This window comes from Gastrolobium bilobum, unplaced genomic scaffold, assembly GCF_033153095.1.
Source record: "Gastrolobium bilobum isolate Gb01-03AN ecotype WA unplaced genomic scaffold, APGP_CSIRO_Gbil_v1 utg26114, whole genome shotgun sequence".
Taxonomy (NCBI): domain Eukaryota; kingdom Viridiplantae; phylum Streptophyta; class Magnoliopsida; order Fabales; family Fabaceae; genus Gastrolobium; species Gastrolobium bilobum.
In genome coordinates this window covers 1-72,089 of record NW_026896896.1, presented here as the reverse complement: position 1 = coordinate 72,089, position 72,089 = coordinate 1, and the positions used below count along the sequence as shown (strand labels likewise).

The window sequence follows — 72,089 nt, the reverse complement described above, 5'->3', positions numbered from 1 at the left end:
TGTTTTTTTTCTTTCTGAAAAACGCCCATGTCTGTGTTAAAGAAATATCTGGATGATTTTAGAAAAAAAAAAAAAAAGAAAAAAAAAACTATATGATAAGATAGATTGCGTAAGGCGCGATAGCCCCAAAACTCAGAAAGAGATCCATTCTCTTTATAAAAAAAAAAAGGTAAAATTCATACACAATTTTTTTATGAGTTTATTTTTTCTATAGTCAATGTAAATAATTTATTTATATTGAGCTCAAAATAATATTGTTTTGAGGCGAAAATCAAAATATTTTTATAATTATAATTTATTTTAGAGGTATAATATTCTTTTTCATTATAATTTTTTAATTTTTCAACACAAAATGATATCGTTTTGAGAGTTGTTATAGATATGAATATCATATCCCAACTACTCACCTAAGAATCTATTAAGAGATAGATTCATGAGTATCCTAACAACATTAAACAGTCAAAGTACACAAGATAAAGACCACATCCCAACAGAAAGGGAGCTGAACCCTAATGCAACCTAGGAAGCTCAAAAGGCCCAAGCCTGAGAAGGTGATCCTTATAAATAAAAGCCTAAGGACCCCAGGTACACACTTTCAACCTATTTACAAATACTGCCCACATTGTGCACACACTCACCCCTTGGCTATAAGCCTATTGCTTGTGTGCAGTGATTGGGACCTCGGCTATAAGTAGGGGTGTTCATCAACCGATCCAAACCGATTCAAACCGCGGTGACCGAACCGAAAAATCGATAACCGAATAAACCGAAAACCGAAAAACCGAAAACCGATTAAAAACCGCAAATTTTAATTGGATTGAATCGGTTTTTGGATGGGTTGATGAAAATCGATCCAATCCAAACTGATCCAATATATTAATTTCTCTCTACCTACTTGGTTATTTCCCTAATCATAGCCTAAAAATTTCTAAACCCAAGACCCATTATCCCATCAACTAAACCCAAGAAAAAATCTAGTCATATCTTATCAACAAAATTTTATCTTTGTAGAGCTTCATATCTCATTGCCAAAATTAAAAAGATTATATTATAGTTTATTAATGCTTTGTATTTCAATTTTTTTTTTTACAAAGCCAATATATACAAAAGATGTTATTTGCACAATAATCATGAAATAAATTTTAGGATTTTCAAAAAACCGAAAACCGATCCAATCCAAACCGAAAAAAATTGGATTGGATCGGATCGGATTTGAAAAAAAATAAAACCGAATGGATGATTATATGATCAAACCGAAGGGATTGGATCGGATGAATTTTGCTTCCAAAACCGATCCAATCCAGACCGCGAACACCCCTAGCTATAAGCCTAGTGTATGTCTGATTATACACTATCTCTGAGCGCATACCTTACGATATAGCAATATGGTTTATCCAGGACCGAACATTGGCGCCGTCTGTGGAGAACGATAAATTTCGATTCCCATTCCACGATGACAAACACCCGTTCGACGTCTAGCACTGCCCAAATGCCGCCACATCAATCCCAGCCTCAGCCTTATGGCATGCCTCCACACCAACCTGCATTGGAGCAGCTCTAATCAGTCGCGACCCATGTGCTGTTAGAGGTCCAGGTCGGTGAGGTCGGCACTCAAGGACTGCCCTCCAGAACCCAGCCCAACACGACAGCGGGTCTAGTGCGTCCACCTCCACATAATGAGCAACCCAGGGACATAACCACTGTGGCCATGAATGCGATCCTCCAAAGGATGCATGAGATGGAGAACAGATTCCTGGCTCAACAAGGACTGAATGCCCAAAGGATAGAGGCACTGGAGGCTGAGCTGCGAAATCAAAACCTTGCGGGACGAGCTGGAGGAGCAGGCTAAGCTGGGGGAGCAGGCCGAGGTGGAAGCACAGGCCAAGCTAATGGGCCGCAACATCAAAACGCGGCCACGACAGAAGGAAATATGCAGAATCCCCGCCACGACAACCACCAGGAGGGCGGAGGACCAGTCAACAACCAAGGAGATAATTATCTCCTTGATGAGGAGGCTAACGATAGCCCATTCACTGAAAGGCTCATGAACTTGGCAATACCGCCAAGATACCCCCGTACGACGGAAGTTAACACCCGGAGGCCCACTTAGAGGCTTTCAAGACCGAGATGTTGTTCAACGGGATAACTGGACCTATTAAGGCCAGAATCTTCGCGACGACATTGACAGGTCAGGAAATGGCTTGGATAACCAGGCTCCCTAGGAACTCGATTGACTCGTTCGAGGACCTAGCCCGAACTTTCCGGCTGAATTTCGCAACAAGTAAGGCGCATCCAATGCCGGCCTACGCTTTGGGCAGAATCCGGCAAAAGGAGAACAAATCATTAAGGAAATACCTTGATAGATTTAAAGATGCTTCCCTCAAGGTTCAGAATTTAACTGAGCCAGTACACCTGCATCTGATCATCTCGGGATTAGATGGCGATTCTCCACCCGCAAAGTTGATTTACAAGAACCCGGTCAATGACCTGGAGGAGTTCCGACGAAGGTCGGACAAATACATTGACGTGGAGGACATGCAGAAGGCTTATGGGGAATCCAGAGGTCGAAGCCCGAATCGCAAGAGCCCGAGCAAGAAAAAAAAAGACCGGGATCAGATGGGATCGAAGAAAGGAAAGGACACTCGTGACAAGAGGTCGGACGACTGATCTCCAAGGAACAGATATGATGATTACACGACCTTGAACATGTCCAGGTCTAGGATATGGAAAGAGGTGGCTCAGACTGAAATGCGCAATATCGAAAGACCTCGCCCCCTCAAAGCCAAGAGTGGGCTGGACAGAAACAAATACCGCGCTTTCCATGACCAGAACGGTCACATCACGGATGACTGCTGGGACCTCCGAGATGCCATTGAGAAGCACATCAGAGAGGGAAATTGAAGCAATACATTATCCGAACTCAGAGTAAGAAGAATAATAAGCGAAGGCAGAGAAGCCGGAGCCGAAGTCGCAACCGGAAGAGAGAGGACAGGAAAGATCGGGAACAAGATCGCCCTCCGAAGGGCAAAAAGGCTGAAGATAAAGATGAGGAATTTCAAGAAGCCGAATTTGAATGCAATGTGATAAGCGGAGCTCTGGGTGGAGGAGGCGACACGGTCAATGCAAGGAGGAAGTACCTGAAGAAGGTCATGTCGGTGAGGGACAGGCCGACCTTTAAAGGGAAAGCCCGCATCTCGGCTCTCCCAAGACTCTTCTTTACCCAAGAGGATCTAAAAATGGTCATACCCTGACACACCGATGGTCTGGTGATCACCGGAGTGCTAGTCAACTGTCGGGTCAAAAGAATCTTCATCGATCACGGGAGCTGCGTGGACATACTTTTATGGAACACTTTCCAAAAGATGAACTTGGACGAAAAAGACTTGAAACCATGTGCCACCGAGCTAATTGGATTCAACGGAGCGCCATCCCCTCCAAAGGGTTACATAGATCTAGAACTGACGTTAGGAACAAAGGATGCTTTCCGAGTTGGAAGGGTCTGTTTCGTTGTAGTGGACACTCCTTCTTCGTACAACGTGATCATTGGCCGACCTACAATTCATGACTGGGACATATTAATCTCCACCAAGCATCAAGCACTGAAGATGCCGGGGGGAAAGAACGAGGTCATCACCATAAGGGGAGATCAGAAAGAATCCAGGGAGTGCTACTATGAAACTCTGAAAGTCAATCGCAGAGTTCCATCATCTCTCCCACGACTCACAAGTGGAGGTAAAACCCCCGCCAGAGACCAGTTGGTATTCCCATGCGGAAACGAGGTAAAGTTGGTGGAATTGGATATGAGGGAGGAGCTCCATGCACCTCATCCAGAACCCCAAGGAGAGCTAGAAAACGTCAATATTGGGAAGGATGATAAAGGACACACCAAGGTAGGAAAAGACTTGGAGGCCGAGTTCAAAAAATAGTTGGTCACTTTCCTGAATGAAAACTCCAACGTGTTTGCATGGAAGGCTTCGGAGATCCCTGGAATAGACCCAACCTTCTGCTGTCACAAGCTCTCTATGTACCCCGGATGGAAGCCAGTATCCCAAAAGAAGAGGAAGATAGGATCTGACCAACGTCAAGCTTTGAACGAACATGTGGACGAGCTATTGGAGGCCGGTTTCATCAGAGAAATACAGTACACCATTTGGTTGTCCAACATTGTGATGGTAAAAAAGCCGAGTGGGAAGTAGAGAATTTGCGTGGACTACACCGACCTCAATAAGGTCTACCCTAAGGACTCGTATCCGATGCCAAACATTGACCAGTTAGTTGATAGTTCATCAGGGTTTCAGCTACTATCATTCATGGACGCGTACTCTGGGTATAATCAAATCCCACTACTCCCAGCTGACCACGAGAAGACTGCATTCATCTCCGATAAAGGAAACTTTTGCTACAACGTCATGCCTTTAGGCCTCAAAAATGCCGGGGCGACCTACCAAAGGACGATGAACAGTGTCTTCCAAAACCAAATCGGAAGGAACCTGGAGGTGTACATAGACGACATGATCGTCAAATTAGTGCACATAACTGCACATATAGCCGACCTCAGAGAAACATTTGAGCAACTGAGAGCTCGAAAGATCAGATTGAGCCCAGCCAAATGCGCTTTCGGAGTACCAACGGGAAAAATTTTAGGCTTCATGCTCACCAATCGGGGAATTGAGGTCAACCCCGACAAATGCAAGGCCATCCTCGAGATGAAGCAACCGGAAAACAAGAAAGAGATTCAACAACTCACAGGTCACCTTGCGGCCATAATCAGGTTCTTGCCTAAGTCGGCAGAAAAAGCCTTGCCTTTCTTTAAGCTCCTGAAAAAGGAGGCGGAGTTCGGATGGGGAGAAGACTGCAAAATCGCCTTCGAAGAAATCAAGAGGTGCTTAGCCACCCCACCCGTGCTGTCGAAGCCAGAGCCCAGAGAAAACTGATCTTATACCTTTCTGTGGGTGAAGAAGCCATTAGCGCCGCTCTGGTAAGGGAGGCAGACAAATCACAATAGCCGATCTACTTCGTAGGTCGGACACTACAAGGACCTGAGCTCCGATACCAGAAGCTCGAAAAGGTGGCGTTTGCTCTGCTTACCACAGCAAGGAGGCTCCGACCTTACTTCCAAGGGCACCTAATAGTCGTGAGAACCAACCAGCCCATCAGACAAGTGTTGCATAAGCCGGATCTAGCTGGGAGGATGATCAATTGGGTCGTTGAGCTCTCCGAGTTCGACATATCATATGAACCCCGGCAGGCAATAAAGTCTCAGGCACTAGCTAACTTCGTCTTGGAGTTGACCCCAGCCAATGAAAAGGAAAAAGGAGATGAAGACCCCTAGACTATATACGTTGATAGATCCTCAAACTCTAAGGGGAGCGGAGCGGGGGTGATCATTGAAAGCCCGGAGGGAGTGTCCATCGAGCACTCCCTTCACCTGGCATTCCCGACCTCAAATAACCAAGCTGAATATGAGGCCTTCATTGCAGGAATAACACAGGCAAAAGAGCACGGAGCAAAAAGGATAAAAATCCTCAGTGACTCGCAGCTGGTAACTTCACAAGTTGAAAGAAAATATCAAGTTAAGGGGCCCCTCCTGATGAAGTATCTCCAGCAAGTCAAGGAGCTGTTAGCCGAGTTTGACGAGGCGATAGTCCAGTACATACCTCGAAATGAAAATAGTAGGGAAGACATCTTGTCAAAGCTCGCCAGCTCGAAGGGATCAGGAAATCATCGTACTATAATACATCAAAGCATCCTGGAGCCGACCTGCGTTATGGTGATAACTGAGACTGAGGACTGGAGAAGGTCAATAGTGGCCTACTTGGAAAAATGAGCCCTTCCTAACGAGGCCCAAGAGGCGAGAAAGCTCATAAGAAACTCGGCATGCTTCACCATAGTAGAAGGGCAGCTCTACAAGAAGGGCTTCTATACCCCCATGCTGAAATGCCTGAGTAAAAATGAAGCTGAATACGCGCTCGCCGAGATCCATGAAGGCATAAATGGACATCACATGGGAGGAAAAACTCTAGCCAGGAAGGCACTTAGGGCAGGATACTACTGGCCTACTATGGAGGCAGACTCAAAGGAGCACGTCAAGAGGTGCGAACAGTGTCAGAAACACACACCCATCCTTCATGAACCTCATGAAGAGCTGCAAACTATCACGACGCCATAGCCATTCTTCAAATGGGGGATGGACCTGTTGGGACCGTTCACCGCAGCTGAAGGACAGCTCAAGTGGTTGATAGTGGCAGTTGACTACTTCACCAAATGGATTGAGGCTGAACCCCTCACCACCATAACCTCGGTCAGGATTCAGAGATTCTTTGAAAGAAACCTGATTAGCCGATTCGGAATTCTTGCCGAGATCATTACAGACAATGGGACACAATTCCTTGATAAGAAGTTCCAAGAATTAATGGCCGACTTCAAAGTCACACACCGATTCGCATCAGTGGAGCATCCTCAGACAAATGGACAAGCCGAGTCAACTAACAAGGTGATCATCAACAGGCTCAAGAAAAGGTTGTTCGATGCCAAGGGAAATTGGGTACAACAACTACACCTCGTCTTGTGGGGTTACAGAACAAGTGCCCAATCTGCCACAAAGGAAACTCCTTTCAAACTGATATATGGGTGTGAGGCTATGATTCCAGTAGAGATCGACGAACCGTCTTGGAGGAGGGTACAGAGATTACAAGGAACTCAAAGTCAAAACATCGAAGCACTCACTGTAGAACTCGACCTACTAGATGAAAGCAGGGAGAACGCCAGATATAAGAATAAGATGGCAAAACTTCTGGTGACTGCAAGATTCAATAAGAAGGTCAGACCTCGGTCATTTCAGAATGTGACTTGGTGCTCAGGAGAGAGGACATCGGCAATAAAAATGCCAGAGATGGAAAGCTCGCCGGAAACTGGGAAGACCCTTACAAAGTTAAGGAAAACTTGGGAAAATGAGCCTACACCTTGGAAACTATCTCCAAGAAGCCAGTGAAGAGAACTTGGAACGTGGACAAGCTGAAGGTCTACTATAGCTAGGCCTGAAGTCTGACTTTCGAGATAATAAGTAGATAGATTCATCTCTATGCAAATAAGACGAGCTCTTAAGCTCAGTCAGTAGATAGATTAATTTCTACACAAATAAGACGAGCTCTCAAGCTCAGTAAATATGCAGATTTATTTCGAAGCAAATAAAACGAGCTTTTAAGTTCGGCCTTGTAAATAGATTTCATTTGAAATGCAAATAAAATGAGCAGTGACCTCAATCTTATTATGAATGCATATCGATTTCTATTCAAGCAATTAAAGCCTTAGAGCTTAACGATCAAACAAAAGAATGAAAATTTTGTTGACGAACAAAAAACTATCCTAGATCGATCAGAGAAACCTCGGCAAATCGTAAGTCGAAGCTTAAATAGCACGAGATCAAAATTGAACCTCGAATATGCAAATAAAAGGAAAGTAAAGCAATGATCTCGGAAAATCAAATTTAAAGCATAAGTTTTAAAGCCGACCCAAAACGGCGAATATGTTCAGACGAAATCAAAAAGGGGCTCGAAGGCCCCATAACAAAAATACATAATGAAAGTCGGCATTCCGACCCCTTCATTCTTCAGCACGTGGAGAGACGGTCTCACGAACCTCGGCTTCGGTCACCTCCTCATCAGCGGAGTCAGAACCCGGAGTCCCAGGAACAATGACGCCATCCTTCACGTTATATGCGACATCCATGCCATCAGTGATGAGGCCAGGGTTCAGAACCTGAGCTTGAGCAATTGCATTGTCAAAAGCTTGGATTGCAGCATTCACTACCACAGCTTTAGCCTCATCAAAGTCGGCTTGCAGTTTCTGGATCTGAGTATCCTTATCAGCCATAGACTTTGAGAAGGACTTCTTCTCGGCACTCAAGCCGTCAAGCTTAATAGTGGCCGATTCCAAAGCCTTCTTCGCCTCTTCCAGCTCGACAGACAACTCCTGGACCCTCGTCTCTAACTCGGACTTAGACTTACTAAGCTCGTCATGCTTCTTCAAAATTTCCTTCACCTTGATAGTAAGGGAGGAGTTAGAAGCAGCAGATAGATCAAGTCGTTGATGGAGGTCCTGAAAGGATTGGAGTAGAGAGGACGCCTTCAATGAGTCCTTCTCCAAGCGAGCTATCAGGGACCTGAGGTCGGAAGTCAGAGTGGAGCTGCCCATAAGTTGCGGAGGAGGCCTCAGAGCGATCCGAAGTCAGTCTGTAACTCCAACTTTCCACAATTCCCCGGGCTCCAGAACTATCATGTCCCCACGAGCAGCTACCGAAGGCGGGGGGCGTGGAGAAGAGGGAGGAGTTGGAAGATCAACCATGACCACCTCAGCACCCGCCGAGCTGCCACCGAGTATAGAGTCAAGCCACCTTTTCTTTGGGACCTCCGACTCGAGGGAGGCAACCTCTTTTGCTTTTCCCTTTGAGGACTTTTTGAGCTTGGGTAGAAACTTCTTGTACTCGGCACTGGTCTTACTGACTGCAAAATATACGAAGATCAGAATACAGGTTATAAATTATGGGAAAGTTAAGCCATAAAAATAAACCACATACCGAGCTCACAAAGGGCATCTTCCCCAACTTATCTACAATCCGACTTAGATCGATAATGTCGAACTCATCGGCATATTTGATCAGAACTCTGACTGCCAAAATTTCCGAGCTAGAAAGAGCCGCTAAGGGGGTAGCATAGTCCTTGGGATGCCTTTGATAATGTTTTTGCGTCCAGTACAATTCAAAGCGAGATGATATATCCCTATCATTCAGCCACTTGTCGGCGAACCAGGGAAGAGAGTCAAGACGAGATGCCACCTTAAAATAGGCATCCTTAAAGCCTTTGAAGGATTGGGAGTAAGAAATAAAAATACCCCTACCTGGAGTACCTCGAAGGGTTACCCACCCCTTCTTTTCCTTAGCCTCGGCACCAGTCCGGGCGGTATATACATCAAATAAAAAGAAGAAGAGAGAAACTGTACAAGGCAGGCAAAGGTAGGCACACACTTGCTCAAAACCCTGAATAAAAGCCCACGAATTCGGGTGGAGCTGCGAGGGTGCAACCCTAAGTCGGCGGATCACGGCCGTTTGAAAGTCGGTAAAAGGAAACCGACTCCCCAACTTTGTAATGAGATCCCGGTAGAAATAAAAGAAATGAGGCTCGTCCAATATAAGACCTGAGCATACAGGATGATCACAGGCTGGAAGAATATCAACCCCACTGGGGTCTCCAACTGGAAGTTGGTCTACGTCGGCCGACGACATTGTAGACCGCATTTGGAGAACCTCCAGAAGAACCTAATTTTGGACGTCAGACTCTTCCATAATCGCGGCCCTGGAGCACGAAGTAGGAGAATCAGCACAAAAATCAGCCAAACCCAACCTCGGACAATTGAGATCGGGCGGCAACGAGCCTGGACTCCAAGAAAAAGGAATGGAATTGTCAGAGCTACTAACAAGATCAACAAACGGTTTCCAACTCGAAGCTAAATCATCACAGGGAAGAGAAGAGGTACTTGACTTTGGAAAACCGAGCTCAGAAGAAGAAGAGCTGGAAGAACTGTCACTCAACCTAAAAGGAGGAATCCGATCCAGAATGGACCTCGGACCCTGGGCGACCTAGGATGACGGTAAAATATAGGATAAAGGAGCCGGGTCAGGAGAAAAGTCCAACCTAATAATTGATGGATTTGAGACCAGAGAAGGACCACTCGCGCCGAAATTAAGCTGAGTTTGATGACCCCCTCCTCTCCGACCTCTCCTACCGCGTCCACCTCGGGAACTCTGGCGACCTCCTCGAGGACCGCGAAGAAGCTACTGAAACTTCTCCTCCTCGGTATACTCTTTCCCATGAAACCAGTATTGCACAGCTCGAGGCAGTTGTTTCACTACCTGTTTGTCCTCCTCGCCACCTCGGCCAGAGACTGGACCCGAAGATGAACCAGGAGCACTCATGACTAGTCCCAAAATCAAAACAAGCAGAAAACCTCCCTCGACACTCTCGAACAGAAACTCAAAGGGAGCAAGCTTTCCCCTCACTTCAGCTAAGAACAACCACTAAGCTCAAACTCAAACCAAAAGGAAATGCAAACAAAAACCAAACCAGAGTTGAAGTAGAGAGAAAGTACCTGAGCAGAGTGAAAGGAGGAAGGAAGCTAAACGTAGGATTCCGTAAGAGCCTTCACTGAGAATGGTACGCTAGAAAGGTCAGAGACTCCAAGACAGCTTGAAAGAGAAATGACCAGAAACAAAGAAAAACTAGAAACAGAGAAGAAGAACACAAGAGGCGAGCAAAAATCCTGAAACGGCTGGGGAACGTGAATTTAAAGGAAGAAAATCCACCCTGGGCGCGAAGACAAAGAGCCTCCAAACGTTTGGGTAACAGAGGGAAAAACGGACAAGTCACCTCACACACATTAAATGCACTCAATCATGACCTGCATAAAGTCAGGACGACGTGCCTTGCACGATGCACAAACTGCCAACAAACGCAGAACACGTGGATCGTTGTAACCGTCGAAACACGCGAGAAAGGAAAGGTCATTCTGACGACATCAAGGTCAAAACTCGACCCTAGCTCCGGGAGCATGATTGAGGACGCCAACTCGGCCAAATGCGATAAAACTGAAACTCAGACCAAGCAATGCCTAAAGGCCTAGATCGGACTCATGATGGGGCTGACATACCAAACACCAACCTCGACATGCGATTTCAAGGAAAATCAAGAAACGTTACGCGAACGACCTCGGCAAAACGGGCTCCGAATAACGCCACCGACACCGAACTCTTGAGAACTCAATTCTTAAATCGACAAACCCGAACGGATCGGATCCGAGATTATGCTTCAACACCTCGGCACTCCGAGCTCCAGAATACCGAGTTGGGGGGCAACTGTTATGGATATGAATATCATATCCCAACTACTCACCTAAGAATTTATTAAGAGATAGATTCATGAGTATCTTAACAACATTAAACAGTCAAAGTACACAAGATAAAGGCCACATCCCAACAGAAAGGGAGCTGAACCCTAATGCAACCTGAGAAGCTCAAAAGGCCCAAGTCTGGGAAGGTAATCCTTATAAATAAGAGCCTAAGGATCCCAGGTACACACTTTCAACCTATTTACGAATACTGCCCACACTGTGCACACCCACTCCTTGGCTATAAGCCTATTGCTTGTGCGCAGTGATTGAGACCTCGACTATAAGCCTAGTGTACGTCTGATTATACACTATCTCTGAGCGCATACCTTACGGTATAACAATACGGTCTATCTAGGACCGAACAAGAATGAATGTAGATAACTTATTTACATTCACTATAGAAAAATTAAATTTTTTTTATTCATCCTAATTTCCTTAAGAATTCCTGATTTTTTAAAATCAAATTAATTATTATTAATCAATCAAACTCAATTTTATTTTATTTTTTGTTTTCTATGACGCTAAACTGTGAATAGAAGGAGTTATCTTTTGCGGTTATTTTCTCTCTGTTTTTATTTTTGATTATTGTCCTATAAATTTTAAATGAGAAATGCACCGGACGACATAGAACCTTGGGATTCTTAGCGTTATCATATTTATGTCACTTGATAAAGATTCATCATATTGTCCCATAATATAACTATTTTGGCTACCCCCCTCTCTCTCTCTCACTTTGGGTAGAATAATTTTAGATTGTTATATTATCAACTTTTTTAGCCATTGGTTATTGTCCTATAAATTTTAAAATTTGTGCATGATACTTGACTTTCTATATGATAATATTGGTATAACTATTTTTTGGTTTTGGTAGAAATAATTGGGAACCATTTGTCAACTTTTTGGTTTTTAATTATTAAATTTTACATCATCGATTTGATAATTAATAATCTTTGATTTTTTTTCCTGTTATTTGTTGTTGTTTTTTTCTTTTAACTGACCATCAATTAATCTTTAATTAAACGTTATTTAATAAGATGATCAAGTTTTTATTTATTTATGGAAAAAATGTTTATCATCTTAAATAACATAACTTTGTGTCATTTTTTATGAAATTTCGTTGCTTTGATTTTTTTATTTTATTTTTGTATTTTTTTACATTTTCTTTTTTTATAAAATTAAGAACAAATGTTATCAAAAAAAAAAAAAATTAAGAACAAAAAGGAAGTAGAGGAGAGAGAATGTAAAAACACACCAAAACAACGTAATTTCATTAAAAATGACGCAAAGTTAAAATGACAAATACTTTTTTCTTTATTTAAATAACTAAATAAATAAAAATGATAGAAATAAGAAAAAAATACAAATGTAAACAGCATAGGTTCGTTTGTAATTTTGTTAATTGCTTTCAGTCAATTTCATCATTAACAATAGCATGTGGAACCTCGATGTTTCAAAAAAGAAGGATCCGCCATCAACGGGAAAATTTTCAGCTTTAAAGATGAACAGGGTAATCCTAAGCGTTAACTTAAGTGATAATATGAGCTTCACAACATATGAACGGTTGAAAGAGCAGTGCTTTAATTCTGAAAAATATTATTGGGGATAAAATTGGATAATTGTCATGCGTTTGAGTATGAATTAATTTCATACATGTACAGGCTGCTTTTCCCACTTAAATTTTGAGATACCCAAAAAACCTAACTCGCCAAAAAAAAATGATTATGATCATAAAATTAAAAAAAAAATTATTCTGGAGAAAACTTAATTTTCATTCCTTTTGACTACAATGGGGATAGTTTAATTTGTTATGCTTTTAAGTTTATCAATTGAATTTCTTATGATTATCACGTATATCATTTAACCTCCAAGATGTGAAGATGAGCTTTATTAAAATGTCAAAAATGCCTTCAAGACTTCATAACAGGTTTCAAAATTAGTGGCTAACAACATTTCATATCTCAAGACACTCGTTTATATTAAAATGGACTAAAATATAATTCATCAAAAAAATATTTCTGCAGTTAATACAAATAAGTTATCTGCATTTACTTCTAAAACGACATTGTTTTGAGATTGAAATATTAAAAAATTATAATTATAAAGACTATAATAACACTAAAATAAATTAAAATTACAAAAACACCATAATTTCTGTCTGAAATAATGTCGTATTGAGCTTACTGCAGATAATTTATCTGCAGTAACGGCAGAAAAACGAATCCATAATTCATACATATTTAATCTCTTATAAGAAAAAAAAGTAACTTTCTTTTAAAATTTTAAAAAAATAATGAAAATTGAGTCACTTCAATAAGAGAGAGGTACAATTATTTTATTTTTGTTTTTATTTTTTTGGTAGTGAGAGAGAGGTATAATTTTGCTTAAAATAATTTGATACTAACAAATGGATTAATTAGCTGAATTATCTACGACATATGGAGTTGTCTGAGCTATTTGTTTCAGACAATAATAGGAATGTTTAAAATATTTTTTTAAAGATTTATACAATTCAATTACAAATCTTTGTCATATAATAATTATATAACATTATTTAGGATTTGTATTCTTGCGAGGATTTATGGAAGAGACGCCACAAAAAATATCAGATCACTGTGTATAATAACAATGACCTATATCCGAAAGCGTGAGATATGTGCGTTAGAGGTGTTAACGGGTCAAGCCGAGCTTTAATCTTAAAAGGTTAAGTCTGTGTTTAAATGTGTCAGACTGACCAAGCCTGTTACTTGTTATAAATATAATTATCAAAATAAGATAACAAAAATTTATCTAAACAGAATATACAATCAACAACACTAGTAATTCCATAAATATTCATAAATTCAATGTATATCCAAACAGCATAATATAGAACAAAATCATTCAAAAAGTCTGTTTAATAAACAAAATGGGGTGAAATGGAATGAGGAGAAAGAGAGGGCTATTACGAGTAATATAAAAAATATAAAAAAAAAAAAAATATACTAGGCCAGTCTGAGAAGCTCTAAGGCCGAGCTTTTGAATTGAAGCCTGAGGCCTTTTTATTAAACGAGCTTTTATACAAGTTCAAGCCTGATGCCAACAATCAATTTTAGACATATAAGCTCAGACCTTCATGAGCCGGGCTAAAGACCCCTGATTTGTTTAGCACTTCTAATATGCACATACCACAATGACAATTAAGAAAGTATGAAGTTCAGAATGTGTATTTGATTGACTTAACTCCTTATTTATAAATAAGTTATCTGGTAGAAGTATAGTTCTACCCTCTTGAAAATATTAGAGGCCTAATATTTGATCTTACTATAATAAGATTGATATCTTTTCAAGTAAAATTATTTTATATATCTCTCTTAGTTGATCACTCATTGTGAGCTATTAAGATATGAGTACATAAGAAATTCTTATTACCGATGTTTAAAGTTCGAATAATCCAATTCGAATTTATACCTTTTCACTCCAAAAATTGGGATTTTAAGGAATTTTTTTATTTCTCTGTTTTATTAATGAATTCTTATTTTATATAAAACAAATCATCAATGAACTAGAGAGATAGGAATGAAGATGTCACCAAACAGTAAATTCAGCAAGCAGCATGACCAAAAAACATCTTATATTCCGGATAAATTATCATTGAAAGAGAAAAGCATAAATATGTATAAAGGTCCACATAGATCGAGCACAAGCACCAAGAAAGGTCAAAATATATGTTTTATTTGCTAACTTTCTTGAATTGCCACAGAATCCTATAACTGAATTGGGCTAGCTACAGAAACTTGGTATTAGAATGTAATTATTACTTGCATTTTGTTTTTCGGCCATTACATTAAATTTTGTGCAAAGGTGTATCGGGATTCTCATACAAGAGGATACAAATAGATATTTGGATACTAGGTCATTAATGTCTCTAGCTTACGATTAATTGTTTTAGTACCAAGCTTTGTTAGTCTATATAATGTTTTGGAGATTTCAAAATCTAAATATTAGGATTACAATTAATAATATATACAATAATAACCCATGGAATTTGTGTTTATCATATTATAAAAGATAATTTTATCTTCTATACATATATAAAAGTATGTAAAATTTATGTTTTTTTTCCACATGGCCTCACATATTTTTATCTATATATATATATATATATAATAATAATTTTATCTCATATAAAAGAAGGGCATTATTAATTTCATGTAATAAGAGAACTCTCTCATGTTATAGATACAATAATATGTGGGACCCATCCATTTATAAAAAAAGATAAATTGAAAAAAAAAATAACACGAAAATCGATGTATGTGTAGGAGAGAAAAATACTCTCCTACAACATAAGAGTATATTTTGCCATAAAAGAAATATTAGTCCTTTTGTAATATATCTATATATGCAAGTTAACTGGATTGATTCACTCAATACATACTGCATGTAAAAATATCAAAGTAATGAAGGTATAAGGATTTAAGATTTAGCTTTATTCAATATGTGAAAAATAAAGCTAGATGTTATCAAAAAAATAAAAAAAAATAAAGCTAGACATGCATTTTTGAGGTATTCTTAATTGTAAATGAAGGTATAGGTGTAAGGATTTAAGATTGAGTCTTAAGGGGGTGTATAAGATTAGGATTTTAAAAGATTTTTTCGAGTTAAAAAATCTTATAGATTTTAAAAGACTATTTAGAATTGGAAAGACTCTAAAGACTTTTTTAAAAGACTTTTTTTATAATCAAGATTTCGTAAGATTGGATTTTAAAGGATTTTAATAGAATTTATAAGATTTGAAAGGACAATATGAATTTATAAGATTTTAAAAAATCATATGAATTTTTAACAAATATTCAAAATTACAAGAGTCAATACAAAAGGAAAAGGTTATACTTATAAGTTACAAACTATTTTTGTTTATAACATTTTACAACTATATTCTAACTGTTGATTTTTGTCAATCAATGATTATTATTCATTGCAAATCTCGTGGTGGTGATGGTAACAGTGATAGTGGTGGTGGCGGCAGTGGTAGTTGTGGTGGTGACGATGGTATGGTGGTAGTGATGGGTGGAGGTGGTGGTGATGGTGGCAGTGGCATCGTGGTGGTGGGGGTGGTGACGACGACACTAGTGGTACGACAACGACAGCGACGATGGTGGCGGTGGTCGTGTCGGAATGATGGTGGTGGTGATGATGGTAGAGATGGAGAGTGATTGAAAAAGATAAGTGTTTCTCATTTTGTGCCCGGGAACAAAAATGCAGAAATTTTTTGATTCTTTTTTCTGTTCCCCAGCACAAAAATCAAACTGGTTCATCTCGGGAACAAAAAAATAAACCGATTTTATCAAACGAGTTTTCTATCCATTTCTGCTCCCGGGAACAGAAATTAAAAAAGAATTGATTCCGGAAAGGTTGTCATGCACACCCAAAGCGACTGCAGAAATGAATTTATTATATATATATATATATAGGAAAAAATATTTATGCAGCCACTTTAGATAAGCTTATCTACAGCTACCCATTTATAACTATGTTCTTCCGGGAGAACATAGTTATAACATTAAAGTTGCTTTTTTTTTCTCTCTCCACGTCAGCAGACAAATTCTAAAAAGTAAATGAGGAGAGAGAAAAAAAAGTAACTTTTAATGTTATAACTATGTTCCCTCGGGAGAACATAGTTATAAAGGGTAGCTGTAGATAAGCTTATTTAAAGTGGCTGCAGAAATGTTTACCCCATATATATATATAGGGTTTTATAAAAGTTATGTTGTAGAAAAAGTGATTGTGTTATGTTATAGAGATTCGTTTTGCGTGCCGTAGTTTTTTTTTTTTGCTTAAAAAAATGCGGGCCCCACAAAATATTGTGTGTGTAGGAAACATTTTATGGTCATGTTGCATGATGAATGCAAACCCCATATATATATATATATGTATAGATTTTGTTTTTATCATGTTACATAACGAGAAACCATTTTCCTACACACTCATAACATATGTGGGGTCTATTAAATAGTGGAGTGAGAAAAAAATCAAAGGCGGGCCCAACTTGAATTATGTGTGTAAAAAAATTGATTTATTGTCATGTAACATGGCAAATCATTTTCCCTATATATATATATATGGGTCAGGATCATTTTACACCAGTGTAAGTTACACTCTTAATCTCATCCGTTGATCCCATTTATATCTAAGGGCTCTAATTTTTTAATAATATGAGTCATTGGATACAAGTGGATCAATGATTAAGATTGAGTGTAAGATTTCTAACTCTTACACTGGTGTAAGAATATCCTGCCCCTATATATATATATATATATATATATATATAGGAGTTATTAATCTTATGTCATATTTTATATGGGTGAAATAAAGTTGTAGATCCACAATTTCAAAAAAGTAAAAAATGAAAAGAAAAAATGGGCACAAGATTTTATAAGTGTGCAACATAAGACAACTATTTTTTTTTCTGTCTCTCTCTCTATATATATAGAGGGAGAGAGAGGAAATATTATAGGTATAAGTGTATAACCTATTTTCATTTACAACCTCTTACAACTATATCTTTACCGTTGATTTCCGTCAATCAACAGTTATCATTTATTATGAATTAATAATTAATTAATGAGTTTGATTTGCGAAAATAATAACCGTTGATTGACGGAAATCAACAGTTAAGATATGATTGTAAGAGGTTGTAAACGAAAATATGTTATAAGTATAACCTTCCTTTATATATATATATATATATATATATATATATATATATATATATATATATGGGTTTACATTTTTGCAACTATTGCACATGCAGCAATCAAATACTTGCCATATATATATACTTGAAAGCATTAAACGCGAGGAATCATAACCATACAAAGGATGAAAGCATTAAATGTGGGGAATCATAATCATACATCTGTCGTTGTTGTACGTAAATTAGCTGCAGAAATGATTTTACCTATATATATATATATATATATATATATATATATATATATATTGGGTTTGTCAGATGTGCAGTGAGTTAGTGACTGCACCTAAGCATTGGTGCAGTCATATAAAACTACATTGTTTTATAGCGTAAAAAATTAAATATGAGGAATCATAATCATACAAAGGTGAAAATATATATAAAGCATTAAATATGAGGAATCACAATCATACAAAGATGAGAATAAATATATTATTCCTATTTTCTACAATTAATTTTTAACGCGAGTTTCCTTTATCCTACCCAAAACGACGTTATTTTTAGCTGACGGTACGAAACATTAAATACATAATAGACTATACAAATAATAAATTCATATATATACATGAGGCATGATCCTTTGACATCGGTATCAAACCTTGAATTTTGACATTAAATCCTATCCATTGATTTTTTCCAATCAACGATTATCATTTATTGGGAATCAAACTTATTAATTAATTATTAATTTTCAATATATGATAACTATTGATTGACGGAAATTAACGGTTAGGATTTCGGGTCAAATTTCAAAGTTTGAGATCAGTGTCAAAGATTCTATCTCTCTCTCTATATATATATATATATATATATATATAATATATATATATATATTATATATATATATATGTATATATTAGCGGTTATAGTTTCTACTGAAAACTTTTACTACTCTTATTACTAAACTAATCACCATTAATTTTTGTTAATCTGACATTTATAATTTTTTAGAATTAATAATTAATTAATAAGTATGATCCAAAAAATTATAACCATGAGATTACGTAAATCAACCGTGATTAGTTTAATAGCAAGAGTAGTCAATTTTTTTAATAGTAAGTAAAATCGATCTTGGAAATATATAGTGTAAAATTTCTTGTCGCACGTGCACCTAATAGTGAGTACTCTTGTTGTAGTGAAAGTATTCTTGTGGGGCCTATGTTTTCTTTTCTCTCTCTTTTCTTTTCACATAACCTCAGCCCTCATATTTTTATATACGTGCATAATTTTATCTCTTATAAAAGTAGAAATGACAAACCCATATACACACTTTGAGAGTCGAAGGAATTAATGAAAGTTATTTTGATAATTTTATTTATTTATTATCACTATTCCTACTACATGATTCTTATAAAAGGCATAGTTTATATATTGGTTTCCAGTTTCCATGGCCATGCAACATGGGGGACCAAGCTGTAAAACAGACAACATAGGGGACCAAGCTGCGCATGTTTCATCATCTACTTTTTTTCAAACACAGTGGAAAGAGAACAACTACAAAGTGACTTTGGTGGGGTCCCTTACTAGCTGGATGATAAAGTCAAGCATGCTTTTTTTTTCTTAAAAAAATTTTGTTTTTTTGCTTTTTCACAAGTCTCTTTCTGTACCAAACAGTGTTATAATTATTCTAGTGCCATTTTACCAGCCAATATATAAATGTCCCATTTCATTTGCATTTCAATGTGGCAAACGGGTATATCCAAGTTTTGTTCTTTCCCTGTCTGTTCAAACATCAGCATCATAAGTCTCACTTGTTAGTTGTTGGATCCTCCTGAATCTGCTGTGCAAACAAGGTATGATCTGCCATCTGGTCAACTCAGTTACATGCTTATTAAATTTGTTTAGCAGATTCTGTGTTTTGCTTCCTAACTTCAGATCATCTTCTTTCTTTAACTTTTCTTGAATTACTATTGTTATTTCTATTTTCCCCAAGGGTCAAGGAATGGCCTTTTTGCTTTCAGAGGCTTAAATATTTGGATTTTGTGGTTGCTAGAACTGGGTTCTATTCCATTAAATTGTGGGTGTTGACTACTATAGAATAATTTACAGTCAGCTTGAGTGTTACGTTGATTTTGGGTAGAAATTTCTGAAAAGTTTGAGGAAATTTTTTCTGAGTCAGTAGTTTAGATTTCTTAAAGTTGTATGGCATTATGGTTGAGTAATTTACAGTCAAAGAAAAAGAACAAAGTAATTTACAGTCAAGTGGCTGGCATAATGGCATACCAATACCAAGTTCTGCAAATTATGAACACAATTGATTTGATTAAGTGTTCTTTCAATGCCATCTTAGCTGTTTGAATTTAAATTATGCAGTAGTAGCATACCTTTGCTTACCTTGATTTTTTTAATATAACACTGCTTCTGGATTATAGATGGGCAGAACATCAAGTTATCAATGTAAACCCCTCCAAGATTCTTTCTTCCTTCTCTAATTGCTTTATCCTTATATCTTAAACCCTAACTAGAAAAATTTAACAATACACGTTGCAAAGTGCAATCCTACTAGTTACATTTGTCTCAGGTTCTAAGGACTAATATAACTTAAATCCTGGATTGCAGAATAATCTGGTGTTGTTGAGTAATTTTGGTGGAGTATTAGAGCCACAGAGACAATGCCTATTTTCGCTAAAGACTTGGATTCTGCATTCCAAACTGCAGGAGCAAACCCGTATCCTTACAACCTTTTATCTTTCAAATTGTTTTATGATTTGTGTTAAGTCTATTGATTAGGTAATAGTTGTATTCGAGTTCAGCTTTTTACTTGCTAAAAAAAGAAAAAACCACTCCCATAATTCCATTAAATCCCCCGTGACCTTTCAGTCACAAAGGAGCAGTTTTACCATTGCTCCAGGCTTGCCCTCTTAAGCTTTTTGCTTGCTAAAGAAAACAAAATTACAATTAATTTCTGATGACAAAGGCACCAAGAACTAAACAACTGATCAACTTGCATTAGTCCATGCCAATTGAGAAAGGGTTTCCTCAGCCATTGGATGAGTGTCTTATTGACTTTAGAGACAACATAAAATAAAATAAAAATGGAAAAGTAGTTTCATGTATTCTGTTAGTGTCATATTTTTAATATAGTTGGGAAGCACATAAAACCTTGGCCTGGAGACTTATTTCTTGAGTTTTTTAAAAAGATGTCTCATAGTTCTTCCTGATTTCTTCCTCGGCAATAAATTTCATTTTAAAATGTATCACATTTATTGTTCAAGTTTACTGCTTTATTCTTAGCTTTCTATTCTTAGAGGCTTAGAAGTTTGGTGTATTGAGAACCAGCAGTTGGTTCCAGTCTCAAAGTCAAGCCATGGAAAATTCTATTCTGGAAGTGCATACATAGTTTTGAATGTAAGATATCGCTCACTTTTGTCTCCCTGTTGATCCTTTTAAAGTTTAAACACATGAAGAAGTTGATGACTATATCTCAATTAAAATCCTAAATTCAAAGATTACCATCATCATCTCTTTCACAGTTTCACTATCCCTTTTTGGAGTTTATCCCATTACTTTTGGAGCCACCTTCACCATAATGGGGTTTTAGCAGTTCCCTGTCATTATGAGCTTTATTTCATCTAAATTCTCTTAATATACAATTAATCTGAACCTTTTTACATGATTGTGGAAACAGGCAACTTTTCCCAAAAGTGGCCCTCCTCAGTATGACATCCACTATTGGCTGGGAAATGACACAAAGAAGGTTTGTATCTTTTCTTGTTTTACTGCCTTGCTTGCAGTGATAATTGTTTTATTACTGTTAATTCTCCGCGGGAGAAGTTTTTTTAGGCTTTATATTCCCTTAGTCCTTATCCCTTTTAACCCCAATTGGTTCCCTATTATTTTTACTTCTAATGTGGTTCTCCATTTTCCTAACCATTTCATGTCATGTTTTTCACCATTACTGCAATCAATAGTTCTCTAATTTGAGAAGAGAGTGGAACTGTATAGAAATGCAACTTATAAAATTGAAGGACATGCGAAACTATAATGACTAATTCATAGTTATGAGATTTCCACAATAAAACTTGTTTGATGTGTAATTTCTTTTTATCCAACAGCAAAACAAAGACTATGGCTGTGTATTGGCTTATCTAAGAATTGCTTGATCGTTTAAATGTCGTTAGAGATAGACCAAGGAAGAGGACTGGCATATTGGAACAATTATCTATCCACAGCATTTGATTTAAAAGATACATTAAACAATGAACATAGTACTTGAAAAAAGTGTGAATATTGAAAAACAGCATAATCTGCATTGTTTCACTGTTGATTTTGTATTTAGGTGGACTCAGGCTTGGCATCAGACAAGGCACTTGAGTTGGATGCAGCCTTAGGATCATGCAGTGTTCAATATAGGGAAATTCAAGGCCAAGAATCACATAAGTTTCTATCGTACTTCAAGCCTTGCTTTATACCCATTGAAGGAGTGTTTACTTCAAAGCAGGGGAACTTGAATGGTGAATACCAAGTTAGCCTGTACACATGCAAGGGAGACTATGTTGTTCATGTTAAAGAAGTGAGTCGTCTCTCAAGTTTAATAATTAACTGTTTCTGTTATCTGATAGTTTGATAATTTGTGTGAATCTCCTCCTCTTCGCCTACTCTTCTTACTGAAAAGTATATTTATTGACTTGAGCTTATTCTTTGTCCTCATAATGCTGTATGATTTTCTAATTATTTCAAAGGTTTTTTTTTTTTTTTTTTGCCATGATTTTTACAAAGGGATGAAAATTGCAAACTTTAGATGATGATATTAACGGTGATTCCCGTTGAGCTAATACATGTCAGTCTCCAGACAGCATAGCCCACACCACATTATAATTTTCTAGTCTTTGCTTTCGGTTGTTTGATTTTTCACATCTTTTTCTTATAATCCTTTATCAACATGTCTTTATGTTTGATTAGAAGTTCATTAGTGTAGCCTGTCTGATGTGCTTATACATTCATTAGGTCCCTTTTCTAAGGTCATCATTGAATCATGAAGATGTATTCATACTTGACACTGCATCAAAAATCTTCCTCTTCAGTGGGTGCAACTCCACCATTCAAGAAAGAGCCAAAGCTTTGGAGGTTGTTCAGTATATCAAGGAAAATAAACATGGTGCAAAGTGCGAAGTGGCAACCATAGGTTGGAATATATGCTATTTCCTTTTCATCTTTTTTTTAGCCTTGGAGTAGTGGTAAAATTACTCTTTTTTGGCCGGAAAGACACGGGTTCGAGTATGGGAAACGATCTTTTGTGTCTTTGCAAATATGCATAGATAAGGCTGCGTACAATGAACTCACATCCTACCCTCGCAAAGTGGGGGGGGAGCCTTGTGTACTGGGGCTTGTCCTTTTATATCTATTTTCTGAGCGAAATATTTTGCAAATTTTAACTGTACAATTGTTGTAGAGGATGGAAAATTTGTTGGTGATTCTGATGTGGGTGAATTCTGGAGTTTATTTGGTGGTTATGCTCCCATTCCTCGAGAATTGCCTTCCGTTCAGGAACCCGTGGCTCCATCTGTAAAGCTATTTTGGTGAGGTTCATACATCTGTGTGCACAATGCTTATGTAAATGCATGAAGACATGTGTTGATAATCCATACTTGACCTTATTTCTCTCTTAAACACCCAGCAAGTTAGCATTGGATCAATAATTATACTGATTCACATTAATAGTTTAACTGTCAACTTAATACCATCATAGTTAATTGACTAATCCTAGTCATTTTGTTAATCAGTTTAAATGGAAAGCAGTTTGCTTTAGGCAATGTGTGAGGGAGAAATAGCAAAAGAACTTTGTTTGCTTCAAGAAATACTTTTTTGCTCTTAGCTAAGGAGTGTTTGTTTCCTATTTTCAACAGGATAAATTTACAGGGAAAACTTTGTGAAACTGGAAGCAATGCATTCAGCAAAGAAATGCTTGAGACAGATAAGTGTTATATGTTGGACTGTGATGGTGAGATTTTTGTCTGGATGGGAAGGCAGACTTTATTGACAGAAAGAAGAACAGCTACCAAAGCTATAGAAGTAAGAGTCTCTTTCTTTAAGTTTCCTTTTGTTATCATTCACAATTGTTTTACTCCCATAGTCCCAAAGAATTAGGCATATGCTGGTACTTGTCTCAAACTTTCATATTAACTAAAATACCGCTTACAATCAACCTCCTTGCCAGATGTAGTTGGTCTTTGCCACTTGCTGGCTATTCGCCTTTGTTCATGAAACTTTTATGTTAAAATCAGCAACCATGTTATTATTAGTGGTCAAATTATATTCCTAAAGAAATATATATTCTTGGGAAGGTTTCTTCCTTAAAATTTTTTATTCTACATGCTTTAGAGCTAAAATTCTCTCTAGTATATAATAATGAAGCCCGCATAAATCTTAGCAAACATAACTGTATGAAAGGTCAGTTACATTAAGGCTTATACTCAACTGTGTTGTGGATAAGCATGCATTGCCTATGCTCATTACTATCTCCATTTTACTAGGATTTTGTCAGAAATGAAGGCAGATCAAACAGGACTCATTTGACTTTTTTATCCGAGGGATTGGAAAGTGCCATTTTTCGTTCATACTTTACTAATTGGCCTAAAACAATGGAGCCTAGGCTTTATGAAGAAGGCCGAGAAAAAGTGGCAGGTTTAATATCTTATACAATTTAATTGTGTTTAAGAAGTGTGCAGTCAGTGTGTCATCTGTAGTTCATTTCTTTATATTGTTTTTTCTGCCTCAGCCATATTCAAGCATCAGGGTTATGATGTGAAAGAGCTTCCTGGAGAAGAAGACATTGAGCCATCTATAGATTGCAGTGGCACAATAAAAGTAGCTTCTTGCTAAAAACCTAGCTGTTTCTCGTTGTTTTATGATCAGATTTGCCTATAGCTGTGTTAACTGTTAACTGAATACTGCGATTTCAGGTTTGGCGGGTGGATGGTGATGAGTTATCACTTCTTTCAGTTACGGAACAGACAAGACTTTACAGTGGAGATTGCTATATAGTACAGTATATGTTTCCAGGAAATGGAAGGGATGAGACTTTGTTTTATGCTTGGCTTGGCTGCAGATGTGTAATGGTAAGCACTAGGCAAGGTTTTCTGTCTTCCACTAGGTAGTTTTTTACCGCAATTCATAGAAAATTAAGCTGTCATTATTTGATAATATACTGGAGAGATTTAAGGTATTTTTTTTTCTTTTTAATTATAGTATGATAGTCTAATGGTTTACTTTAGGTTGTAACTTAGTTTTGTTGAAATAGCTAGTCATGACATCATAATTGGCATTTTGGCTTTAAAATTTATAGAAAAGATTCAGAAATGCAATTTTATTTCCAAAAGATGTCTAAAATTATAAATTTTGTCTTACATGTATGTTGTACTCAGTTCTTCAACTTTTGTAGCCACTGGTAAACTCATTATTTCATCTGGTGTGATTAGGCTTGGTTGTTGATGTTGTTGATAACTCAACATAAAATTCTCTTTTGTTCTGTGATTTTGGCTTGTAGGAGGATAAAACAGCTGCCATTTCCCACATGAATACTCTGGCTGATTCAGTCAGGAATAATCCAGTTATGGTTAGTGTCATTCTTGCTAATTCTTTCATAATATGTTTTTAACTGAATGTGTGCAGCAATCACATTGTTGTTCTGGGAAATATCTGTAAAATTTGTATCTTCTCAACAAGTTTTAGCCTCTTATTTCTACATTCTGCATCTTAAGCACATCAGTATAAAAGATATATAAATTCCCTGTTTTACTCTGCATAGTTTATTCAATTTACATCACATGTCTGTTCAGGCTCAAATTCAGGAGGGTAAGGAGCCAGCTCAGTTTTTCTCAATACTCAAGAGACTAATCATATTCAAGGTATACCAACTATAATCTCGTTTTAAGGTTTGTATGTAACATTAAAAAAAGTGACATGCTGCAAATTCTTTCATTTTTCTTCTTGTTGTAAGGGGGGAAACAGTTCAGGATATAAGAAGTTTATAGAAGAAAAAGGTTTGGTGGATGAAACTTACAATGAAAACCAGGTAGCTCTGTTTCGAGTTCAAGGTACAAGTCCAGATAATATGCAGGCCATCCAAGTCGATCAAGTATGTTTCAATGATTCTGACATTTTTATCCATGGTCAAGCCCTTTGTATTTTCATTATGTCTTATCTCTAATTTCCACAAAATTGGGTACCATGGCAAATCTATTGAATGCTTGTTTCTTTTTTTAACTGCATCAGTTATTTCTAATTACTGGAAAAATGGATATCCAGGCTTGAAGAAAGCTCTTGTCAGAGTAGGAGTTACTATTATGTTTCATAACTAACTGTTTCGATATCTTGTTCTGATTGAATATGGATTAGATACTGAAGTCCAACCTATGGCGTGCTCAATTACTGCAGGTCTATTGGCTGTTATATATGTAACAAATCCTTAATAGATTTCAACTACTGGCTGGAACTAAAATAACATGATAATTAGAATAATCTCTTTGAAATTAATTTTTTTTCCCATCTGTGATTCTATGTTACTTGAAACAGTTGGTTAATGTTAAAACATAGTTTTCTTATATTGCATTTTATTTTTTGTATTATTTGTAAGTTTTTATTGACTATGTATTAAAATTTTTGTAGGTTTCAACCTCCCTGAATTCATCCTATTGCTACATTCTACAAGCTGATGCATCTATCTATACTTGGATTGGGAGCCTATCTTCAGCTAGAGACCATAATATTCTTGATAGAATGGTGGAACTGTTTAATGTATGCCATTGCTATTGACCATAATATTCATGCTTTCTATTTGAGCTACTTCTTCTAATGGACTCAACCTGTTCTGTATATTATTTGTTGATGCAACTTGCAGTCAACATGGCTACCTGTATCTGTGAGGGAAGGGAATGAACCTGATATTTTCTGGGATGCTCTCGGTGGAAAGGCGGAGTATCCAAGAGGGAAAGAAATTCAAGGATTCATAGATGATCCACATTTATTTGCATTAAAAATAACCAGAGGTAAGAAAAACACTCTTTTGAGAAAAATAATCTAGATCTCACTTGTTTTAGAATTATCCTGGGTGAAATGACAGGGAAAACATGTCTAATTGATGGTTCTGTTTCTCACGCAAATTTATTGGAATTTCAACTCAGGAGACTTCAAGGTATATTGCTTCTACAAATTGAAACTGTTCATGTAAATACCTACTGCATTCTACTAATAAGCTTTTGAGAATGTGTAGCAACTAGCAATTCTAAAAATTATTTAAAATATCTGTAATGTGTTGAAATAAAGTCTGTGAACTTTGTATTATGGCCTTTTTTATTAAACAATTTCCATTGCATATTATAATATTATTTTAACGTTATTAATTAAGTGTGGCCTTGATATAATAATATTTCAGGTGAAAGAGATATACAATTATGCACAGGATGATTTAATTACTGAAGATGTTTTATTGCTTGACTGCCAAAGAGAGATTTATGTTTGGGTTGGCTTACATTCAGTTGTCAAATCAAAACAAGAAGCTCTCAGTCTTGGCTTGGTAAATTGTCTGCTTTCTTCATGTATTGATCTTGCTGATAGTGTTTATGCTAATTATTTTCACACCATGATGCCATCACAAAGCCATAATAACTTCTATAGTTCATTTCACTTATAATATATGGTCCTCACTTAACCATTCCTTTCCAATATGGAACTTCTTCACTCACACTTGAATTCCCAGCATGAATATATGTTATAACTACTTTGCAGTTTGTACTTCTATTTTTTCTGCATTATTGGATCTCAGCCCCTCCAGAACTCTTTTCTCTGCCACTGAATCCATTGTAGTTAAGTGCTTCATTAAAAACGCTTCTATGTTATGCAATGAAGTCATTGTTTATTAGTCCAACTATAATTCATAAAGAATCAAGTTTTGGAGTTCTTTCTCCATTATTCTTTTATTGTTTGTTAGCCACATCTTAGGAACTAATTCTTATTCATCCACAAAATGAGATCAAAGTCTACAATTATCAATGTAATATGAACTTACTCTTTGCTACAATATGTTTTTCTTACAATGGAAATTGTAATGAGCAGAAATTTGTGGAAATGGACATCCTTGTTGAAGGCCTTTCCCCGGATATCCCTATTTATGTTGTAACGGAAGGTCATGAGCCGCCATTTTTCACTCGTTTCTTTTCATGGGATCACTCAAAAGCAAATGTAAGTCTTCTCCCTTCAAAATTATAAGTATTGATCACCATACTATAATGATTAATTTTAAGAAGTGCTCAGTGTGATAGATGTGAAGCTTTATAGAGACTAGAGGCAATCCCCTGCCTCCACCCTCCTAAAAAAATATAGATTGATAGCAGAACTCCCTCCACGAAATTTTTGTTATATATATCTTTGTTGAATTACCTGAAAATGTAGTGTAACTTGTTTTTTTGTTTGCTATCTTCGCAAAGAATTATTATTATTATTTTGGTAAAGAGATATTTTTGTATTGTATTTTTCAATTATTTTTCTAATTGGTTTTCTTTATTCATTCCATTTATTCTCTTGTATACTGTTGAGGTATATAGTCCCACATTGGTTGTATGTGCAACTAATGTGGAGTTTATAAGGTCTTGGGCACTCCCACCCTTTGAGCTAGCTTTTGGGGTGGTGTATCCCAAGGTTCTTTACATGGTATCAGAGCCTCGCCGCCCCCCACTTCCTCTTGTGGCGTTTCTTAGCACAGGTAGGCTGAGCCTGTTGCATTGTCCACTCTTCAAGCCCAATGGGCTCTCGTGTGAGGTTGAGATATATAGTCCCACATTGGTTGTATGTGCAACTAATGTAGAGTTTATAAGGTCTTGGGCACTCCCACCCTTTGAGCTAGCTTTTGGGGTGGTGTATCCCAAGGTTCTTTACATATACATTATGATTTCTTCTGCATACTTGTTACAGTTTTTGCTTTTAAATTTAGATATTATTTATTGGGGTAAAAGATTTCTCCGGTCAATGGAGATAAGCTATCTTTGGTGAGCCCAAAATGATGTCGTTTTGTGGCAGAAATCAAGGTGTTTTTGTAATTCTAATTTATTGCAGTGTTATATTAGTCTTTATCATTATAATTTAATAATCTTACAACCTAAAACAATGTCGTTTTGGGCTCACTGGAGATAACTTTATCTCCGGTGACTGGAGAAATACTTTTCCTTATTTATTGTGGCCACAGATAAAATTTTATATTTTATTATGTATAACTTTATTCAAAAGGTCAAATATATAATTCAAGTGTTTACTTGGTTTGATATCAATCATGATTTTGACTTTATTATATCATTTGTGATGATGAAAAAAAAAAAAAAAACTGTATGAGTTTAATCGAGCCTACACTGTTGTTCAAGTTCAGCCGACGTAAAAATAGCAGGAAAAATTAATTGGCCTTCATTCATCATGTCTGAAGATGGGATGTTGCTACATTCTTGCTGTTTTTGTTTTCCCCTTACATTCTAGGCTGTTTCAGTTGCCTGCAATTTCCATCTCAATTGTGCTCTTACGCCAGAAATGTATCAACATGCTGTATCACATAGATGGAAAATCTTTGGCACCTTTCTGGTGTTTCACATCTCAATTATAGTTGTCATCCATCAACTATTTTAAATGAAATTGTATTGTTGCAGATTCTTGGTAACTCATTTGAGAGAAAGCTTGCAATTCTGAAAGGACAATGGAAAATTCTAGAAGTAAGTGACTACCTTGGTAGTATTGGGTTGGCTATGCATAGGTTTATTATGTTTCTGGGGGTTTGGGGTCTTGTTATGAGGATTTACTTCATAATGATTTCAGAAGGTTTTCAGTTTTGTTTCTTTGGTTCCTTTGTCTTCCATCATCTTCTTATTCTATTATTCAGGGACATAATAGAATCACATTGAAAGCAAACTCCAAGGACTCTACCCCCAATGGTTACAGAAGCATTTCTATTACCCCCAATGGTCGTGGAAGAAGTAGTTCACCTATAACTAGGAGTGTAGGCTCAGATCCTCCAGTTGTCAAGAAGCTATTTGAAGGATCTCCTACCCATAGCAGTGCTGGTAATAAGAATCCATTTCATCAAGTTCTGATGTGAAATTTATTTACTTTGACAGTTAGCTAATAGATCAATTAATAAGCTCCTCTTTGGTGTTATCTAGTCTAAAGTTGGTGTTGAAATATATAAAAACCATTAATATAGCCTCACCCAACAGCTTAAGCTTTTGGGTTGAATTGGTTCTCTACATGATATCAGAGCTTCGTATCCCGGGTTCGATCCTCACCGCCCCCCACTTTCTTTCAAGTGGAATTTCTTTCTTCGCACAGGTAGGTGAGCCTGTGCATTGTCCACCCTTCAAGTTCAGTGGGCTTTCGTGTGAGGGGGCGTGTTAAAATATATAAAAACCATTAATATAGCCTCACCCAACAGCTTAAGCTTTTGGGTTGAATTGGTTCTTTACAGTTGGTATGGTTTGATATTGTATTCCACCAGTTCTTGTATTTGACTCAGTTGGTATAGTAAGGGCTAGTCAATGATTCTGATACATATCCAAAGTTTGTGGATGAAATTTGAACCACTTGAAAAAATTGAACTTAATGTGGACTGTGTGGCGTACTAGGCTAGTTACATATCTCATATATTGGGGACTTTTTTCCTCGCAGTTATTCAGATTTTTATTTTTTATTTTTTATAACCTGACTGGGGTGGTTCTTTTCATGTTTTTGTTGTTATTTTTCCTTTCCATTTTTTTCCCAGAACAAACAATGCCAGTGTCTGGTTCTCTAGCAACAGAAGTGGGGTCAAATGAGACTGCAAGTTTCTCTCAGAAGGATAGAAATGCGGATGGTGAGAATTCTTTGATATACCCTTATGAGCGCCTGAGAGTGGTTTCTGCTAATCCAGTAACAGGCATTGATTTAACTAGAAGAGAGGTACTTCCTGAACTGAAGAAATCTAGCAGTTAGTTTTCTCACATTCATTCAACCTTTTCTTCTTACCTCTTCACCTTGCTTTTTCTTCATGTTGGAGGATCACTGTGAAAGAACAATAAATGAAATTACCAACCCTTATAGGATAAAAAATTATTACTCTAATATATAGTAATAACATGATGATCCAAATGTCAACTGCAAAACCACATTTAAATTTGGAATTGGTTCTTGAACATAAATAAGAGGGGGAGTTAGGGGCCGTGGTAAAGCTCTCCTTTGTGATTGAAAGGTCACATGTTAAAATTCAAGAAACAGCCTTTTTACAAATATGCAAGGGTAAGACTGCGTACAAGGATAGCCCTCACCCCTACCCTCGCTAGTCGGGTTTAATGGGGAGTGATGATTCTTGAACATAAATGAAGTGTTTGAGGTTCTCTAAGAAGCTTGAGTTGTTGGATTTTTCCTTGTCCAGAGATCTCCCTTTTCCTTATTATTCACATAACTAGGATCAGCAGTGATCCATAAGATATTGTTCTTTGTTGATTCTAAATCTCGCTATGTTTATTTTGTAATTTGATTGGATAATGAACTTTATTACTTCCATTCGTTATCACTTTAATATTTCAATATTTTTGGGTACTGCTTTTCTTCTTGAGATATCATACAGAAGTATTGTTATTATATATGAGATATAGATAGGCAATCACTCTCTTTATGCTAGAAAGTTTGTGTTTTACTATTTATACATTGACTGGAATATGTCCTTTCTGATAAAACATAGGTATATTTATCTAATGAAGAGTTCCGCGAGAAGTTTGGAATGCCAAAACCTGCCTTCTACAAGCTACCTAGATGGAAACAAAACAAGCTGAAGATGTCACTGGATCTATTTTAGATCAAGTGTGTTCAAGAGCAAGGCCAACAAATACCTCTACTTTGTGTCACTATATTGCAACACTATAGCATGATTAAAATTTTACCTCGTCTATGCATTAAGAGTTTGAGCTTGAGTGGTTCTCTTTTTTGTGAAATACATGTCTTGATTGGTATTTTTGTCTAGCTTACTACATATTTATTCTTTCATTTTATCTCATAATATACTATGAGGATGCTTTTGGGGCATGCATGTGGAACTGTGTTCTATTTTTCCCTTAAAAAACAAAAGGCCTATAATACAATCTTCATTCAGCTGCTCAAATTAACTTGCAGTGGAGTTGAAAATCTTCCATAGGGTTGATACTCCTATGGTTTCTTACACTATTTACTTGTGAACACCCTTTTATTATTTTCTAATTTTTATGGGATTAATTGAAAAAAAATTGGTACTTGCCAAAATTTAATGCTTGTACTTAAGTCATTAAGGCAAATGAAATATGTATAAAATCTGAGGGACAGAATTTGTAATAGATATTTCATGGGATTTTAAGTTGAATAGAATATGAGATATTGCCAATTTGCCATCTATCATTAGCAGAGAGTTTTGCAACATTGAGCATGTATATAGAATATGGTACCGGTGAAAGAATATTCATGTGGAAAAGGAAAAGTCAAATTTCACATGTTGAAAGAGTAATATTAAAAGGGTGAACTCACGGGGTGACTTCACATAAAAACATTAAAAAGTGTGGTCGAATGCATTATGTACTCCAAGATATTTTGTTTGCATTAATGAGTTGTCTATGTAACATCTCGGGCGCTGACGAGGGCAGGGAGTGATCGCCGGTGCGAAAGGGCATGGACAAGGAGCGGCTCCTGGCAGGCTTCTAGGGACGGTGGTACATGAATGAATCGAATCAACACCCGAAAGAGAGGGATTCCAGAGATTGTGCTGGTATGGGACGGTACAGTTGAGAATGGCTTATAAGAATTAATTGGTACTACCTATACTAACAAGATGCATCTACATTTCGGTAGCCCGGAACGGAAGAACTCCATAGTTAAGCGTGCTTGACTTGGAGCAATTCTGGGATGGGTGACCTCCTGGGGAGTTTTCCCAAGAAGTGTGCGAGTGAGGAAAAAGCACACTGAAAAGTCTCGTGTTAGTATGTGGGGCTAGTCATTGATTCTTGAAGCGGCTGGGCGTTACAAGTGGTATCAGAGCAGGCCTCTCATCTAGTACGGTGTGGTTCGAGGACGAACCAGGCGGAAGCTGGTGGGCATGTAACATCCCGGGCGCTGACGAGGGCGGGGAGTGATCGCCGGTGCGAAAGGGCATGGACAAGGAGCGGCTCCTGGCAGGCTTCTAGGGACGGGGGTACATGAATGAATCGAATCAACACCCGAAAGAGAGGAATTCCAGAGACTGTGCTAGTATGGGACGGTACAGTTGGGAATGGCTTATAAGAATTAATTGGTACTACCTATACTAACAAGATGCATCTACATTTCGGTAGCCCGGAACGGAAGAACTCCATAGTTAAGCGTGCTTGACTTGGAGCAATTCTGGGATGGGTGACCTCAGGAAGTGTGCGAGTGAGGAAAAAACACACTGAAAAGTCTCGTGTTAGTATGTGGGGCTAGTCATTGATTCTTGAAGCGGCCAGACGTTACAGTCTACCTGCTTAAAAGAAAGGGAATTGAAGATAATGCACAATTTTTTCATCTACACCTTTTTTTTCTTCCAAATATTGTGCAATATAATGAACATGTAATAGAAATAACACCGATCAACCAAAAATATATATACTATGTAAGATTTTTACGATAATATTAGATATTTAAAGATATATGTAAGTAACTATTTTAAACAAAAAATTTAAATGATTAGGTGATATTACATTAATAATTTTTATATTATATTTCTTTTATATATTTTTTGAGGAATGTTATACTTACAATATATTTTCGTTTAGAACCTCTTACAATCATATTTTAACCGTTAATTTTTGTCAATCAACGGTTATTATTTTAGCACATCAAATTATTAATTTGCAATAAATGATAACCGTTGATTGGCGGAAATCAACGATTAATATATGGATGTAAGAGGCTGTAAACGAAAATAAATTGTAAGTATAACTTTTCTTGTATTTTTTAACATAAAAGTTTGTTGAACTTAAAGAGTGAATAATGTATTAAATTTCGTTTACTTGTGCGAAGAATATTTAATTATTTTTTAATAGAATGAGGTAGACATTGAAATTTAATATCAAGTAAAGAACTATTTTAATTTAAAAATTTAAGGTAGTAAATGAGATTACATTAATAATTTTTATATTATATTTATTTTATCATATAATGATTAAATATAAAATTCGTGTTCTGAAATAAATTATTTAAGGAATCTATTTATCTTATGTTGCAGAAGATAATTATCTTATGTTTTTTTTTCATTATTTTTAAATTAGTGAACCCACTATTTTATCTTTATTACATAAAATAATTATCTTATGTAACATAAAATAATTGTTTCCATTATTTAATTATACGAGTATAGCACCCTTACATCTAAATTTAATGTAAAATTGGTGATAGACAAATAGCAGAAAAAATGTAACACACGGAAGATATTGTTTAGAATGACTAGTGGCTTTCGCTTTCAAGCTAAAGTGACTCACCCACCAAAAAGCAAAGAAGGAATATGCCAATCGGCCATGTAAAAGGTTCCCACACCATTCACTGGTTCCACTAAGAATTATGATATCATTTTTTTAATTATAAATTTTATGTTAAATGTTAAAATTTTAAGTAATAAAAATTATAAATTGAGTAACAAAAGCTATGTAATTTTATTATTAATATTGTAACTTTATTTAATTTATATATATTTTATAGAATAGAAAAATTTGTCCTCGAATATACCGAGCATGTTGGTTGTCCAATTTATATTTATGAAATACGTCAATTCAAGTCTAAAGCGACCTCTCTCCGAGGAAATAGATTGATGGGCTATATGTTGAAAACTCTTATTTATATATAAACAGTTTTCACAAAATTCTTATCATAACTATCTCGTTCAAAACTGACTTGTTCAAAACATGATTGTATAAACTAACTGTATATTCAATACTTATATGCTTTTAAGTTGTAGAAAAATACTTTACCAAAAAAAAAAATTTGTAGAAAAATAAAAAAATAAAAGAAAAGTTCATTTTGATGTTCGATTTGTAATAAATATTCGTATATTGTTTATATATAACTCGTGTAGGTATTCTAAAGTCTAAACCATGTGAATTTTATTATATATTTTATACACATTATTATACTTAAAATGAACTTTTTCTAATTTTTGTCAACATATTTTATTTGTTTCATTATTGATCGTGGATAAAGTTCATGTTAAAAAAACTATATATATATATATATATATATATATATATATATATATATATAAAAGTAGGATCCTTTGACGCCAATGTCAAATTTGAAGTTTGACACTTCATCTGATAGCCGTTATATCAAAAAATATCAATGGTGTCACATGCTTACAAATCAGAGTCGTTGGTCTTTTTTGATCTAACGGCTCTTAGATGAAGTATCAAACTTTAAATTTGACACCGGCGTAAAAGGATTCTACCTCACACACACACATGTATGTAAAATCATAAAAATTTGCGTGCAGTAATAACAAGTGTATGGTTATGATTCCCTATATTTAATGTTTTCACCTTTTATATGTATGATTTTCCACATTAAATGCTCTAATAAAATTTGTTACTGTTGTAAGCAAATTGGCTGCAGAAAAATCGAACCCATATGTATATATATATATATATATATATATATATATATATATATATATATATATATATATATATATTATATGAGAGTTAGGAGTCTTACACTCAATCTTGAGCATTGATCCACTTATATCCAATGGCTCACATTAATAAAAAATTATAGCCCTTAGATATAAGTGAGATCAACGATCAAGATTGAGAGTGTAACTTACACTGGTGTAAAATGATCTCAACCCTATATATATATGGGTAATACTTCTCTTATGTTGCATAAGAGAAGTATTATCTCATGCTCAAACAAAAGTTAGGAGAGAGAAAAAAGTTGGAGGTGAGAGAAAAAAAATCTTGTAGGACCTATTTGAAAAATGTGAGTGTAGGAGATAAAAAAAAAATTATGTAACATAAGAAAAGTAATTCCCTATATATATATATATATATATATATATATATATATATATATATATATATATATCTAGAGGTAGGATCCTGTGACACCAGTGTCAAATTTGAAATATGACACCTCATCTGAGAGCCATTAGATAAAAAAATATCAATGGTGTCACATGCTTACAAATCAGAGTCGTTAATCATTTTTGATCCAACGACTCTTAGATGAGGTGTCAAACTTAAAATATATATATATATATATATATATATATATATATATATATATATAGGGCATGTTCTTTTTACACCAGTGTAACACTAACAAGTCTTACACTACATCTCAACCGTTGCTGGACGAAAATCATTAGTTGATATTTGTAGTGTAATTAATGATTAATTAATATTAATTAATTCATATAACTTTCTAAATTATAACCGTTTGATGTACTGAAATCAACAGTTGAGATGTGATGTAAGACTTATTAATTTTACACCGGTGTAAAATGATCTTGGTCTTATATTTATATGTATATATATATATAGGTCGGGATCATTTTACACTAGTGTAAGTTACACTCTTAATCTTGTTCGTTGATGCTGCTTATATCTAAGGGCTCAAATTTTTTAGTAATGTGAATCATTGGATACAAGTGGATGAATGGTCAAGATCGAATGTAAGACTTCTAACTCTTACACTGGTGTAAGAATATCCTGCCCCTATACACACACATAGGGGTAGGTTCTTTTTACACCAGTGTGAGACTAACACCACATCTCAACCGTTTTTGGACGGAAATCATCGGTTGGTATTTGTAGTGTAATTAATGATTAATTAATTCATATGACTTCTTAAATTATAACCGTTGGAGGTACGAAAATCAATAGTTGAGATGTGGTATAAGTCTTACACCGGTGTCAAATGATATTTTAAAAAAAGATACGTGGCATTCAAATAAAAAGAGTGTCATAAAATAAATTCACTTTTAAGGAAAGGATATTCAAATTTAATACATAAGAGTGAATTATCTAATTTTCTAGTAGCATATCAATTAATAAGTTTACATTACAAATATATTAATAATTACATTACATGTTATGTCAAACTCATTTAATAATGTAATCATACCTATGATATGTAACTTTAAAATGTTACATAATAATTAAAAATTTAAACAAATTAAAATATTGAACTAATATATCTTTATTATCCCGAGTTTCCTGGTTTTGCCTCTTATTGTGTCCAGATACGAAAACCACAATAACAAAGTGCTATATAATTAAATTGTTAACTAATAAACATTTATTGGATATTACAACTTACACACCTTCACCCTTGATTCGTGTAGCTTATTAATTATAAATTTAGGAAATGTAAAACATTAGTCCCTTCTTAGCTCAACTCCATCGTCACAAAGATTTGACTCGTTCAATGGCCTCACTCTTTCCTTACGTACACAAAAAGAGACCAATTCAAGCATTTTCACTCATTTGCTTTATTATTTATATCTCTTTGACTTTTAAGTGAACCTTCATCTCCAACTAATGGATACAAATAACCCAACGTGGAGCTTTTTAGGCTCAATACATAATTGAAAAGATATTATAAAATTTTGAGTAAATATCATTTTCAATCTTCAATTAATTTCATGACGTCCGCTTTAGTCTCTAGTAAATAAAAAGGCTATTTGTTGTCTCTAAGAAATTCAAAATAAATCTATTTAGTTGAAATTGTGATTTCTCACAAATTCAAAAAAGACCCACATTAGTCCTTCAAAAAGAACTAAAATAGATCCATTTTGAATTTTTTAAGACCATGAATAGCTTTTTTATTTGAATTGAACTAAAGCGGATATCGTGAAATTTGTTGAGGATCGAAAAATGTATTTACTCTAAAATCTTATATCAACATTGCATAAAAATTAAAACCTAAGAATAAATATTTTTTTAGTGGATAACTAATACGTATCTTCATATTTTTTTTTTTTTTTGCCATTTTGTTCTCGAAATATAACTTTAAGACTAGTCTTTTATTGAAACAATAGGTGCATTAGACTTCATCATTAAAAATAGGGTGAGATTATTATTATAATTATTATTTTTGTAACGAGAGACTAATTTTCTTTTGGAGAGAAGACATATTTCCTTGATTCCAAAGATTTATATTACCCAAAATCCGAGGCTACAAGAATAAATAGTTTTCTTATAATATGAACTTATGATGTTGATAAATAATTTTGGAACATGTATATACATAAATTTGGATGTTTCGTAGAAGAGAGAACAAGAAGACAGAAAAAGAATCTTAATTTGAAAGCATATACCGTATTCTCTTATAAATCTCTTTATAAAGCCTCCAAGTAACTTCACACCAAACACACTTACTATTCTCAAATTTTTAATTTCCTCACCGGCTATTATCTCCGGTCACCGGAGATGAATCTCCGGCGAGTCCCTTTCTCTGTTTTTCTCTTCCTCTACCTCATCCTCTCACCCCATGCTTTCGCCGACGACCACGCCGGCGACCTCCACCGCAAAAAGCACAAGATAAATGGCCCGATCAAAACCATCGTGGTCATAGTCATGGAGAATCGCTCCTTCGACCACGTACTCGGGTGGCTCAAGTCGACCCGACCCGACATCGACGGCCTAACCGGCACCGAATCGAACCGGATCTGGGTATCGAACCCATCGTCGGAGAAAATCCACGTCACAGACGACGCACTCTTCGTGGATTCGGATCCGGGTCACTCTTTCCAAGCCATAAGGGAACAAATATTCGGATCCAACGATAGCTCCGCGAACCCGGCTCCGATGAACGGGTTCGCGCAGCAAGCCGAGGAAATGGTCGAGGGAATGAGCCGAACCGTGATGAGTGGGTTCAAACCGGAACTTCTTCCGGTCTACACTGAGTTAGCGAACGAGTTCGGTATTTTCGACAAGTGGTTCGCTTCGGTTCCCGCGTCGACTCAGCCGAACCGGTTCTACGTTCACTCAGCGACTTCACACGGCGCCATGAGCAACGTTCGAAAGGACCTCATCCATGGCTTCCCTCAGAGAACAATCTTCGACACTCTCAACGACGAAGGCCTCACGTTCGGGATCTACTACCAGAACATACCCGCAACGTTGTTCTTCAAGAGCTTGAGGAAGTTGAAGAACGCTGTGAAGTTCCACAGCTACGGTTTGAAGTTCAAGAGGCACGCTAAGAAGGGTAAGCTTCCGAATTATGTTGTGGTTGAGCAGCGTTACTTTGATATTATGATTTCTCCGGCGAACGACGACCACCCTTCGCATGACGTGGCGGTGGGGCAGAAGTTTGTGAAGGAGGTTTATGAGACTTTGAGGATGAGTCCACAGTGGAAGGAAATGGCGATTTTGATTACTTATGATGAGCATGGTGGTTTCTATGACCATGTTCCTACACCTGTTGTTGGGGTACCTAACCCTGATGGGATCATTGGAAATCCCCCTTATTACTTTCGGTTTGATAGGTTGGGTGTTCGCGTCCCAACGTTTCTCATCTCGCCTTGGATTGACAAGGGTACAGGTATGTCTTGGAAAAGTTTTGATTTTTATGGTTTTTTGGGTTTTGGGTTGTTGTTTCATTACTGTGTTGTTGTTTATTACTGCTAGTTTAGCTGTTTGATGCTTTGAGGTTGGTTGACTTAATTGCTAAGACTGCATGTGTGTTTTGTTTTGATTTAAATTATAAGGAAAAAAAAAACACTTTTTTTTTTTTTACCCTAAATGTTCATATTGGTGAGATTTTGATTATAAAATGATCTAATCTTAGATAATAAGCTGTGTTGCTGTTTCCCTCTCAGTTTCTGTTTTGGTGGTATAATGTGAAGGAATTAAGAGTCTGGTAAATTTAGAGCTTTGTAGACCCCTCAACTTGTGATTTTCTGGATTGAGTTTGTTGGGTTTAACTTATAGCTTTTGACTTGTTGCTGAGTTTTTTTTTTTTTTTTTTTTTAGTGTCTAGTTGTACCTTCAGACTTGGTTGAAGTATACTTCTGCACGAAGGTGTACAGATGTTTAGGTTTATTTGGATGATGATGGTATTTTGAATATATTACTATTTGATAACTTTTATGGGACTTGTACATGCCTTTGTTGAATTTATTTTTGGGTCTTAACGTAGAATTAATAGGTATTTTGGTGGGTATAGTAGTTCTGACATATACGTGTTTCTGCTGTTTACATGAATCTAGTCACGTTTGCACTTGATGGGGTTTCACGTACTATTTTCCTTATTTATTGGGTAAATTTTTGCATTACTTCAAAAAATGTACTTATTTTATAATTCTATGTACTTGTGGAATATGGAGCATATTGAAAACTAATTCTGGTCATCTTTGTGTATACTGTAGTTCTCACTTATCGAATATTCTGTGCCTGTAGGTTTATGTGAGTCGCAATAAACTAGTTTGAGCCTTTAAATACTGTATGCAGATAGAAAGTAACTTATTACTTGAGGCTGATTATGGAATATATCTGATAATGATGAGAAATATTTCTACTCCATTGCAACATATACAAAGTGTGAAAATAGGCAAACATTTGAACTTTTTAAGTTCACTCCTTTGGGTTTTGTTGACTGTTTTATTCCCACTAAGACATGCTCTAGTTCAATATTTTCCAGTGCACAACCTGAATAAGTAACGTTCTTTAGTACAAAAGAGAGTGGAACTTACCTTTTTGTAAACCTCGGACATCAACATTAACATTACCTTTATCCCAAACCAGTTGGGGTTAGTTAATAGCTCATTTCATAAATATAGCTCTATTTTTTTTTTTTTTTTTACGGCTGGCTCGCTACATCTAACACCAACCCTCCTTCTTTACCCTGGCTTGGGACAGGCAATACATGCGTGCATACATAGGGGGAGTTTGTATACCTTGGATATAAGAGAGATTAATACATCCTGATTCCAACCCCAATGAAATTGTACTAGTTGATCTGAATGAGATGCTCCTCGTTTCTTTTTATGAATTTATTGTGCAGAAGGGGATCCAGAGTTGATCCATAGGCTGGATGAAATGTCCTCTTTCATAATTACAGAATTAATTATTTGGACGATGATCTTAGAGAATATGAGACCATAGATAACAACAATTAGTTTGTCTCTTGTAAAAAGTTGTTATTGCATTTCAAAGAGGGTGGTGCGTCAGTTCTAGTTTTCTTTAAGCTGTTGTTCTTGTTGTGGCTTCTGTTCATGGTTTTCATTCTCCTAGTGATTTTCATTATCAATCTGCTAGAACCAGCCAACAAGGTTGAATTTTTTTTTTTTCCGGAGCAGTAACTGTACTTGGATAGTCAAAGCTGTGCCTTATTACCCAAATTTAAGCTTTAATAATTTCAGTATATGTTTGACTGCCTGTTGTTAAGGGCACCTTTTATAGCATGAGCTGGTTCTTGGTTTAATTTTAATTTAATTTTTTTTGCAGTGATTCATGAAGCAGATGGGCCAACACCATATTCTCAATATGAACATTCGTCTGTTCCTGCCACAGTAAAGAAGCTTTTCAATTTAAAATCCAATTTCTTGACAAAGAGAGATGCATGGGCTGGTACCTTTGAAAAATACTTTTACATTCGAGATACCCCTCGAGACGATTGTCCAGGTTTGCATCTACTTCTTCTATTGTTACATCAGAGTATCTGACTACTGCAATCTTGGCACTCTGTCATGGTAGCACTACGGTGTGCTTTAGTAAATTCATCTGTAGTGTCTAGTCTTAGTCTGGATCTCTTAATAAAGCAACCTTTCCCCCTGACCAAACACAATTATGTTTTATAATTTGGTTCATCATCAAGAATTAACTTCAAATTGATGTGTAGAAATATGACAATATTTATCTGCATTGTGCATCCTGTTAGTCTGCTGAATATCTTAGTTCTCCTTGATCTTTTTCTTTTGCTCTTGCTGGAAGAGTGAGGTACTGGGGCTATATATATACATTGGGATGAGCAAACTCCATTTCTTTTTTTTCTTTTTCTTTTTGACCAGTAGACTCTGAATTTGCCATTAATGGCAATAAACCTAATAGAGACACTAGTCTAGTGCAAGGCAAGCCATGCCTGAATGCAGTCTTAGAAATTTCCTGTGTCTTGTCTACTAACTGCAATAAGAAATGAGTAAATTTCCACTTCTGTCTCTATCATAAAAGTAGATTTGGAAGTATGTTGAAATGCAAATTGTACAATTATACATGTAAAGATCATAGAATACTAAGCTTTTTGTCAGTTTTTTTTCTAATCTAGTGGTGTATTATCCAGCATTATGTTCTAACATTATTTCCAATATCTTTTATAGAAATGCTTCCTGAAGTCCAGAAACCACTAAGGCCATATGGACCTAGAGAAGATTCAAGTCTCTCAGAATTCCAGATGGAACTAATCCAGCTTGCATCTCAGCTCAATGGTGATTATTTACTCAACTCCTATCCAAACATTGGGGAAAGTATGACAGTGAGAGAAGCAAACAAGTATGCAGAAGATGCGGTGAAGAGGTTCCTGGAAGCTGGAAGGGCTGCCCTTAAAGCTGGAGCTAATGAATCTGCCATTGTCACAATGAGGCCTTCCCTCACTAGCAGAGTTGCTGAAGGAGATTACCGTAAAAATGTGGAATCTTATTGATTCTTTCATAATACGAGCTGTAAATATAATATGTATATTTAGTATTTTCCATATTGAATTTAAGAAAAAAATGCAACAAGAGTTCTTAGTATAAATATTTTCAGTTCAAGAACAATTAACCAGATAATTGATTAATTATGCTCAGAATGACTAATCAGTTATTGACGTAATCACTACTGTAGCTGTAGTGGTTGATTGTTCTTAACTTGAAAAGAATTTCACTAAGAATTATTTTTGTAAATTTTTCTTAAATTTGTACTATGTGCCTGACGAGGGATTTAAAAGGGAAAAAAGAAGAGGAAATTCCGTAAATATTTATTATATTGCCTAGGTATTTGATTTTCGAATTAGCGACCTGTATTATGTGTAGAGTAGTTATCTAGTGACTAGTATGAAATTGTTCTTAGTTTTGAAGATAAGTAATGCTTTATATATATTTTGTGTGAACTATTATAAATATTGTCAAATCAGTTATCATTTTTTGTGTTTGTATGGCAACGAGAATGGATTTTCTGGTGTTTCTTTTTAGGGTTTTATAATTCTCATTTAACATGAGAATTATAATTTTTTTATACACTCTTCGATTTTTGTGCTGACATAGGTCTTACATATAATTTTTTCTAACACATGGGTCCCACATGTTTTTTATCTCTGCAACATAAGATTTCAATTTTTATTCAACATAAGAATTATAAAACCTTTCTTTTTAATGTAATTATATGATGTAAAGATTTCAACCATTCTTTAATAAATCAATGATCGTTTCTACCATTCTAGTACGTTTATACCATTTTTCAACTAAGAACGTCAAATCGAAATATATATATATGAGATATGTTATTCTACTTATTCATATTCTGTTTACCTTTACCTATTTCTCTTAATATCATTAGATTATAATATTATCGGCAAGATAAAACAAATTTTTTTATTCCTTTCTCTCTCCTTCCACCTCCTTCGACCACCATCGTCTTCGTCGATTATCAAGGCATCGATTGTACAAATCAATCTCGCTCCAAAACTAAAGTAACGACTCGAATCAACGTGGAAATTTTTTTATTGATTTGGGTTTAAGTGGTTGAACCATCAAATTGACCTAAATCTCTGAGTAGCCTTAGTTGGAGCCACGATTTTAGGAATTTTTTTTCTTGCACAACCCAACTCGTGAGATTGGATTTCTCTACAACATTTTGTTGATAATAAATATTTTTGTTTTCTTATTCTCAGAATACCCAGGAGTCATCGAATTCTAAGAAACTAAATCTAGGTTTTCCATCTCAGCAAAAGATGTTGTTCTCTGGACTGAAATGATCACTTGTTATTGTAAAATGATTGATGAAATGAATGCAATTGGATGCTTTTTTGTAATGTTTCATGAAGCCCCGTTGATGACTATGTGAAAAGGGTGGGAGGCAGTGGGAGAGAGAAAGGGATAAAAAGGTTTGTTTTATCCTGCGAATATCTACCGTTGGATGAGATTGTAATCTAATGGTATTAAGAGAAGTAAAGGTAGGCAGAATATGAGTAAGTAAAATAACTTATCCTATATATTGCGAGCGTTCTCGGTCTCTGGTCTCAGTTGCTCGTGGTGTTGTATGTGTACAGTGATGTTTCGATTCATGATTCACAGGAAGAAGCAACCAATGAAAATAAGGCGTGTTCACGAGGAGCATTGGACAAATCCCTAAACCCTTTGTTGTTGTTTCCATTGCTATAGAGTTTTGAGGATCCTTGCGGTGCTTCCGCATCCTGTGCACTACATCTTTTGAAGACCCAAGAGGACATTGTATTGATCGCTTTTCGACATTGAAATTTTTTCAGATTCACCGTGATGCATTTGACTAAATAGATAATTGTTGTTGCGATGTTGGGTGCTAGGTATGCGCTGCCATGCGCGTGTTCACTATTGATGGGAATCGAATTTTACTATTTATCACAAACGACGCCAATGTTTGATCCAGGAGGATCGGTGATGTCCAATCTCATGATTCGGATCTATGTGCTCTTTCAGGTATCTATGGAAGAGATACCTTTGAAGGTAAGCAAATCACTGTGCAAAATAATAATGGTGTATAGCCAAGGCGTGAGGTATGTGCAAAATGACAGCTACGAAAGAGAAGGTTCAGAAGATGTGTACCTGGTTGACTTAACCCTTTATTTATAGATGAGTTACCTGGTGGAAGTATAGCCAATGTGTGGGATATGTGCACAGTGACAGCTAAGAAAGAGAGGGTCCAGAAGATGTATGTACCTGATTGGCTTAACCCTTTATTTATAGATGAGTTACCTGGTGGAAGTGAACTTCCCGGCCTCTTATGAATATAGAAGGTCTAGTTCTTAATCCATTACTGTCGTACTATGATTAATATTATTAATGAATCTCTCCTTAATTTTCTACTTAGTTTTTAACCTTTCTAGAATGTGAGCCTTTATGTCAAGTCTATAACAGTTTTTTTGGGATTTTTTTTAAAATTATTTATTATCTTCAATTTTTTATATATGTCTTTTTTTACTTAAATAAGTGTTTCTTTTTCTAAAACTTACATACAAATGGGTTTAAGAGTTAAGTTATTGAATTTAATGTTTAAGGTATTAAATTAATAAAATTTATTAGTTAAGTTTTTATGCATTTTGCGAGTTGTTTAAATTTAATATCCATAAGAATAATTTTTTTATTTAAGAAATAAACATGTAATATATATATGCGCTTATTATTTCTCAAGCTACCGGAGATAATTTTATCTCCGGCTACCAAATCATAACCATACAAAGATGGATCAATGGTAATAAAGGAAGAGAGAGAAAAAGGAAATCATAACCATTCAAAGGTGAATCAATTAATATAATGAAATAAATAAACAAAACGACGTAGTTTTGGGGTGGCCGGAGATAAATTTAACTCAAGTTGCCGGAGAAATGTTTTTCCCTATATATATATATATATATATATATATATATATATATATATATATATGTGTGAAAATAGTTATACTTACAACTTATTTTCGTTTACAACTTTTTATAACCATATCTTAACCGTTGATTTTCGTCAATCAACGATTGTCATTTAACCGTTGATTGACGGAAATCAACGGTTAAGATATGGTTGTAGGAGTTTGTAAACTATTTGGGTTGTAAATATAACCCCTCCCTATATATATATATATATATATATATATATATATATATATATATATATATATATATATATATATATATTTAATTTTAATTTAATAGTCAAAATAGTTTAGAAAATATTTAGTTAAATATTTTATTGTAAAATAAATTTATTCAAATATACGTATAATTTCATAAAATATGTAGATCAGGAAATTATATCTGAAATTTAATAATTATATGATATAATTTTTTTGTAATAACATTTAAATATATTTAAATTTTATATTACATATAGTTCATTATTTTATTTTAATATGCTAAGTGAATTTCTAAAAGACACAATTTTTTTGTAATTGTTACTCTATATTTTTTAAAGATGATTTCTGACTTAAACAACTTTGCCATCATACCTTTTGAGATTTTATTTTGCTCTTTTGTATGTTTATATTGCCCTGAAATTTCAACGCTAGTGTGCTTGTGTATTGTAAATTATGGTTGATTTTGCTTATGCATGTGGCAGTGAACATCCTGTGCAATATTATTTTGATGACGTGATTTTTCAAGGACGATTAATAAAAATACAGCATTTTCAACAATGAGCAACTATAGAATCTTCTCAAAAGGATTTTTATTTTTTTTTAAATCGACTTGACTTGATTTTTGTTTTTTTTTTTAATTCTTTACTTCATTTGACTTGATTTGATTCATGTTACACAAATTGAACAAAAAAAAAAAAAAACCTATTGAAAAAACATATATTTTTTTTAATACAAACATGATTTGACTTGATTTACAAATTAATTATCAATCTTTGGTGGCTATTAAGACCAAACCATGGCAATTATGGTAAACCATCAAAGGGATTCAAATCAGGTGTGACTGCGTGCAAAATTTGACCAACTTTTTCTGCCATAGTCATATAGAACAAAAGAATAAAGACTAATAGACATTACATATTCTATATTCAATTTCATTGGAACCTAAACATCATCATCTATGTAATTTCCTTAATGGATGTGAAAGAGATAATTGCCATTTGCTAGTCATACAGAGTCTGCGGCCCCCATTTGATGCCAAATGCTAATGAACATTGTATGATTCATCACTCTATGGCCTACTAAGTGTCCACACTCTAACCACCAAACCTTCCAATTTCCAAATTACAATATAAATATAGCTTTTAATACTAGTCTTATAGGGCTTATAATATAGTTTGTAACTTTGTGTAGCCTCATCATCATCCATCTTCTACTTGTGTCACTATGATGAAAATGGCTCTATCAAGGAGGCTACAGGGTTACTCAAAGATGGATAAGGATGACCCCCAAGAGAGAATGCATAGAAAAGCACAGTTCTTAATCTACAAAGTATTAGAGAAATCAGATTCTAGTAGAAAGCCATCATGTGTGAGGATAAGAATATTCAAGCTGAAGGTAAAGATAGGGAAAAGCTTGAGGAGGATCAAGAGAATTTTCTCATCTGGAGTTGGTTTTCATGGACAAGTTATGGATCAGGTGAAAACACTGAAGCAATTGCTGATTGGCCGAAGACTAACCATGAAATTCAAAAGCCTTTCTTCTCCTTTGTCCAAATGATTCATCAACAATGCTGAAATATTGTGCTTGTTGTATTTCTTGGCTTCTGTGCTATGCCATCATTTTTGTGTGGTTTCTTGTTGTCTCTTCATATATGTGTACATTCTCTTTGGAAGTTTTCCTTATCCTCTATATTAAAGGAAGAGAGAATGTATAAATAAAGTTGCATGGATATTCAGAGTTGTTATTGAAGCTCAATTGTTTGGAATTAAAGAATGGAGAAAATGATCTTAAAAGAATCACTCTTTTAATGAGTTTGACTGTGGTGAACCGGAATAATTGGGTAATTAATGAAAAAGTGAGAATGTATAAATAAAGTTGCATGGATATTAAGAGTTGTTATTGAAGCTCAATTGTTTGGAATTAAAGAACGGCGAAAATGATCTTAAAAGAATCACTCTTTTAATGAGTTTGACTATGGTGAACCGAAATAATTGGGTAATTAATGAAAAAGTGAGAATGTATAAATAAAGTTGCATGGATATTCAGAGTTGTTATTGAAGCTCAATTGTTTGGATTAAAGAATAGAGTTGTTACCAATGGCGGTTGACTCAAGTGGTAAGGTACTTGGGTTCGCTTAAGCAAGGACTCGAGTTCGAGACCTTGTGTATGCAGAAAATTCTCGCTGGCAGACTCACCTGCCAATGCTAGGTAACCTACCCGGGTCGGACTGGACATAGTCGGGGCGAAGCCCCGGAAACCAGTGGAGCAATCCAAAAAAAAATGGAGAAAATGATCTTAAAAGAATCACTCTTTTAATGAGTTTGACTGTGGTGAACCAGAATAATTGGATAATTAATGAAAAAGTGAGAATGTATAAATAAAGTTGCATGGATATTCAGAGTTGTTATTGAAGTTCAATTGTTTGGAATTAAAGAATGGAGAAAATGATCTTAAAAGAATCACTCTTTTAATGAGTTTGACTGTGGTGAACAGGAATAATTGGGTAATTAATGAAAAAGTGAATATATATATATATATATATATATATATATATATATATATATATATATGGAAGAGTTATATTTATAAATTTTTTATTTACAAACTCTTACAAACTACACTATGTACTCCCCGGAAGTACATTAGGTTACACAATGTACTTTTAAAAAATTTGCAAAAATTTATAAAAAAAATTTGTAAACGGATCCTTCCTCATATATATATATATATATATATATATATATATATATATATATATATATAACCGATCATACACTCTTGATTGAAGTATGACGGGTCATTTTTTGTGTAGTTTGTAAACAAAAAGTTTATAAATATAACATTCCCCATATAGGGAAAGGATCCGTTTACAAATTTTTTTTACAAATTACACTAAGTATGACCGGTCATACACTCTTGATTGAAGTATGACCCGGTCATACTTAGTGTAGTTTGTAAACAAAAAGTTTGTAAATATAACCTTCCCTATATATATATATATATATATATATATGTATATATATATACGGGGAGGGTTCTTTTGACTCCAGAGTAAGATTTTTAAGTCTTACTCCTCATCTTAGCCGTTGATGAACGGAAATCAATGGTTGTCATTTGTAATATAATTAATAATTAATTGATATAACTTCCTAAATTGTAACCGTTGAATGGACGGAAATCAAAGGCTGAGATCCAGAGTAAGATTTGTAAGTCTTACTCTGGACTCAAATGATCTCTCTCCTATATATATATATGGCTTTAACGTTTCTAAAGTGAATGGAGGTAAGTTATCTACATTCGCTTCCAAAATGACGTTGTTTTGGGTTAAAAAATTATAATGAAAAAGACTATTATAACCTGACATAAATTATAATTACAAAAATACCTTGATTTTTGCCTCAAAACGACGTCGTTTTAGGCTCAATGTAGATAAGTTATCTACATTGACTGTAGAAAAAGCGAACCTTATATATATATATATATATATATATATATATATATATATATATATATATATATATATATATATATATATATAGGGGAATGATATTATAACAACCAAGATGTGTTACTACCAAGTTACTACCAATCAATCTCACCATTATATCGATTATGTTGATCCAACGATTATATTTATTTCCATCTTTGTATGGTTATGATTTTCCAAATTTAACAATTTATATTCATTTTTCACTTTTGTATGGTTATGATTTCCCATATTTAATGCTTTTACTTTAAATATGGGGAATCATAACTATAAAAAGTTGGAAATAAATATAACCGTTGGATCAACATAATCGATCTAACAATGAGATTGACTGGTAGTAACACAACTTAGTTGTTACAATATCCTTCCCTATATATATATATATATATATATATATATATATATATATATATATATATATATATGAGGTAGGATCCTTTGACACCAGTGTCAAATTAAATTTGACACTGCATCTGAGAGCCATTAGATAAAAAAAATCAACGACTCTGATTTGTGAGCATGTGACAGTGTGATACCATTGATTCTTTTTTGATCTAATGACTTTCAGATGAGGTGTCAAATTTCAAATTTGACACTGGTGACAAAGGATCCTATCACTATATATATATGGAGCAGAATCTTTTGACACCGGTGTCAATATTTGAAATTGGACACCAAATCTTATCCATTGATTTTCGCCAATCCACGATTATCATTTTTGTCAATCAAACTCATTAATTAATATTAAATCCCAATAAATGATAAACGTTTATTGACGGAAATTAATGGTTAGGATTTGATGTCAAATTTGATATCGGTGACAAAGGATTCTGCCCATATATATATATATGGGAAAAATATTTCTCCGGCAACTTGAGATAAGTTTATCTTCGGCTACTCCAAAATTACGTCGTTTTGTTTATTTATTTTCTTATATTAATTGATTAACCTTTGAATGGTAATGATTCCATTTTTCTCTATGTTCCTTTATCACCATTGATCCATCTTTATACGGTTATGATTTAGTATGCAGAGATAAAATTATCTCAAGCAGCTTGAGAAACGATAAGCCTTCTCAGATGAGGTGGATAAATTTTCCAATTTGGTAGCTAATAATTCATTACTCGTACTTTTAATGGAAAAAGTTTTATGGGTAGAGGCAAAAGTGACCAGGCATGTAAATAAGTTAGGCTTTGAATTAAATAGGCTAGGTCAGTCTAAAAAATCTTGGGCCTGGCCTAGCCTATTAGTCTATATAGGCCCAATTTACAAGTCTGATTTGATCTATCTTTAAATAATAACAATATTGATCTAGGTCTGTTAGCTTGTTTAAGCCTATTAAATATTCTATAATTAAATAAATAACTATAATAATATTAATTTATTATTCAAAATTATTAAAAAAAAAATTATTATTTTATTTAAAATAAATAATGTAATATAGGCCGACCTATAGGCTTATAGGCCTGACATGTACAGAAAAGTAGGGTTGTGCATGGGTCAGGTTTTTGTCCGACTAGACCCAACTTGGTTTTTATAGGTCAGGTATTTTGACCCGACTCGCTTTAATTTGATCCAAGTCAGGTCTGACTTGGATTGGATTTTGTTGAACTAGTTCAGAACCAGTTTGGATCTGACCTGACTTGATTTCTGAAGTGGGTCTGACTTGGTTTCTGAACTGGGTCAAATCTGACCTGACCCGTTTTTGACTTGGTTTTCTCACAAAATTTTGTCGAAATTTTTACGTTGCAAAAGACGAAAATTTCGTCACAAAATTATTTTTTCGTCGAAATTTTTACAAAAAAAAAATTTCTATTGAAATTTAGTTTCCTTCAACAGTTTTGACGAAAATGATTTTTTCCATCAAATTGATTAATCAAAGTGATGATGTGGATACAACGTATACTTGATGATTCCACGACAACATGGTTTTGATGATAACAAAGAGGAATGATTCAAAGACGAAGCAATATCCAAAAAGCAAATGTGAAAGCATGCACCAAGTCTCAAGCATCAATCCAAGTCCAGAATCTCAAATGGTATACTCATTTAGGACTTAAGATAAATATGTAAAGATGTATAGATACAAAGCATTGCATGAGCTCAAGGTCATTCATCAATCATATATTTCAAAAGCATGCATCCTTAAAAGAAAAGTCAAGACAAATGGTTTCATATGTACAATATTGGTTTGGAAGAAGTACCTATATGATACAAACTTTTCTAGATAATTTCCATAACCAATAACATGCATTACACGTCATAAAAATCATTTGGAAAGAGTAGAAACTCAGAACTCGTACAAAAAAGGCTGCTGCTATGAAATATCCGGATATTCCACTTTGAATATCCGGATATCCAATATCCGGATATGGAATCCAGAATATCCGGATATCCAATATCCGGATATGTGCTCGATAAATATCCGGATATGTACGGATTACAACGGCTATAAACGGCTAGAAACGGCTAGTTTTCATAGGAGGTGTCATTATAAATACCCACGTCAGTTGGGATGAACAGTACACGACCCTGTAGCATTTATTGAAGCTTTATTACTCTTACTAGCCTGTTATTGCTCATTAATTACTTACTTTAATCATTGCATACACTTGAGCTCATCTTTCCTTTGAAGTTATACATCTCTTAGTTCTTCAATTTGTTCAATATGTACTTTGAGAGTACTTAGCCACTTCTAATCACCTCAATATTACTTCTTGATTTGAGAGGGGAGTGAACCCTATATTTGAGAGGTTACCAAATTTCTAAGAAAATTTGAAGTGAAAAAGTGTAAGGCATCAAGAGCCCGAAGTCTTGAAAAGTTGTAGTGGTTTGTCATGTACCCTCAAGCTTGATAGTTAGTGAAAAGAATTGATCGAGCGGCTTCAGTCTGGACGTAGGTCACGGTAGTGGTGACCGAACCAGGATACATCTAGTTTGCAATTTCTCTAACCTTAATCTCTTTATTTAAGTATTAAAATTGCATCTTAGATTGTCTTTATATATACGCTTGCTTACTTTGTTGATCATTACACTTGCTTTTACAATTAGACATTTCCTTATAAAATCACTTTATTGAAGAAATAGTCTTTAAAACATCAAATGAGGTACTTTGCGAAAAGATTTTGTAAAATTCAATTCACCCCCCTCTTGAGTATTGAAGCCACCTGTCCAACACAAATGTTTTAAAAGAAAAAAGAATTTTGTCAAAAAATTTGACGGAATGTTTTTCGTTCAAAATTTCGATGGGAATGTGTTCTGACGAAAATTATTTCGAGGGAAATGTTTCATTTGAAACTTTCGTCGAAATTTAGATTCTCTAAAGAATTTTGACAGGATATTTTTTTCGTCAAAATGTTTTATTTGTCAAAAAAATTTACGGAATTTTTTTATAGAAATGTGTTTCGTTGAAAATTTTGATGGAAATTTTGTATCAAAAAACTTGACGAAAATATTTAGTTGAAAATTTTCGATGGAAACGTGTTTCGCTAAAAATTTCAACGATTTTTTTTTTGTCAAAAAATTTAACGAAAATTTTTTCGTCGAAAACATTCGCCGAAATTTGAAATCTGTAAAGAATTTTGATGAAATTTTTTGCCGTCAAATTTTTTTGATGACGAAAGTGTTTCCGTCGAAAACTTTCGCCAAAATTTGAAATATGTAAAGAATTTTGATGAAATTTTTTGTCGTCGATATTTTTTGCCTTCAAAATTTTTTGATGACGAAAATGTTTCCGTCGAAAACTTTCACCAAAATTTGAAATCTGTAAAAAATTTTGATGAAATTTTTTGCCGTCAAAATTTTTTGATTACGAAAATATTTTCGTCGAAAACTTTCGCCGAAATTTGAAATCTGTAAAGAATTTTGATGTAATTTTTTGTCGTCGATACTTTTTGCCGTCAAAATTTTTTGATGACGAAAATGTTTCCGTCGAAAACTCTCGCCAAAATTTGAAATCTGTAAAGAATTTTGATGAAATTTTTTGCCGTCAAAATTTTTTGATGACGAAAATATTTCCGTCAAAAACTTTCGTCGAAATTTGAAATCTATAAAGAATTTTAATGAAATTTTTTGCCGTCGAATTTTTTTGATGGAAATGTGTTTCTTCGAAATTTTCAATGAAACTTTCGACGAAATTTAGATTCTCCAAAGAATTTAGACAAAATATTTTTTCTGTCAAAATTTCTTATCAAAATATTTTTGTCAAAAAATTTTACGAATTTTTTTTACAGAAATGTGTTCCATTGAAAATTTTGATGGATATATTCTTTATCAAAAAACTTGACGAAAATATTTAGTCGAAATTTTTTGATAGAAATGTGTTTCGCTAAAAATTTCGACGAAATTTTTTTTGGTCAAAAAGTTTAACTAAAATGTTTCCGTCGAAAACTTTTGCCGAAATTTGAAATCTGTAAAGAATTTTGATGAAATTTTTTTCCGTCAAAGAATTTCGATGAAAATGTGTTTCGTCGAAAGTTTTTATGAATATATTTTTATTGTGAAATATTTTGACGAAATTTAGATTCCGTAAAAAGATTTGACAAAAAAAATATTCTGTCAAATTTTTTTACCGATATGTTTTTAGTCACAGATTTTGATGAAAATCGCGAAATTTTTTATGAAAATTTTTCCATAAAAAATTTTGACGTAGTTGTTTTACGTTAAAACTTTTCTTTTAATGGAATTGTGATTTTTTTTTTCACATAATGGGTATGGGTCAAGTTTTGGGTCAGTGAGTCAATATTAAAACGAGTCAGGTCTAAAACTGACCCAAATAAAAGTGGGTCAGTATTTAAACCAGTTCAAAAAATATGAGTATTTATGGGTCGGGTCAAGGTCGGATCAAGGGCAGGGCAAGTGAACCAGTTTTTTTCCACACCCCTGCAAAAAAGTCAATGACTTGCGTTCTAAATAGGATTTTTTAGAAGCCTAAGCCTATTATATTTGACTATTTGTGATAGGTCAAGTCTAACTTAATATAGGTTAGACCGTAAATCCCTGTAGGTCGACCTAATCCATTTACACCTCTAGACAAAACTCACTTCGGTCATCTTTACACCTCAAAAAAAATTAGTTGAGAAATACTTAAGAGAACTCAAAAAATAAAATAAAAATGCAATTGTGAAGTAAGCGCATGCCTCATCATCTTGCGTGTGTAATTTGTGTCTTGTAGCATTTTTCTTTGTCCATTAATTTAGATACACCTAAAACCAACAATTCATGAGAACCAAAGACAAAATGACATACCCAAAGCGATAATTGATCCAAGTTGATCATAAGACTCTTGTAAATCATAGGACTTGATAATAGGATGTGTACAAATTTTTTTCACCACACTCAATACAAACAATTAGACAATGTTATAGAGAATTTGACTATGTAGACAAAAAAATATGAAATTCCAAAATAAAGGGTCTTCTCTTCTGGACCGTCACTTTTGGTACAAAAACGCAACCATTTTGTGTAAATATTTGGACGGTAGAAAAAAATTAGAGCGTTAAACTCCTGCAATCAATCCAATATATAAAAATTCATGGCAAATAAGAAATTCAAAAAATCAAAATAATTTATTTCACAAAATACATAAAAGCAAAGTTTTAATAGTAGATTCTCTCACTATTTTATCTATTAATGAAGAGATACAACCTCAAATGCTAGTAAACACTCAAGCACGCTATTATTGAATCAAAAGTCAAGCGACCTCTGCCAAATTTATTATTATCATGATATTGAACCACATAAACCATTGTGAAAATCGGATCGGATCTCCTGGATCGACCTAGAATTCGATAAATCGGTCATTTGACCGGTTTGATTATTACATTGGATAGGTCAAATACCAAACTTGGTGTAATCCCGTCGGTTTTAGTGAAAACTGGTGAATCGACCGATTAACTAGTGACCTGAACCTGATTTTTTTTAAAAAAAAGTTTTACAAAAAATATCATAATTGACATATTTGAGTGATATGTTATTTATTGACTTACATAAGTTATGTACCAACAATACTAATATATCTCAGTTATGCACTATGCAGAAAATTTTGATTTGATTTATAGTTAAAGATGTCGTTTACTGAACCTGAAACACCAAGATCACAAGTATTATATGTTTGTTTGATTATTTATTGGACAATAATGTATAATTTATTATTCTTTTATGTTAAAATATTTAGAATTTATATTATTTTTTCAGCTATTTGAGTATGTTTATAATTTTTTAATATAAATTATAGATTTATATATAATCATCGGGTCATAAGATTCAACCAGTGACCTACTGGTTAAACCAGTGGCCCAGTGATCTGGTATCTCGACCAGGTCATTGACCGGGCCAATTTTAATAATATTGACATAAACTATTCCTAACGTATAAACAACCAAAGAAAAAAAAAAAAAAATTCTCCCACGTTGCAAAATTCTAACAATTTATTACAAATTAATGAAAGAAAATGATGGACTGAGTGGGAGCTCAAACTATGGGAGATTATTAACAACAACAATAATTACCATCCAAAATAAAAATAAAAATTATTAACACAATAATTGAGCTTAAGCAGCAAATCCATAACATAAAGAATCTCATATCAAATTTCAACTCAAAATCTTAAAATATTAGATTTATAAGTCTCTCACTTATATTTATCAAGCTTAGCTCATTCCTCTTCGATATGAGATTTTTTTATCATTGACCCAACATATTGTTGGAGGTTATGAGTTTGAAAGAGAAGGGTTTAGAGGTGCTTGAAGTATTATACCAAGAGATATTAAGTTTGGAATGCTTAACATTGTTACCTCCGGCGTAAGAAACTCTAAAGATAATACAAGTTATTGGACTTCAACCCACATGGGTCTAAATAATTATGTTTTCACCTATTGGGCTTATATTTTATTAATATATCCAACACATACAAGGTAGCAATTGTCTCCTTTGGAAGTTGGTATACGTGCATTTTTATTTTTTTTCAATGCTATTTATTAGATCTTTACATTTGTTTTGGCATAATAATATGAATATATTAAGCAACTTTGGCTACTCCAGTTGTAAGTCTATCTGCTCACATAAATGGTTGAAGCAGAATGCACAATGCACAACCACTCAACATTAACCAACTTGTGCAACCACAACAGCTAGGGATCTAGCTACCATTCAAAGTTACCACCGTCACACAAATACCATCAAATCCCATTCCCATATCGTACATATATATGTTCCCATTTCCTTTTGTTCCACTTCACTCATAAAAACACTCACATACACACTCCCTCTCTTTCATCTCTCCACACACTCATGGAGGTTTCATGGGAACAAAGTGTCACTTCTTCTATCAACACAATCTACCTTCTCTTCTCTGCTTACCTAGTCTTTGTAATGCAGATTGGCTTTGCAATGTTATGTGCAGGCTCAGTGCGTGCCAAAAATGCCACAAACATAATGCTTACCAACGTGGTTGATGCAGTGGTTGGTAGCATATCCTTCTACCTTTTTGGTTTTGCATTTGCATATGGAAATTCCAACCCTTTCATTGGTACAAATATGTTTGCTCTAGCTAACATTCCTAATGCCACTTATGACTATAGTTTCTTCCTTTACCAATGGGCTTTTGCTATAGCTGTAGCAGGCATCACAAGTGGGTCCATAGCTGAGAGAACCCAATTCAGTGCATATCTTGTTTTTTCATTTTTCCTTAGTGGGTTTGTGTACCCTGTTGTGGTCCATTGGCTATGGTCATCCACTGGTTGGCTCAGCCCAAGTTCCAGTGACCTGTTCCTGGGCTCAGGGGCCATTGACTTTGCCGGTAGTGGAGTGGTTCATTTGGTTGGTGCAATTGCTGGGCTTTGTGGATCCATCATAGAAGGCCCACGAGCTGGCCGGTTCGATGCTTTCGGCAAGCCCGTACCTCTTCGAGGCCACAGTGCAACACTTGTGGTCCTTGGAACATTCTTACTATGGTTCGGTTGGTTTGGATTTAACCCGGGATCGTTCGATAAAATCGCGGTGGCCTATCCTAACACGTCGGACCTAGGTAATTGGACTTCGGTGGGCCGGACTGCCGTGGTAACTACTTTAGCCGGTTCGACAGCCGGGATTGTCACCTTACTCGGCCGCCGATTATTAATTGGTCATTGGGATGCAATGGATGCTTGCAATGGATTGCTTGGTGGGTTTGTTGCCATCACCTCTGGATGCTCAGTTGTTGAGCCATGGGCTGCCATTCTCTGTGGGTTCGTCTCGGCTTGGGTCTTAATTGGGCTCAACATCTTGGCACTAAAAATGAAATATGATGACCCATTAGAGGCAGCCCAATTGCATGGAGGGTGTGGGGTTTGGGGTTTGTTGTTTACAGGGTTGTTTGCCAAAGAGGAGTTTGTGATCCAAGTCTATGATTCAGGTGAGACAGGAATAACACGACCTTATGGGCTTCTACTTGGAGGTGGATGGGGATTAATTGGGGCCCAAGTTGTTGAGATTTTGGTAATCTTTGTATGGGTTAGTGCAACAATGGGCCCTGTGTTCTATGCATTGTACAAGCTTAATATACTTAGAATTCCTATAGAGGAAGAAGTTGCTGGCCTTGACATCTCAAGCCATGGAGGGTATGCTTATGCTCCTCAAGAGGATCATTATCCTCGATCTTATGCAGATTATTTGCGTACCCGAGATGGCCAATAATAGTTTGATTTTCCTCATGTTAATATTTTGTAATATGTAGAAGCAATTCAATTTTGTGTATACTTTTTGAGTAGAGCACTACATTTATTTGGTTCATTGTTTTTGGATGAGACTTGGTGAGTTCACGAGGGAACATAAGAAAAACGAAATGGGGGCATTAAAAATCAAAGTAGGACCCAAAAGAGGGTGTCCCGGTTGAACTATCTTTCAACAAAACATCAAAATATCATGAAAGAAGGAATCTTGTCATGTGGGTGGAGCCCACACATTGGATAAGGATCACTTAATGGATATATGTCATTAACTAAATTGGGGGTGCAAGTCCAAATACTCATTACCAATTCAATTGACACAAGTTGGCATAGCCAAAGGATTAAAAAAAAACTTTGCTTTTAGTAGCTCCATACTTTCAATTCTAATAACATTATTATAACGGAATAAGTGAATAACCAAAATCACCCCTGTGGTTATGGACAAAACCTATTTGGGTTAGAAATTAATCATTAACTCGAAGCCAGAGGAACAAAAGGTAACAAAATATATACAATTAAATTATGGTCTAAAATGCATGTACAACTGAGTGCAACGTACTCACAATTTCCCAAACCTGTAGGCAATCCTCACCTTATAAATGGATCATAGGACACATGTCTGGGGTCTGGAACAATAAGAGGCAACTTCTCTAAGTACATAAACAGCATCTTACAATTCTCTTTGAAAATTGTCCCAACATCAACAATATCATTCTTGTCTGTGTAAATCCAAAGGTCCCCAGAGTTTACTCTCTTCAGGCTATCCCGGCAAAAGGGGCAAGACTGAGACCTTACACACCTGAATCAAAAAGCACCATTGTCAAAAAGAATGAATAGAGAACATAATAGTAAATACTGCCTGATATCAAGGTCAAATATAACAGCGTGAACAAGCATAAAAAGTAAACAAATTGCACTTTAAAAACTAAAATAGAAAGAGGATGACTATTGATGAAAAAATCAATGGTTTAGCTTTTGATAAAGTAAAAGCAATCGGATAACAATGTTGAAATTATGAGATCCCACTCTCAACTTTTTCATCAACACTTAGTCAGTCATAAAAAAAAGTTGGATCAGGAATTCAGGATCCTCACTTCTAAAGGACTAATCCCACACCAAACGGTAGTAGCTCAGTTGGCGCTAGGGAATTGAGCAGGTAGGGGTGAGAGCATGTATTCAATCCTCCCCAGTATCATCTTTGGAAGAAATTTAAAGCCTTAATCCCTGAACCCGCCCCAAATCGGACAAGTCGCGAAGCGATAAACCGATTGGAATATCTCAAAAAAAGAAGAAAAAAAAGGACTAATCCCGCTAAATTCTGTCACATAAGATTTTATCATTGATATCAAAGATGCTATAAGAGGCAAAAGTTACGTGATAAACAAGACCAGCACTGTAAAGGAGAGGAAGTTTTAGAAAGTTGATTAAAAATTCAGAACACATAAATATGCACATCCCATGTGATGTGAATGTGAATATTTCATGGGATGTGAATATTTCTGTGTTCTAACAGACTGTTAAAAGAATATCCCCAACCTTACAACTCCAAAAATCAGATAAAAACTAGGTTTTATGTCAAAAGTATGATCAGAGCATAATATACAAATATAAGTGGAAAGATTCTAAGATAGATGGAAAGATGAAATGAAGAAATAGAAGCACAATCAAGGAATCTTACCAATCTCTGTAGCACTTCAAGCACATATAGTGGCAGCAATTAGGCAGCACAACTTTTGCTTTAACCTCCAAGCAAACCCCGCATTCCTCTTCTCTTTCAATGTCAATTTCAGATTGTCTACTCTCTTCGAACTCAATCTTCCTTCGGTATCTAACATCATATACTTCTTTCTGTTTCCTTTCCTCCAAATCTGTGATACCTTTCTGAAGTTGTAATAAAGCAGGAAATATAACAGCTGTTCATCAGCAGAAGAGAAAAACAGAAAATATGTCAAGTATGTTTTGATTATCAAGAACACAAAAATTGAACAAATGAAGCCAGTTGCACCCTAAAACAGCAACAGGCATAAAGCTATATCTATGTATGCATTCCTTTCCACATTTAACTTACTGTAAAATTGTCTAATGCTTGCTTTCCTTTCATATATTGACATAGTAGTCTTCCCATTTCCATAAGTCTGCATAAATGTAGAAGGAAATGTTATGAAATTAAATACACAAACAGATTATAAGTTTATAACAACTTAAGAACAAAAAATGGGAATCATGAAAGGGATAAATGAAGAAAAAAAATTAAGAGACAGAAACATTTGATGTTCTACTAATGCATTGAATATATATAACATGGTTAGAACATATACCACATAAATTAGAATCCTCAGCAAACCCAGAGCACCAGCCAGACGGTAATCTGTCCACTGAACAAGAAAGAGGAAAATTGGGGCTGCTGGACCGTATGATAGCCTCATCTGATAGCATCCTCCATCTTTATCCCTTGGATGGCCTAATGCCCTTAAAAAAAGAAGAGGAAGATCCCAATATAAACATGTCAATGAAGTGTTAGAAAAAGTATTGTATATTGAAAAACATAATCTAATTCTAACTTTCCAACAAGGACACTGAGTGTGTCATACAAATTCATAGTTGAAGTTTATCATCCGTTTCTTTAAACAAATTCCCACTCTTACCTCAACAAAAACGCAGTACCATTAAGTTTAAAAATAAAAAATAAATTTTTTTTGACCACACAACATGAAAAAAAAGGCTGTAATGCAAAAACGACAAAAGATTCAATTTTAAAAAAAATCAAGTCAACAGTTCCAGTGATGAGAAATCCTTGTCATGACTAAGCATAAATTTTCAAACTTCATGATCATAACATACCCTCAATTCTTTCAATAAAAAAGATCCAATTTTTAATCTGGGAATAAGAAGAACTATACATTATCTGCTTCTGAGGCTAAATTCTCATTCAAACAAACAACTACCCAAAAAAAACAAAAAAAAATAGATAAAAATTGAGAGATAAGAAGAGAGAGACATACAGGGTATTAGCATACTGAATATCAGCTTCCAGAGCTTTTAGAGATTCTTGAAAGGAGCGCTTTCCCATACCCAGAAATTTTCCCGGAAATTTTTTTGTTGCATGCAAATTGAAAAAAACGAACCCAATATGATATGAATATATTAACACTATTTAGAGTGACACTCAGTGCCCTTTCCGCCTCCTCAATTCAATAGGCTCATGGTATTGGAAAGTGGATTCTGCGTTTCAGAGTGGACTTCAATCTTAAGGAGACGATTTTGCCCCTTCTGTTTTTGTACAGGCATGTTAATTATCTATTTGAGGCTGTTACAAGATTAATTTTGAATTAGGATTTAGTGCCCCTTTGTTTGCACTTTAAAAAAAAAATAGCTTTTATCTCTTTCTTATTTTAGAAGTTCTTTTTACAAAAGTTAAAATTATTTATATTTTTATAAAACTGTTTAGATTTTGAAAAAAATATTTGACTTTTGACTTCTGCTTTTTTTAGAAGTTAAAATTTTTAGCTTCAGAAAAAAGTAAATTTTTGGCTTTTTTTTGTGACTTTTGCTTTTTTTAAAAGCAAACATCCAAACGAACTAAAAATGAAAAGTACTTTTTTCAACAAAAAAAACAACTTCTGGAGAGAAAAAAAGCCCATCCAAACAGGCCCTTAGTCATTTCTTAGTCTCTTCTAGGGGTGTTAAACGAGTTAGGGGTCTTTGGCTCGGCTCATGAATGTCTGAGCTTACATGTCTAAAATTGATTGTTGGACCCAGGCTTAGACTTGTATAAAAGCTCGTTTAATAAAAAGGCCTCAGGCTCCAATTCAAAAGCTCGGCCTTAGAGCCTCTCAGGCTTGCCTAATATATTATTTTTTTATTTTTTATACTACTTGTGATAGCCCTCTCTCATCGCATTTTATTAATTAAACAGACTTTTTAAATGAGTTTTTTTTTTATATTATGCTATTTAGATATACATCAAATTTATGAATATTTATGGAATTACTAGTGTTGTTGATTGTATATTTTGTTTGGATAAATTTTTGTTGTCTTATTTTTTTAAAACAGGCTAATAGGCTAAACAGGACTTTTATTTTTTGTAAATGAGTCAGGCCACAAACTGATATTATATTCGTAACAGGTAACAGGCTAAGGCCAGTCTGACATATTTGAACACAGGCTCGGCCCGTTAAGATCAAAGCTCGGCTCGGATCGGCTCGTTAACACCCCTAGTCTCTTCTAATATATATTTGGTAAGTGGCAGAATTTTTTAATTGAATCTTTGAAATTTGATATTAAATCTCAACTATTAATTTTCGTCAATTGTTATCATTTATTGGAAATTAATAAGTTTGATTTTCATTGATTGACAAAAATTAACAATTAAGAATTGATGTCAAATTTTAAATTTTTTCTTCACCTATTTAGCTTCAACTTGTATATAGGGTTTATTTTTTCTACAGTTACTGCAGATAGGTTATCTGTAGTAAGCCCAATTTGACTTTGTTTTGGGGCGGAAATCATGGTACTTTTGTAATTTTAATTTATTTCAGGGTTATAATAGTCTTTATATTTATAATTTTTAAGATTTCAATACCAAAATGATGTCATTTTGAAAATAAACGCAGATAACTTATCTGCATTAACTGCAGAAATATTTTTTCCTTACTTTAATATAAACATAATATTATAACTGTAACAGGACTGCCTACGTGGCGCTGACGTGGCACGACTCGGGACTAGTCTCGTCAGTATAAGTGAATATTTGACAGCATTATTTTAAAAAAACTTATTCAATGAGCTATTTGACTGCATTAAGTGGACAATTCTTTTGCCCAAAAATTTTAAATGGTGCTTTAACCTTACTTTACCTATTTATCTCTAACATATTTAGATCATAATTTTAAAAAGAGAGAAAAAAATTTGTAAGAGATAATAGATATAAAAAAATGTAAGCATAATATTATATTGCAATAAGATTATATAAAAATAGAATAGAGAAAAGACGACTTTTTTTTTTTTTTTTAACTATTTATCTCTTTATATCGCGTGAAAGGATAAGAGGATCTGTTCCTGAGTCCTGACCTTCCTTGCACTAATTCCTCTTAGGTTCACTATTCAAACTGTCAATTTAATATACAAGTAGTAATTATTTTCTACTTTAATTTGTAAAATCTCTTAAATACTATAATGTGTTTATATTAATCGTGTAATAACATATATGTAAAAAATTAATTACTAGAATAATTTAATTTTTAATTGATTGTTAAAATTAATTTCGTTAATATTCAGACATGTTTTAAAAATGTTATGTTTATTTTAGTCATATAATAAATTTACTCTGATGTAATAAATTATCAAATGGATAATTACTGAAATTACTATTTGTCAGGTTTACAAAAAAAAGTACTATTTGTCAGAGAACAAATAAGTATCTTTATATCCAAGTGTTGAAATTATATAAGAAACTGAGAATTTATCTCTTGTAAGAATATTATTAACATAATAACTAAAACATATTAATTTCAAATCAGAATATATAGCTTAATTCATAAAAAAAGTTTTTGTACAAAATAAATAATCTTTCTAAAACGTGTAACAATTCTGAAAAAAATATAGTAATGTAATTAATATAAAGGTGATATGGTCGTTTTATACTGTTGACATGTTTGAGATATATAGTCCCAGTTGTTGGTTAGTTCTTGGGGTATTGATTCGTCTATGGAAAAAAATATGTGTATTTTAGTTTTTATGTGTTTATTGTTACTTTTATTTTACTAATTTTTATCTATGATACGAGTAAAACTTTGGTACTTTTAGAGTATTCAAGTAGATATTTATTTTTTCTCATTTGATAAATTTTTTATCATTTTTGAAAAAAAGTTTCCTGTCACATTAATTGTTTTTATTAAATGTACCGAATTGAATCCATCGGATGTGCACAAATTTTTTTCTCTGATACATGTTTTTTCATTTAATTAATAATGAAAAAAATATTTGTTTTTTTAAATGACAACCTGTGTCATTTCACTCTCACAAGGAGGTAAGACTCAAGACTTTATTTTTTTGTCTACTCTCTCTCATGAGCTATTTCTTTCTCTTACTTAAAATAACACAACTTTACATTTTTTAAAATGACACACATTTTTTCCATTAATAATTTAAAGAAATTATATAGAAATTCAAATAAATTTTTTGCCACATCACAGTTTAAGGATAATATGGAATTGGTGGCGCCCCTAGTTTAGGGAGTGTGGCCGACACTGGTAGCATGTGGAATGACAATACTACCCAACAACTACTACCCCTTCCAAAGCGCAAATTGGGCAACCATTTATTCAATGGATATTAATCAAATATTTAATACTTCATGAAAATATTTTTTTATTTTTTATTTTATTAATATTTTAAATATATTATTTAATGATTTTTTTGTTTATAAAAATTTGTATAGAAAACATTAAAAAATAAAGTGAAAATTTTTTAATTATTAAAAAAAATAACAAAAACATTTTTTTATATCAATCTTGTCATATGATTTGGTAGAATTAACGTTTTATCCTTGTAATTTCGTCCTTTTGTTTTTTTAGATGAAGTTAATTATTTACAAAAATATCCGTACATTTTACGTATATTTTAAATTTAAGTCAAATATAAAAATAAGTTGAAAATAAAATATTTAAACTATTAAAATTACCTATATAATTAACTTAAAAACTTAAATTTAAAATGTAAAATAAAATATTATGTGTCATTTAAAAAAGGGGAAATCATCTATCTTTTTAAACAATATAATCATATGTTATTTTAGATCTTAACTGTTAATTTTCGTTCATCAACGATTATAATTTATTGGGTCAAACTTAATGGGCCAAACTTATTATTAATTAATTAATAATTTTAATCCAATAAATTATAATTGTTGAATGACAGAAATTAACAGTTAGGATCTAAAATGACATATGGTTATATCCTTTATAAGGATAGATATTTTTTCCTTTAAAAAATATAAGATATTAAATTAAATTTAAAAGGTATTCTTTAATTTAGTACGGGTTTGATATTATTCAGGAGATAAAATTATTTCTTATAACTAAATAAAATATTGTTTTAAAATTCTATAAAAAAATTTAAATTTTTTTTATATTACAATAAAGATATAAAATTCTCAAAAATATCTTATGTTTTTTTTCTTAAAATTACAATTTATCTTAGAATTATATGAAATAATTTTATTTCCTATTATATTAAAAAATCCTATTTATCGATGATTTTAAAGGAAATTTAAGTTGTGATTCTGTAATTGTTATCCACCACAAAACTCAAAAATATTTAATACTAAAAAAGTTAGCTAATGTTTCTTTTGTGTCACAGTACAAATGATCAAAAGATTATAATTGTGATTAGAAATTTATTTGAAATCACAGGTGTTCGGAGAAACACTTAGTGGGCATTTGTTAGAAAATTTTTTTAGGATTCTCGCAAAATTGAAAGTGATAATCTTATTTATTTATATTTGGTATAAGATTTTTTAAAAAAATTCGGGATTTTATTTTATATGTAATATTTTTTAAAATTACTATCCAAGAATATCATCCAGAGAGTGATATTTTAGAATTCTCGTGACAAGGAAAAATTTAATACAACCTAACATAGTATCAAGAAAATTAACTCAATATTTTCAGAAATATTTTATCTTATCAAACATTTTTTTGGTAACATTCCCGAAAAACTCATTTTCTCACCATATTCTTGAAAATCGTGATTCTCGGATAATTTCTTCTTCTTCTACCAAACGCTCCCTTAAAGGGGCGTTCAATGCAGGATAATTTTTTTTTTTTTTGAAGTCACTGTTCTGGGAATGTTAGAAAAAATATTGTTTGGTATCATCGACTGTCCCCACACACTAACACAAGACTTTTCATCGTGCTTTATCCTCACTCGCACACTTCCCGAGAATTGCTCCAAGTCAAGCACGCTTAACTATGGAGTTCTTCTATTCCGGGCTACCGAAAAGTAGATGCATCTTGTTAGTATAGGTCGTAACAATTAATTCTTATAAGATATTCCCAACTGTACTGTCTCATACCAGCACAGTCTCTGGAATCCCTCTTTTTCAGGTGTTGATTCGATTCATTCATGTACCCCCGGCGCTGGAAGCCTGCCAGGAGCCGCTCTTTGTCCATGCCCTTTCGCACCGACGATCACTCCCCGCCCTCGTCAGCGCCCGGGATGTTACATGCCCACCAGCTTTCGCCTGGTTCGTCCTCGAACCACACCGTATTGGAAGAGAGAACCTGACTCTGATACCACTTGTAACGCCTGACAACTTGCAAGGATCAACGACTGTCCCCACACACTAACACAAGACTTTTCAGCGTACTTTGTCCTCACTCGCACACTCCCGAGTAAACTTCCCAAAAGGTCACTCATCCCAGAATTGCTCCAAGTCAAGCACGCTTAACTATGGAGTTCTTCTGTTCCAGGCTACCGAAAAGTAGATGCATCTTGTTAGTATAGGTAGTACCAATTAATTCTTATAAGATATTCCCAACTGTATTGTCCCATACCAGCACAGTCTCTGGAATCCCTCTCTTTTGGGTGTTGATTCGATTCATTCATGTGTTGGGAAAAACGGTTCCCTCAAGCTCAGCTAAGCAACCTTTGTGCGGAAGTCAATCAACAAGATCCTCATCTCGGATCTCGGCAATACCTCGGCCTGAACTTCACCAGGTCAGTAGCGCAGCGGAAAATCAAAACGAAAACAGGAGAGAGAGAGAAGAAGAACACAACCAGATTTAACGTGGGAAAACCTTCTTCAATGAAGAAGTAAAAACTCACGGGACCTAGTCCAGATCAAAAATCCACTATGAAAATAATGGTTACAAAGAATCAAATACACCAATGTGGTGGTTAACTCAACCTCTCCAACAATGGCGAAAATGTTTCACTCAAACTCTCTCTAGAGATCTCTCAAATGCAAAGCATAAAGCTTTACTCAAATGATTTTTCTCTCAAATTTGTTCTCTCAAATCTGACCTAGCCTCCACCCGCAACTAATGAGTATATATAAAGGAGGTGGAAATTAGGGTTAGGGTTTTTAGGAAACCCCTCAAATGGGCTTAGGCTTAGCATTGAAGGAGGAAGCCCAACAAATCTCCCCCTCCGACTTCAATGCGTCGGCTTCAGCATCAACCCGGCTCCTTCACAGCAATCTTCAAATTTTCTTGCTGGAACCGGCTTCGTCATCATGTCGGACCAATTTTGGTCAGTGTGCACCTTGACGAGTTCGAGCTCACCACCTTCCACCATGTAACATCCCCGTCTCGAGCCGGTTCAATTAACATAAGCGGAAGACTTAACTTATGAAAATATGAGCTAACTTTTTCTTTTTCTAACTTAATTCTTTCTCGGCGTAAACGAAAATCGGGCAGAGTTTCCTCTATAAATCGGACAACTGGGGATTTTCCAATCCCACTCAGAAGCATTTCCTGATAAACAGTTTATACAACATATCAATTCAGAAATACCAGATATCCAAATATAATCGAATACCCATACATGGGCGCATGCATAACATGGCTCCGTGCCACTAAATCTAACAGCATGCCATCAAAACATAAACCTATCTGAATACTACATCATCGTATAACGTTCCTGAATACTCAAATGTACATGCATCAAACTGACAGACATGTACAAAACATATACATGCCATATACAAAATAAAGGATCAATATCATGATCCATCAAATGCGAAAATACTAAAATACATCAAACACTCCAAAAAGGTAGCAGCCTACAGCCACTCAAAATCCGGTCTGTCAACTGCCTCAGCCACGTGTCGTGTCCCTGCCTAGTGAGGACTCACCGGAAATCTGGGCACCTGAAAATGTGTCCCCAAAGAGGGGTGAGATTACAAATCTCAATAAGCTCCAGGTTTATAGAGAATTCTCCATACCCCTGGCTCACTCCTGCATGAAAGTCAGATACAGAGTATACAAATACAACATATAACAGATATCATAACAGAACAGAGCATATATCCATATCATATCAGAGATGTGCGCCGTCATTCCCAAGGGAGGACCCCAAGCGGAAATCAACGCACGTGTTCCCGAGGGAGGACCCCAAAGCGGAACCAGACATATCAGAGGAGTACACCATCAGTCCCGAGGGAGGACCCCAAAGCGGACGTCCGGGTACTAATACAATCAATGGCCAGAGATTGTTACAGAAATCAAATTACAGAAGTCATATCAGAGCAAAACATATCATGTTATCAAATAACTCTATATGAATGCATCTATACAAAGCATCTAAATCATAGTCATACAGTCCAACCATAGTTCACTAACCATGGTGGAGCACTCAAGCAGGAAAAGACTCCTTAAACATAGAGCTTACCTCTTGAAGCTTTACCAATACGCTTACTTGTGGAACAAGTTACTTTTATCGCTTCAAGAGATTTCCGATCCTTCTCAATCCCTAGGCACACCTAGAGAATAATTTACAATGCATCAATAAAATGATGCAATACCATAATTATTTCATAAGCATACATTTTATCGCTTATTTTCCTTTCTTTGCATTTTTGCCAATCCTATGCCAATACACAAGTCTAGACCTCATTATAACCGTTGGTGTTCTTTAATTTAATCAACCATTCCCTTAGGAATTTTCAACATAAATCGTGCTATTTTTCTTCAAAACTCATCACCTTTATACAATTTATTACAACACATTTTATTTAAAATAAAATGTACAAAATATATCCCTAACTACCCTATAGGTCGAACACTACAAGGACATAGGCAAAGGTTCTTTTTCTTCACTTACATGTAACTTACACAAACAAATACATGTTTTCATAAGGTTCCAACTTAATTTTTGGAGCATAAAGTCCCTTCAAAGCCCCACAAGGCCTAAACCTAAGGGCATATTTTATATAATTGTTCCCACTTTGGCATTCTCACTAATTTATCAAATTTCCACTTAATTCCTACACATTAAACCTTCCTAATACTTAAGATAAAATTGTGCACAACATCCTACTCTTCACCTATGATGGCCGAACATGTAGAAGAAAGCATAGCATTTTTTTCTAATTTTTTTACATACACACAAATGCTTATTTTCATTTCTTAAATCCAAAACATCAAAGATTCATCATTAAATCAAAGTTTAATACACAATGCTTTCCTACTAAAACATGCTCATAACTTTTATAACTTAAATCATCAAAATAATACCATGGAAATAGAGGTTTGTTACCTCAAATCAACTACCCAAAGCCTAGAAGACCTACACCAAGAGAATCTCCATCAAAAACTTCATTTTGCCCTCTTGATGAATAGTGCACGAATTTGGGATGACAAATATCTCCCTCCACAAACGAAATCAGCTCAAATGGAGGGTTGGAATAGCTTCCTTGGATGATTTCCTATGAGATTGGTATAATAGGTGAAAGATTTGGTTGCTTAATCATGGAGAAATCAAAGAAAAACAAAAACAAACCCTAAGCTTCCTTTTGCCATGGCTGTCACGGGTGGGGAAGGGAAAAGGGAGAGAGAAAGTGTAAGGGAATAGTGAATTTAAGTGACTTAGGGGTTTTTAAGCACATGTGGCTTTTTAACCGGTTGTTTTTCTATTGCGTATTTTAACTTAACGGACCCGGAACTCACTTATATCTACGGAAATATTTTTATTTTTCTAAAATCATTTACATTAATTTTAATTTGTTACTAAACAATATTCATAATTCACAGTATGGTTTTTGCACCGTTTTAACGAAATGCACTGTGAATCACTAACTGTACTTCGCTCACTTCTGAACTTAACTTATAAACTTATCATTTTCTTGGGCCTATTTTGACTTGCTTGGCATATATTGGACTTTCTTATTCTTATTTCATCAATTATTTATTTCTGGACTCTACCGGTTGCTTAAACAACAGTACAAAATACCCGGTAGAAACACTATTCACGAGATTTTCACGGAAAGTGCCAGACTATACAATTTTTCGTTCTGAACTCATATTTGTCGTCAGAATTATCAAATTCTGTCTCTAAAATTATTTTGCTCTTTTTAAGCTCTACCGGTTAATTCACAAAACTGTAAATTCTCCGGCAGAACGCACTGTTCATAACATAGTCATGATTACAGTCAAAATACTCGAAATCGCTCACTGAATCTCATTATGGCATTTAAATCCTTAAATTAAATCTCTAACTAAGATTTACCAGTTAGGGTCATTATATTCACCCCACCTTTTAAGGATTTTGCCCACAAAATCAAATATCAAATATACATATACCTGACATCAAACTCAGGATATCGCTGGAGAATTTCATTCTCCCGCTCTCAAGTGGCGTCCTCAGGAGTCAATCCTTCCCATTGTACCTTGATCATGGGAATAGTCCTGTTTCTCAGCACTTTTTCATCACGTGCTAGAACCTTAAATGGTCCCACAACAAACTTCAAGTCTTTTCTTACTTCGATATTGTCCGGCTGTACAATGTGGGATTCATCCGACACGTATTTTCGAAGTTGACTGATGTGAAAAACACTATGCAAATTTCACAGATGTGGAGGTAAGGCAAGCTGATAAGCCACAGGTCCGACCCTTTTCATAATCTGGTAGGGCCCAATGAACCTAGGACTCAACTTCCTCACTCCTAGAGCACGCCCAACACCCGTAGTCGGAGACAAACGGATAAATACATGATCCCCTTCTGAAAATTCAAGGGGTCTATGCTTTGCATCATAATAACTCTTTTGGCGACTCTGTGCTTTCTTCAATCGATCCTTAATCATCATAATTTGATCGGTAGTCTCTTGGACCATATCAGGCCCAAATAACTGCCTCTCTCCAATTTCTGACCAACAAGTAGGCGCCCTGCACCTACGGCCATACAAAGCTTCATACGGAGCCATGCCCAAACTGGCATGATAACTATTATTGTAGGAAAATTCCACTAGAGGAAGATATTTATCCCATGCATTTCCCTGCTCTAAGGCACAAGCCCTCAACATGTCCTCCAGGGTCTGAATAGTCCTCTCAGTCTGACCATCAGTCTGGGGATGATAAGCCGTGCTCAGCCTCAACTGTGTACCGAAGGCCTGTTGCACTGCATCCCAGAGTCTAGAAGTAAATTTAGGGTCCCGATCACTAATGATACTTTCAGGAACACCATGAAGTTTCACAATCTCTCTTACATATATCCGAGCCAACTGCTCTGTGGAGAAACTCGTTTTAACTGGTATGAAATGTGCAGACTTTGTCAATCTGTCAACAACTACCCAGATGGAATCAAAACCAGCCTGAGTTCTCGGTAATGCTACTACAAAATCCATAGAAATACTGGCCCATTTCCATTCCGGAATATCCAAGGGCTGCAGTAATCCAGAAGGTCTCTGATGCTCAATCTTAACTTTCTGACATGTCAAACACTTACTCACAAATAGAGCAATGTCTTTCTTCATTCCCGACCACCAGAAATTCCGTTTCAAGTCTTGGTACATCTTGGTAGCACCAGGATGGATAGTGTACTTACCCATGTGACCCTCAGTTAATACCTCATCTACCATCTGACCTTTTGGAACAATGATTCGATCCTTGTAAAACTTAAGACCGAACCTATCAGTGGACACAAAGTCCTGCTCTTTCATAGACTGAATCTCTTCATCAAGCAATTGAGCTTCTTTAATCCGCTCAACTAATGAATTCAGGACTACCGCAGTAGTCAATAAATGCGGACTATCTTCTGTATTCACAGGAATGTGGAGATCCCTGAATTTCTCAATCAAATTATACTCGGAAATCATCAAATTGGCCATACCAAGCGTCTTTCTGCTTAAAGCATCAGCTACTACATTGGCTTTACCAGGGTGATATTGCAATTCAAAATCATAATCCTTCAGAAATTCCACCCATCGGCGTTGCCTCATATTTAGCTCCTTCTGATCAAACAGATACTTTAGACTTTTGTGGTCACTGTAGACAATAAAATCGGCCCCGTATAGAAAGTGTCGCCAAATTTTCAATGCGAACGCTACGGTTGCCAACTCAAGATCATGTGTCGGATAATTCTCCTCATGCGGTTTCAACTGCCGAGAAGCATAAGCGACCACCTGACGGAACTGCATTAACACCAATATTAATACCGGAGCTGTAGTCAACTTCCTTTTTAACTCTTGAAAGCTCACTTCACATTCTTGGGTCCACACAAATGGGTTCCCTTTACGGGTTAACCGTGTCAAAGGTAAAACCATCCGTGAGAATCCCTCAATAAAACGCCTATAATATCCAGCCAAACCAAGAAAACTCCTGATCTCTGTAACATTTTTAGGACGTTCCCATTCTACCACTGCTTTAATCTTGCTCGGGTCCACTGCCACTCCTTCAGATGAGATGACATGGCCCAGAAATTGTATCTCGGAAAGCCAGAATTCACATTTT

At 34.8% G+C, this 72,089-nt stretch overlaps 4 protein-coding genes across 7 annotated transcripts; 3 read left to right on the top strand and 1 right to left on the bottom strand.

Annotated features, from left to right (window-relative positions):
- Positions 1 to 3,362: 3,362 nt before the first annotated feature.
- LOC133302702 (uncharacterized) lies at positions 3,363 to 4,196 on the top strand. The gene is made up of 2 exons (XM_061502514.1): positions 3,363 to 3,890; positions 3,972 to 4,196. The coding sequence occupies exons 1-2, from the start codon at positions 3,363 to 3,365 to the stop codon at positions 4,194 to 4,196; spliced, it is 753 nt and encodes a 250-aa protein (XP_061358498.1).
- Positions 4,197 to 19,366: 15,170 nt separating this feature from the next.
- Positions 19,367 to 31,744, top strand: LOC133302705 (villin-1). Its single transcript, XM_061502518.1, has 23 exons — positions 19,367 to 19,467; positions 20,234 to 20,342; positions 20,923 to 21,022; positions 21,303 to 21,371; positions 21,954 to 22,187; positions 22,622 to 22,799; positions 23,067 to 23,193; positions 23,521 to 23,686; positions 24,148 to 24,298; positions 24,393 to 24,481; positions 24,577 to 24,732; positions 25,161 to 25,229; positions 25,453 to 25,521; positions 25,614 to 25,751; positions 26,282 to 26,410; positions 26,514 to 26,661; positions 26,797 to 26,807; positions 27,048 to 27,188; positions 27,728 to 27,853; positions 29,302 to 29,364; positions 29,532 to 29,712; positions 30,408 to 30,583; positions 31,365 to 31,744. The coding sequence occupies exons 2-23, from the start codon at positions 20,287 to 20,289 to the stop codon at positions 31,476 to 31,478; spliced, it is 2,691 nt and encodes an 896-aa protein (XP_061358502.1). The 5' UTR covers positions 19,367 to 19,467; positions 20,234 to 20,286; the 3' UTR covers positions 31,479 to 31,744.
- Positions 31,745 to 37,994: 6,250 nt separating this feature from the next.
- On the top strand, positions 37,995 to 57,616 carry LOC133302708 (non-specific phospholipase C1). Of its 2 annotated transcripts, XM_061502523.1 has the most exons (4): positions 37,995 to 39,196; positions 41,101 to 41,223; positions 41,970 to 42,252; positions 56,200 to 57,616. In XM_061502523.1, exons 1-4 carry the CDS (start codon positions 38,083 to 38,085, stop codon positions 57,608 to 57,610), a joined length of 2,931 nt encoding a protein of 976 aa, XP_061358507.1. In that variant the 5' UTR covers positions 37,995 to 38,082; the 3' UTR covers positions 57,611 to 57,616. The 2 variants fall into 2 exon arrangements, with proteins under 2 accessions (XP_061358507.1, XP_061358508.1); XM_061502524.1 differs by lacking the exon at positions 56,200 to 57,616 and having other exon boundaries at positions 38,001 to 39,196; positions 41,101 to 41,277; positions 41,970 to 42,769.
- Positions 57,617 to 58,225: 609 nt separating this feature from the next.
- Positions 58,226 to 60,837, bottom strand: LOC133302709 (E3 ubiquitin-protein ligase AIRP2-like). 3 transcript variants are annotated; one of them, XM_061502525.1, is made up of 5 exons: positions 60,588 to 60,837; positions 59,961 to 60,111; positions 59,711 to 59,777; positions 59,321 to 59,555; positions 58,226 to 58,441 (listed from the first exon to the last, which is right to left on the bottom strand). In XM_061502525.1, exons 1-5 carry the CDS (start codon positions 60,710 to 60,712, stop codon positions 58,231 to 58,233), a joined length of 789 nt encoding a protein of 262 aa, XP_061358509.1. In that variant the 5' UTR covers positions 60,713 to 60,837; the 3' UTR covers positions 58,226 to 58,230. The 3 variants fall into 3 exon arrangements, with proteins under 3 accessions (XP_061358509.1, XP_061358510.1, XP_061358511.1); XM_061502526.1 differs by having other exon boundaries at positions 60,645 to 60,837; XM_061502527.1 differs by having other exon boundaries at positions 59,321 to 59,510; positions 60,645 to 60,837.
- Between the last annotated feature and the right edge of the window lie 11,252 nt (positions 60,838 to 72,089).

What these genes read in the sequence shown, in the direction of transcription:
- LOC133302702 (XM_061502514.1), top strand. Translation starts at nt 3,363, where the DNA reads ATGAACTTGGACGAAAAAGACTTGAAACCATGTGCCACCGAGCTAATT. An exon ending in ATGATAAAGGACACACCAAG is followed by an intron (nt 3,891 to 3,971) that starts GTAGGAAAAGAC and finishes TTTGCATGGAAG; the next exon opens with GCTTCGGAGATCCCTGGAAT.
- LOC133302705 (XM_061502518.1), top strand. Translation starts at nt 20,287, where the DNA reads ATGCCTATTTTCGCTAAAGACTTGGATTCTGCATTCCAAACTGCAGGA. An exon ending in CAGCTACCAAAGCTATAGAA is followed by an intron (nt 23,687 to 24,147) that starts GTAAGAGTCTCT and finishes CCATTTTACTAG; the next exon opens with GATTTTGTCAGAAATGAAGG. An exon ending in TCCTACCCATAGCAGTGCTG is followed by an intron (nt 29,713 to 30,407) that starts GTAATAAGAATC and finishes TTTTTTTCCCAG; the next exon opens with AACAAACAATGCCAGTGTCT.
- LOC133302708 (XM_061502523.1), top strand. Translation starts at nt 38,083, where the DNA reads ATGAATCTCCGGCGAGTCCCTTTCTCTGTTTTTCTCTTCCTCTACCTC. An exon ending in AAAGAGAGATGCATGGGCTG is followed by an intron (nt 41,224 to 41,969) that starts GTACCTTTGAAA and finishes TATCTTTTATAG; the next exon opens with AAATGCTTCCTGAAGTCCAG. An exon ending in CCTTCCCTCACTAGCAGAGT is followed by an intron (nt 42,253 to 56,199) that starts TGCTGAAGGAGA and finishes TCACATACACAC; the next exon opens with TCCCTCTCTTTCATCTCTCC.
- LOC133302709 (XM_061502525.1), bottom strand. Translation starts at nt 60,712, where the DNA reads ATGGGAAAGCGCTCCTTTCAAGAATCTCTAAAAGCTCTGGAAGCTGAT. An exon ending in TTTTTTTTTGTTTTTTTTGG is followed by an intron (nt 60,112 to 60,587) that starts GTAGTTGTTTGT and finishes TCTTTTTTTAAG; the next exon opens with GGCATTAGGCCATCCAAGGG. An exon ending in TTGAAGTGCTACAGAGATTG is followed by an intron (nt 58,442 to 59,320) that starts GTAAGATTCCTT and finishes TTTTTGATTCAG; the next exon opens with GTGTGTAAGGTCTCAGTCTT.